At 41.2% G+C, this 68,395-nt stretch overlaps 6 protein-coding genes across 6 annotated transcripts; 2 read left to right on the forward strand and 4 right to left on the reverse strand.

Annotated features, from left to right (window-relative positions):
* Positions 1-2,332: 2,332 nt before the first annotated feature.
* Positions 2,333-3,283, reverse strand: LOC133769477 (olfactory receptor 11H7-like). The gene has a single exon (XM_062204687.1). It carries the CDS (start codon positions 3,275-3,277, stop codon positions 2,333-2,335), a length of 945 nt encoding a protein of 314 aa, XP_062060671.1. The 5' UTR covers positions 3,278-3,283.
* A 5,426-nt stretch (positions 3,284-8,709) lies between these two features.
* On the reverse strand, positions 8,710-13,126 carry LOC133770520 (olfactory receptor 11H6-like). The gene is made up of 2 exons (XM_062206597.1): positions 13,071-13,126; positions 8,710-9,721 (listed from the first exon to the last, which is right to left on the reverse strand). Exons 1-2 carry the CDS (start codon positions 13,124-13,126, stop codon positions 8,710-8,712), a joined length of 1,068 nt encoding a protein of 355 aa, XP_062062581.1.
* A 142-nt stretch (positions 13,127-13,268) lies between these two features.
* Positions 13,269-16,145, forward strand: LOC133770521 (small ribosomal subunit protein eS17-like). The gene is made up of 2 exons (XM_062206598.1): positions 13,269-13,336; positions 15,779-16,145. The coding sequence occupies exons 1-2, from the start codon at positions 13,269-13,271 to the stop codon at positions 16,143-16,145; spliced, it is 435 nt and encodes a 144-aa protein (XP_062062582.1).
* Positions 16,146-21,770: 5,625 nt separating this feature from the next.
* On the reverse strand, positions 21,771-22,703 carry LOC133770522 (olfactory receptor 11H4-like). Its single transcript, XM_062206599.1, has one exon. The coding sequence runs from the start codon at positions 22,695-22,697 to the stop codon at positions 21,771-21,773; it is 927 nt and encodes a 308-aa protein (XP_062062583.1). The 5' UTR covers positions 22,698-22,703.
* Positions 22,704-36,448: 13,745 nt separating this feature from the next.
* LOC133769478 (olfactory receptor 11H7-like) lies at positions 36,449-37,393 on the forward strand. Its single transcript, XM_062204689.1, has one exon. It carries the CDS (start codon positions 36,449-36,451, stop codon positions 37,391-37,393), a length of 945 nt encoding a protein of 314 aa, XP_062060673.1.
* Positions 37,394-57,758: 20,365 nt separating this feature from the next.
* LOC133770523 (olfactory receptor 11G2-like) lies at positions 57,759-58,741 on the reverse strand. Its single transcript, XM_062206600.1, has one exon. The coding sequence runs from the start codon at positions 58,698-58,700 to the stop codon at positions 57,759-57,761; it is 942 nt and encodes a 313-aa protein (XP_062062584.1). The 5' UTR covers positions 58,701-58,741.
* Between the last annotated feature and the right edge of the window lie 9,654 nt (positions 58,742-68,395).

Below are 68,395 nucleotides of genomic sequence, written 5' to 3' on the forward strand. Positions count from 1 at the left end.
TGGGCATCGATTTGAGTCCTGGCTGCCCCACTTCTGATTGAGCTCTCTGCTATGACCTGGGAAAGCAGTGGAAGATGGCCCAAGTCCTTGGGGCCCTGCACTGATGTGGGAAACCCTGAAGAAGCTCCTGATTCCTGGCTTCGGATTGGCACAGCTCCTATCATTGTGGCCATCTGGGGGAGTGAACCAGCAATGGAAGACCTCTCTCTCTCTCTCTCTCTCACTCTGCCTCTCTGTAATGCTGCCTTTCACATAAATAAATAAATCTTAAACCTTAAAAAAAAGAAGTCATTTTATCAAATAAATCAAATTATTTGTTTCTACTCTGATTTCACTTTCTAAAAATGGCAAATTTGGAACCAGTTCAAATGTAAAAATCAATTTAGACTTAATTTTTAAAATTTATTTGAAGTGGAGACAGAAAGAGAGAGGGAGAGAGGGAAGGAGAGAGATATATGCCTTCATTGGATCACTTTCAAATGCCTGCTATAGCTGGCACTAAGCTAGGCTGAATCTGGGATGGGTGGCAGGGACAATAATATTTCAGGAATCCCCAGTGCTTCTTTAGCAGGAAGCTGCAACTGGGAGCAGACTTGGGACGTGAACCCAGGCACTTAAATATGGGATGCAGGTATCTTAAGTGGTTTCTCAACTGCTTTCCCAAACACCCACCTCTAGCTGCATTGTTTTCTTTAAAGTGGTCTTCTGCTTATTCTAAAAAAAAATAGCAATTTCATCTTAGGGTCCTCTTAATCTATCTTTAAAAGATAACTTAAGACGGCAGCTATGCTCACCACTATACTACCAACGCCTCCTGTCGGGTTAAGTTTACAATCATTTAGTAAACTGAAAGTAGATCTTTGTAAAATTAAGAGTGGGAATGGAAGAGGGAGGAGGGAGAAGGGTTTTAGCATGGGTGGGAGCAGGGAGGTGGAAAGTATCACTATGTTCCTAAATCTGTATATAACTTAAATAAAATAAAAAAGAGAAAAAGACAAGAGAGCTTAGGGAAAGGTGATAGGGATGAGCAAGGAGAAATTTTCACTGTTAGCAGTAAATGAAATTGATTTTTTCCCATTTTTAAAGGTTTATTTATTTGAAAAAGCAGAGTTACAAGAGAGAGAGAGAGAGAGAGATCTTCCATCCATTGGTTCATTCCCCCAATAACTGCAACAGACAGTGCTGGGCCAGGCCAAAGCAGGATCCAGAAAGTGCATCTGTGTCTTCCATCTCAAGCACTTGTGGTATCTCCCACCTCCTTCTGAGGAGCATTAGCTAGGGGCTGGATTGGGATGGAGCAGCCAGACTCCAACCTGTGCTCTGATTTGGGATGTTGGCATCACAAGCAGTAACTTTGGTCTTATTTCTCACCTCCCCTTGCGTACTCTTGATGAAAATGATGAAGTAAGATTTGTGAAACTGGATTCACAATCGCTTATGAATCTAAGAAATGATGTGCTTACAAGAATCTAGGACAATAAGCATTTTGTTGTCTATCTTTTTATTTGAAAGGCAGACAGACAATAGACACACACACACACACACACACTTACAGGACATGGTAGAGGGGTGGAGAGAGAGAGAGACAGAGACCTTCCAACACCTGGTATATACTTCAAATACTTGCAACAACTAGGGTTGGGCCAGTTTGGGCAAGGCTGGGTCAGGGTTTCAGAAAATCAATCCAGGTCTCCTATGTGGATGGTAGGGACCCAATTACTTGAGTCATCATCCATTGCCTGCGAGAGTGCACATTATCATGAAGATGAAATAAGAAATGGAGCTGAGTCTCAGACCTAGGCATTGTGCTAATGGATCTGAGACTCCCAAGTGGCCTATTAACCACTGCATGAAAACTCACCTCCTAGATATCTTATTAACAATATCATAGTCATATAAACAACCAATTTGATTCATATCACCTAACAAAACTGGACAGATAGAGTTTGCACAATAGAAAATCAAAATCTCCCTAGAAGTAGATATTAAGATTCTAAGATTATTTGTTGGCTGTCAGTCTGTTCCTTTGAATACATTTTTTAAAAAAAATTTTTATTTAATGAATATAAATTTCCAAAGTACAGCTTATGGATTACAATGGCTCTCCCCCATAACTTCCCTCCCACCCAAAACCTTCCCTTCTCCTGCTCCCTCTCCCCTTCATTCACATCAAGATTCATTTTCAATTCTCTTTTGAATACAGTTTTGAAAGTAGAACTTATCACAATAGGATCAGGCACATAATGAGTTTTGTTTTGCGCAAAAAGACTGTGATGGCTATGAGTATTCTTCCTCTTACAGAAAGAGAGTCATTAGTTTATGAAAAATGTATTCATGAACTTTGGAAAATCCTCATTCCAAAAAGAACATGATGGAGGGCATTTTTCATGTCCTTATTGCGTAGGCTATAGATGAATGGATTTAAGACTGGTGTCACCACAGCATATATCAATGTGATGATCTTATGCATTGTAACTGAATTGCCAGATGTGGGACTCACATACATCACCATTATGGTTCCATAGAACAGAGATACCACCACCAAGTGGGATCCACAGGTGGAGAAGGCCTTTCGTTGTCCAGCTGAAGAAGGAACCTGGAGCACTGCTCTGAGCACCAGCATATAGGACCCAAGGATGTACAGAACAGTGAGAATGATGATAAGAGTGCTCACAGAATGGAATACACACTCTATGATGGGTGCAGGGCCACAGGATAATGCCATCAGTGGTTCGACATCACACAGGAAGTGATCAATGATGTTGGGACCACAGAAGGGTAGTTGAGAAATGAAGAATATAGGAACTGAATGTGCAACGAAACCCATGAACCAACAAAGAGCTATCAAAATGCCGCAGCGCTGGCCAGTCATGATGGTGGGGTAGTGCAGGGGGCGGCAGATGGCCAGGTACCGATCATAAGCCATGACGCTGAGGAAGAAGCATTCAGTTGTGCCCAAGGAAAAAAAGAAGTAAAACTGGGTGAAGCATCCGGAGAAGGAGATGGTCTTAGTTTTGGAGAGAAAATTGACCAGCATGTTGGGGACTGTGCAGGTCACATACCAGATCTCTAGGAAGGAGAAGTTAGCCAGGAGCATGTACATGGGGGTATGGAGTCGGTGGTCCCACCTCACAGCACAAATGATGGCCATGTTCCCAGTCAGAGTCAGGACGTAGATCAACAAAATCACTGAGAAAAGGATGATCTGCGTTTTCCAGGGACCAGGAAAGCCCAGCATGACAAAGTACGTCACCGTAGATATCCCTGATTTATTCATGATACCCACACTGTGGAGAGAAGACAGGAGACAATAACAATACGCTTGGCTGCTGAAGCTTCTTGAATCTTTTCTTGGAGGAGAGTTTGACTCATGGAAGCAAATGAATGAATGCTCTAAAACAAGTTTTGGCCAAATCCTGCACTATTCTGAATCAGTCATTAATCTATAGCTGTACATTCTGGGTTGAACTTTCTGTGGCCATGGGCAAAAGTTAGTCAGATTTTATCTTCTTTTGGGATAAAGAAATCTTGAAATAGGACAAAATGGTCTGTTTTATCTCTAATTTGTTTTTGTGAAAACTGTTCATAAATAGCAATTAGTTAGTGCTGTTCACCTCAAAATGTAGACATACGTGCCATCATTTTTAATATATTTGGATCTGAGACTTTTTTCAGATTTTAATGGTTGATGCCTTGCCAGTATTTTGGATTCTTTCTGGAGTAGTTTCCATTAGAAGAATTTATTTTCTATCACTTTTTTGTGAGACAAGGATATTCAGATTATGAAATTGTTTACATATGTACATTTTGGTATTTAAAGACATTTATGTGGTATCACTGCTCATGTATAACTATATGTATTTGTGGCAATAAAAGCCGCTGTTACTCATTCCTTCATGATTACTTTTGTATGTCAATTATCACACTTTGTATATATTTTAAAGGTGATATTTCATGAAAGATGAATATAACATACACTGTATACAGAAGATTAAAATTAACATTATAGAGATTCTCTCTTAAAGTTCTTATTACTGGACACAGAACTTTTTCTTAAATTCACAGTTTGCAAGATTTTACTTTGGTCCATTTAAAAAATTGCACTCAATATTCAAGATGATAAGATACAAGAGACTCAATCCCTCCTTTTTCCTGGTAGAACATTGCCACCAAAGATGTAAATGTATACACATGTGCACCCACACAAACATGCACATACACATACACACAAACCCCCCTCAGAGAAAAGAGTGCATGACAGCTTTGCAGAAAATTCTCATCAAGATACCTTTAAACTTTTTGATTAAGAAGTGAATTAGTCTTAGTTTTTCTAATAGAAGTGGTATCTTTATAGCATTCATTAAACAGAATGAAATAGAAAAATCCCTCTGTTTAGTGACTTACATTAAATAAGGTAGATATACTATGATTTGGCAGCTACTGAAGGTTCAAATAATTAGTAAGGCACAAAGTGAACTATGATTCTACCTATCTAGATGCAACAGAACCTTCCTACTGATCTGCTTATGTGAAAGCAGATTGTAATTTGGTGGGGAAAAAAGAAGAGAAAGAGGTGGAATAATGAAGATTAATGATTTTATTTTTTAAAGATTTATTTATCTACTTGAGAGGCATAGTTACAGACAGAGAGACAGAGCAAGCGAGCGAGCGAGAGAGGTCTTCCATCTGCTGGTTCATTCCCCAACTGGCTGCGATGGCCAGAATTGGGCCGATCTGAAGCCAGGAGCTAAGAGCTTCCTCTAGGTCCCCCACGTGAGTGCAGGGGCCCAAGTACCTAGACCATCTTCCACTACCTTCCCAGGCCATCAGCAGGGAACTGGATTGGAAATGGAGCAGCTGGGACTCAAACTGGTGCTCATATGGGATGCCAGTGCCACAGGCGGATGCTTAACCTACTGTGCCACAGCACCGGCCCCAGTGATTTTAATTTTTTAATCTAGGATGATTATGAAGAGCCAAACTAACTTGCATTGATGGTCATTTTGGTGAGACGTTCTAAAAGGATGCTTCTTAACTGTGGGAATGCTACACATTCTCTGTCTTTCCAAAAAGAAACCTCTCTCCTTACCAATACAAGAAAGCCGAGCTGCAGAGAGCAGTCACTTACCCTTGGAGTACAGCAGCAGCAATGATGACTGCGAAGTCAGATTCACAGACTTTGAGTCTGAATCAACATGCACAAGGCCAAGATTCATTTTTTTGTATCCGAGAACACCCTTGCTGGCATTAAAAACAAGCAAGCCAACAAAAATTCTTGCAGAGAAACTATTAACTGCAGAGAAATCATGGTAAATGGATTTTACAGATAATTTCCGGTGGTGTCATGAAGATAAAGATTGCTAACAGCTTCACTGCTAAGTTCTATGTGAGATATTAGTCTTTATAAACAATGATTTGATTTTATCCTTTCTTCTGTAGAACTTTTAGAACATTAATGATTTGAAAGGATGAGGGAGACAGAGAGTGAGACAGATCTTCCATCCTCTGGTTCATCCCTCAGAGCCTGCTACTGCTAGAGCTGGAGCACGCCAAACGGGGAGCCCTGGACTCGATCCAGATCTCCTACCTGGGTAACGGGGGCCCACGGTGTGCATTAGCAGGAAGCTAGAATCAGAAACAGGGGAGCTGGGACTGCAACCAGGTACTCTGGTATGGCATGTGGGCATCCCACACAGCATCCTAACTACTGCATTAAACACCCATTCCATCTCCCTTCTTTTTAAAATGCTCCTTCTCCTGCATGTGCAGATGATCAACAGACTGGACAGGAAAGAAGTAAGAGAAGAGACCAAAAAAAAAAAAAAAATCCCAATTTATTTTGGTTTCAGTTCAGGTGGATAAAGCTGGTTCCCTATTTTGACCCAAATTTCCACAAAACCACAACATTCCTGGTACTTTAAACATTTCTGAGAAGGGAAGAACCTGTGGATGACTTTGACAGCATTTACAGCATTTATTTTGGAACATGCCAATTCCACAGTGATCTAAACATTCTGATGGAATTTTTTCTTTTATTTCTTGTGCTTACGTGGAAACCAATACTCTTTGAGACTTAGCCTCTTAGGGTATAGTGGATGAACAAACATATAGGTGAGCAGACCCACCTGTGACTTATAGCAACAGTGTCTGTCCTAGGAGGTGTCTCCTACACAAAGATTCTCTTCTTCAGTGGCTCTAACATGGAGTCTTGTGTGAGAACTTCATGCCTGACATTTTTCACTTCTGTTGCACCTGATGGTTCCAGTGACGCATTTCTCACAGAATGTGTAGAAACCTTGTATTGGTCCTAATTAATGCCTCATTTTAGCCATTCTTGAGACTATTCAGGTCTCTCTTCATGCGATTCTATAACTTGCTGTGTGGCCCTGGGGACTGTCTTCTTGCCTGGGGATTTTATTCATGTTGTTGACAAATGGATCTATAGGGATTATCAAATATAAATGTGCTACACTAAGTCTAGGTAGACCCTGCGGTCTCTTTAAGTTTGTTTTCCAAATGGGGTATGTGATTTTTGTGCCATGGCATATGGCATCTGATTAAATGTCTTCTTGAAGGGCTGTTTTGCTTAGATCATTTTGGATTGTAAAAAATACATATGTGCATGGATTGGGAAGTACAAGGTGTGACAATTTTTAAGATAAAACGTTGAATGTCAAAGAAACATTGTCACAAATGAATCTGTTGTCTTGAGCACAGTTACCAAACATGCTGTGGTGGGAGGATTTGGGAAACAGGGCATTAGAACACTTCATCCCTGGCTCTGACCGGCCTCCCCCTCACCCTGCTCCTAACTATCCCGAAGTGAGCATCACTGAAAGGGCATTCTCTCCTTTGAACCAGATTGGTCTCTCAGCTGATGGTCTCTCTGTTTCAGCATAGGATTTGGGTACAAAAGTGGAATTTGTCCTTGGCATAATTTTCTCTGAATATTTTTCTACCAGGGACTCTGCCCAAAGTAACCTTTGAGAGCCACATCATGTAAACTGCAGTATATAAATAAGTATGTTTAAGACACAGTTATTATATGTTACACATGATATTAGAGTTGTCACAACAGATTTGGGGAGCAAGCACTAGCAGTGGAGATACTCAGTTGGGAGTAAATGTGTTTGAGGTAAACTAAGGAGACTGATCATTTGAAGTACAGGGTTTGCACAGAGGATCAGTGGGAAGAAGACCCAAGGGAACAGTTTGAGTGAGGACTTCAAATGGGAAAAGGCAAGGTTTGCACTTAGTTTCTGCATGATAGAGGTAGAACCACAGAGGTATGAAGCATACTGTGGTTTTGGTGTCAAAGACAGCCTCAAATGATGGAAGATGCCCGTTACTAAGGTCTTTTTTTTTTTTTTTGGTGGCCCCTTGACCCATTATCTCTAAGGATATTTGTTTCTGAATTTCAAAGATTATGCTCTCTTGAAAGGCATAAAATAATGTGAAACTTTTTGAAAGCTTTTATTTAATAAATATAAATTTCATAGGTAGAGCTTTATGGAATATAGTGGTTCTTCCCCCCATACCTGCCCTTCCACCCCCACTCCCATCCCACCTCCTACTCCCTCTCCTATCCCATTCTTCATTAAGATCCATTTTTTAAATTTTTTTTAAAGATTGTGTTTATTTACTTTAAAGAGTTAAACAAAGAAGGAGAAAAGCAGAGGCAGAGAGTGAGAGAGAGGGAGAGAGGTCTTCCATCTGCTGATTCACTCCCTAGATGGCTGCAAAGGCTGGAGTCAAGAGCCAGGAGCTTCTTCTGGGTCTCCCTTGTGGGCGCAGGGGCCCAAGGACTTGGGCCTCTTCTACTGCTTTCCCAGGCCACAGCAGAGAGCTGGATCAGAAGTGGAGCAGCGGGATTTGAACCAGCGCCCATATGGAATGCCAGCGCTGCAGGCAGCAGTCCCACATGCTATGGCACAGTGCTGGTCCCAAGATTCATTTTAATTATCTTTATATACAGAAGATCAACTCTATACTAAGTAAAAATTTCAACACTTTGCACCCATACAGACATACAAAGTATAACGTACTGTTTGAAGACTAGTTTTACTCTTATTTCTCATAGTACAACTCATTAAGGACAGAGGTCCTACATGGGGAGCAAGTGCACAGTGACTCCTGTTGTTGATTTAACAATTGACACTTATTCATGACATCAGTGATCACCTGAGTGTCTTGTTATGAGCTTCCAAGGTTATGGAAGCCTTTTAAGTCCACAAACTCCACATTATTTAGACAGGGTCATAGTCAAAGTGGAAGTTCTCTCCTCCCTTCAGAGAAAGGTACCTCCTTCTTTGATGGTCCCCTCTTTCCACTGGGATCTCACTTATAGAGATCTTTCATGTAGGCCATTTTTTGCCACAGTGTCTTGGCCTTCTATGCCTTAAATGCTCTCAGGTAACATGAAATTGATTTATTTAACCAGCTAAGGTTAACACAAATCAAGGCAAACTACAGAAAATAACACATTTACGTGTATGTGTTTAAGTATGTAATTAGTGAGGTCCTGAGTGTTTAAAATGTTTTATCGAGCAGCTATCAATGATGACCTGAATTAGGACTGTTAAGGAACTGTGAACAATAAATTTCTTTCTCTACTTAATTGTGAACAGAACACACTCAAGCTATTCTCTGATTTTGTTATAAATAACTAAGAGGAGAAGGGACTACTTCTGCAGTTCTCTCAAAGATGTCTCAGCTTTGACTGACTGGTAACTTCAAGACTTTCTTTAGGGCATCTTTCATGTCTCTGTTTCGGAGACTATAGATCAGGGGATTTAAGAGCGGAGTCACTGCTGAGTATAGCAAAGTGATGATCTTCTGCATTCCTGCTGGATTTCCCGAGGTCGGGCTCACATACATCACCATGAGGGTTCCATAGAATAGAGACACCACCATTAGGTGGGACCCACATGTGGAGAAAGCTTTCATTCGACCAGCAGCAGAGGGAACACGAAGTACAGCTCTGAGTACAAGAGTGTAAGATCCCAAGATGGAGAGAAAGGGCCCGAAGATGATCACTGAGTTGAAGGTGTAACAGACAAGCTCAGCAGAAGGGGAACGGATGCAGGCGAGTGCCAGCAGTGGTCCTGGGTCACACACAAAGTGGTCAATGATGTTCGGTCCACAGAAGGGAAGATGGGAGATAAGCACAATGGGAACTGGATAGCAGAGAAATCCACTCACCCAGCACACACAGACCAGGGTTTTACAGAACTTTCCAGTCATGATGGAGGGGTAATGCAGTGGGCGACAGATGGCCAGGTACCGGTCATAAGCCATAACAGATAAGAAGAAACATTCCGTTGTGCCCAGTGAAAAGAACAAATAGAATTGGAGGAAGCAGCCAGAGAAGGAGATGGTCTTTGTTTCAGAGAGGATGTTGGCCAGCATGTTAGGGACGGTGGAGGAAACGTACCAGATCTCCAGGAAGGCAAAGTTTCCCAGGAGGATGTACATGGGTGTGTGGAGCCGACTGTCCCACTTCACTGCACAGACAATAGCCCCATTTCCCAGCAGAGTCAGGAGGTAGAGAAGCAGGATCAATGAGAAGAAGCAACTCTGCAGCTCTCTCGAACCAGGGAAACCCAGGAGGACAAACTCAGTCACGGAATACATTGTTCTGTTCTGGGAATCCAAAGCTGTTAGAAAAACAGGAGGAACCCATGACAAATAATGGACATTTGTAGGTTTTGCTAATGATTTGCTAAAAATTGCAGTAAGGATTTTTTAATATACATTATCTCATATGGTTTTCCTTTTTTTTCTTAAAGATTATTTATTTAGTTATTTGAGATGTAGAGATACAGACAGAGAGAGGTTGAGGCGGAGAGGAAGGGCTTCTATTTGCTGATTCACTCCCCAAATGGCCACAATGGCTGGAGCCGGGCTGATCCAAAGCCAGGACACAGGAGTTTTTTCCAGGACTCCCATGAAGGGTACCAGCGTACCATGAAGGGTACCAAGCACTTGGGCTATCTTCCGCTGCTTCCCCAGGCAGTAGGCAGAGAGCTAGATTGGAAGAGGAGCAGCCGGGAAACGAACCCTCACCCATATGGGTGGCCAGGGCTGCAGGCAGAAGCTTAGTTCACTATGCCACAGCACCAGCCCTCTTGTGGTCTTCCTAGTGGTCTCATTTATTTATTTGAAAGGCAGAGTGACAGAGAGAAACAGAGATTTTTCATTTGCTGGTTCACCCCTCAATACCTGCAATACCCAGGGCAGGCCCACTCTAAAGCCAGGAGCCAGGAACTCCATCTAGGTCTCCCACGGAGGTGTCAGGAACGGAAGCATTGGGCTTCAATCTGCTGCCTTACAGGTACATTAGTGAGAAGCTGAATTCGAAGGCAGAGAGACATGTGATGTGGGTATCCTAAGGTACAACTTAACTCACTGGGCCACAACACCCACCCCTGTAATTGCTGTTGAACAGTAGGTAGATGTGTGTTATTTCCTCTCCTACAGACAAGGAAATAGAAGTTCAGAGAGATTTACGGGTTTCACGTAATTGTATTTGCAAGGCCAGTAACTCCTTGATACACTGGCGCATCTGGAGATTGGTTTGGAACAAGCTTCACTTCATTTCAAGTGTTCTTGTAACCCTGTGCCTTAGAAATGTTTCATCTTTTGGTAGCATTTCCCCTGTGATAGCCTACATAGAAGTGTCAACTTTGAACATGTACTTTGACTTTGAAGCAAAATGGAATATAAATCTGGTCAAAAATAGCTCCTAAATTGCATTCTTAGAGATAAAAGTCCAATGACAGGCAGAGAAGATTGGGCTTGTGGGGTAGGAATCCTGAGCGCTCTTGTTTTGCCTCTCTTAGGGAAGTGCTGCAGCACAGGTAGGAATCTGTGAAATGGGTTGAAAACCACCGTTAGTTTACGCGGGGTCGCATCTCCCAGGTGGAATCTTATTTACTGAACCACTCAGCCCATTTCTTCCTGAGGAGATCAGGTTTTTACTTGGAGCAACATTTGCCTCCTTTAGTACTTCTACCCATTGTTTCTGGGACTTTCCAGGTCCACGGGTAAACTTCAACTTTGTTGAAGCTAACAAGATAATTTTAACTCTAATTTGTCTCTCCTGATGGTGGTAGCAGGTCTCAAATAACTCAAGGCAGCTCTTACGTCTTTTGGTCACTTCTCTATTTTTCTCCAAAGAAATCTTTTATTTAAGGAGTACACATTTCATAAACAACTTTAGGAATATAGTTATTCTTCCCACCAACCTGTCCCCAACCCCCACTCCCACACCACCTCCTCCTCCCTCTCCCGTTCCCAGTCCCATTCTCCAGTAAGATTAATTTTCAATTAACTTTATACACAGAAGATCAACTCTAGACTAAGTAAAGATTTCAACAATTTGCTCACACACGCACATACACAAAACTGAGAATAAGTTTTATAGTTAATTATCACAATACAACTCATTGAGGACAGAGGTCCTGCATGGGAAGTAAGTGCACAGTGACTCCTGTTGTTAATTTAACAATTAACACTCTTCTGTATGATGTCAGTGATCACCCAAGGCTCTTTTCATGAGCTGCCTAGGCTATGGAAGCCTTTTGAATCCACAAACTCCTTCAGTATTTAGACAAGGCCATAAGCAAAGTGGAAGTTCTCTCCTCTCTTCAAGGAAAAGTACATCCTCCTTTGATGACCACCTCTTTCCACTGGGGTCTCACTCACAGACATCCTTCATGGAGGACATATTTTGCTGCAGCGTCTTGGCTTTTCATGCCTGAAATGCTCTCATGGGCTTTTCAGCCAGAACAGGAAGCCTTAAGGGCTGATTCTGAGGTCAGAGTATCTGCCCATTTCTTGTGTAGCCCACTAGCCCTATTTTCCCCATTTCCCACTGCCACCCCATCTTGGCCAAAGTGTAGTGTTCTACATCATAGCTTGGTTCTTGAGACATAATACTCCTTGGTAATCAATTGCTGGAGTATATAAGCTATATGCCTTCATTTATATTAGAATTAATCCCTAAGCTCTGTAATTTGTTCCATTGTCATATTGTTTTTACCTAAATTGAATAATGATTAGAATGGTTGCCTTTCTGCTATTGGCTGAATCAAGAGTTGAGACAAGACCAAAAACTTGGATATTTTCCCAGCACAATCTTCTTAAACCATTGGTCCAGGATGGTTTGTACATACTAAATTTTTTTGGTTAAATTTCAGATGTCTCATTGGGTAAGCCAATGTCAATATTACACATTTAGCAATTATTGACTTTAAAAGTAGAATAGGATACCATATTATTTATTTATGTCACCATTAAGATACTTACAAAATTCCATCCTTATGCCATTTATACAATCTACAGAATTCAAGAGGCCTGCTTCTCAATATTTGATTACACCTGTAGCAAATACAGAATAATACATGTTTTATTGGCAGCAAAACTTTGTATACTTGTATTAAAATATTTTGAATATTGAAAACTGATTTAATAATCAAGATTTTTTTTTATAGAAAATGTAACTGTACAGCAACAGAGAGGGAGAGAGATCTTCTACTTATGCCTGCAGTAATCAAGGCTATGCCAGACTGAAGCCCAGAGCCTGGAACTCCATCTGGGTCTCCCTTGTGGGTGTCAGAGGCCCAAGCACTTGAGCCATTGGCTGATGTCTCCCAGGATGCATTAGCAAGAAACTGAATTGGAAGTGGAATAGCTGGTGTGTAAACGAGGCATTTTCTTTTTTTTTAAAGGTACTTACCTTTATTCTTTTTTATGACTGATACATTTTTAAATTTATTATTATATAGAGAACAAATTTCATAGATATTGTTCCAAGAATCCAATGACGCTTTCCTCACCCCACCCTCCCTCCTTCATTTTTTTCCTTTTCTTCTTTTAAGTTTTTGTGATAACATCCTTTCAATTCACTTTATAGTCACAGGCTCGACGCTTCTCTAGACAAGTGAAAGGCGGAGAGATTGCTGTGCGGATTTCAAATGTGGGATGCTGGATTTCAAGTGGTGGCTTAACCCACTGTGCCACAACGCCACCCCTAGGAACTTACAAAAGCAACCAAGACTGTGACCTACATCTTTATAGTCATGTGCATGGACTGAGGCCCCATGAGCTGTGTGTTTTGCAGCATGTTAGCTCTATGTTATGCGACACAAAAGATCTTTACTGCCGTTAGGAATAACTTAAATCTATGTAGTACAGATGGCATGATAAATACTACTTGGTAAAAATTATTTTGGGATATTTGAAAGCAGTAGGCAGACTTGCGCAGAATGAACGTACCCTCCTCACAGACCAGGAAGTTGTGGCACTCAGAAGAGAAATACAAGTCTAACCCATGGTGCATGGCCTGGAAGCAGAATTCCTAAATCTTTAATTCCATCTGATCAGCATTTGACTTCATCATGTGCAAGACCTTGTTGACATTATTTGTGCTGCACTGAAACATTCATTACCTGGGTTAGAGCAAGGTGGATACCAGACTTCACTGATAATTTGAAAACTGGCTGCATCCATTGCCGTTGCCTCTGAGCTAAAGTACATTCATTGGTTGCTCAAATGCAAACGTAAATTTCCTTCCTTCTTCTTGCTATCCACCTCAAGAGATATGGGCAGCTGGCAAAGAGGAGAAACAAAGAGCTGGGAAATCCAGCAAGCTGAGGAGGCAGCCAGACCCCTCTCCACAACCCCAACGACCTGCAGAAATTTAAACCCTCGCCCAGGGAAGACTATTTTAACATCATGAATACAGGATTTCTTCTTCTTTATATTTTTAAGTTTTAAAGTTAATCTGTATGTAAACCCAAAGGAAAAGAAACCTATACATTTCTTTCTCAGTTTTCACTTGTCAACAACTCTGAAAATACAACAATGCACTTTAATTGCTCCTGTTAAAAATTAATCTGTCAAAACTTCACTGATTAAATTTATAAAGTGGTGTGTGGCTCACAATGTATTCTAAGTGGAGGAAATTTAATGTCTTCCCCCCAGTATCCAAGACATCTGAACACCATTTTCCCAAAGTGAACTGTACAGTCAGGCTTCTGTGATTCTTGGGTGATTCCTGAATGTGACTGTGTCACATGGGCACTCTTTGAAATTGTGCTGGGGAAAGAGATGTGCAGGATCCAACACATGTTTCCTGCCAAGAACACCAGAACAAAGGATTCGAGGATTTGCAGGAGAACCCCACACTCTTAGCATCTGCCAGCGGGAATGCACAGGGTTGGCGATACGCCGTGGCCGGCAGATGGCTTTCCTCACCTTCTTGCTGGGATTGGGCTCCTGGAGGAGTACGTGAGAGAAACTCCAGACTCAAGAATCTCACTTACACAATCTAAAAACTCAGTCACTCAGAGATAGGATTCTATGTGGCTCCAGAAATTTCCTTCCAAATGAAATGTGCTATTTATATCAATGATCATTAAGAGTTTACAAGTCTCTCCTGAATAGATTTCATAGTTCCCCAGTGTGTTACTTGGGAGGCACCTACTTTGCTACATCTAATTCTACCTGTATCTGTTTCTGTTTTCTCCTGTGATTTGAGTAATGAGACACAGAAGTTAGATAAATATTTAAGAGAGCCCAAGAAAGCTTCCTCTTTGTGGAGATATCTGATCTCTTCCTTCTCAGGAACTGAACTTCAGGGAGAGGGGTGGTTAATACAGGAGAAGTGAGAGAGAAAGAAAATGTGCGTATCAGTGTGTGTATCTGTGGTCTCTCCAAAATAGAATTGCTTTATCCTTTTTCTTAAATCCATGTAATTAACAAGCATTTATTATGTGCTTATTATGTGTTAAATTCTGAGTACACACAGGTGTTTGGAACCAATAAAGGTCAAGATTTCATGAAGCTCACATGTTTGTTTTGGGTTAAAAAATAAAGAAATGAAGCAAATCTCCTTTGTATAAGATGAACTAGTCTTGTTTCATTCTTGGTGCATAACCCATAAGCACTTAAATTAAGAAAATTCTTTGTGTATAAATAGTTTTTTATAATCAATTTTTTAAAACACAGCTATCTTTTTTTGAAAAAAGATTTATTTATTTTACTTGAAAGAGTTACATAGGGAGAGAAGGAGAGGCAGAGAGAGAGAGAGAGAGAAGTCCTCCATCTGCTGGTTCACTCCCCAATTGGCCACAATAGCCAGAGCTGTGCTGATCTAAAGCCAGGAGCCAGGAGCTTCCTCTGGTCTCCCACATGGGTGCAGGGGCCTGAGGACTTGGGCCATCTTCCACTGCTTTCTCAGGACACAGCAGAGAGCTGGATCAGAAGTGGAGCAGCCGGGTCTTGAACTGGTGTCCATATGGGATGTGGGTACTGCAGGTGGCAGCCCCACCCACTATGCCACAGCACCGGCCCCAAACACAGTTATCTTTTTACAAAGATTTATTTATTTATTTGAAAGAGAGAGAGAGAGAGAGAGAGAGAGAGAGACTTCTGTCAACTGGTTTACTCCCCAAATGGCCACAATGGCCAGGGCTGGATAAAGTTGAAGCCAGAAGCCAGGAACTCCAACTGTGCCTCCATGTAGGTGGCAGGGACCCCAGCACTTGGGCCATCTTCCACTGCCTTCCTTGGCACATGAGCAGGGAGCTGGATTGGAAGTGGAGCAGCCAGATTCAAACCAACACTCCAGTATGGGATTTTGTCATCGCAGGCAGCAGCTTAACCTGCTGCACCACAGTGCTAGCCCCACTCTTTCAACGTTAAGTATAACTTGAACACATCTGTTTGAAAGAGCTTACAGTTCCATAAAAGCCTATCTGGCTCTTTTTCTCAGGACAGCCAACACCTCAGCTGTGAAGAAAGGAGCCTGGGTCTTCATTGAGCAGTACCACACCTGCCTGGGCAATGACTGCCACATCAACAAGTGGGTGTGTGGGGAGATCGCACTCATCCTCACCAAGAAACTCTACCGCAAGATAGCAGGGTCTGTCACAGCCCTGATGGGGTGGATTCAGGAGGAGGAGAGAGAAAGGAGAGAGAATTTTGTTCCTGAGGTCTCAGTTCTGGATACGGAGACCATTGATCCTGATCCTGACAATAATGCAATGCTGAAGCTTTTGGACCTTGGCAGTCTGTCCAACCTGCAAATCACTCAGTCTACAGCTGGGATGAATTTTAAAATGGCACATGGAGCCATTTGAATCTTTATGCTATGCTGTCCTATTTTTTAAAAATATTTCTTTATTTATCTGAAAGTCAGAGTTACACACACAGAGAGAGAGGCAGAGAGAGAGAGAGAGAGAGAGAGAGAGAGAGGAGAGGTCTTCCACCCACTGGTTCACTCCCCAATTGGCCGCAATGGCTGAAGCTACACCAATCTGAAGCCAGGAGCCAGGAGCTTCCTCCGGGTCTTCCAATGAGGGTGCAGGGGCCCAAGGACTTGGGCCATCTTCCACTGCTTTTCCAGTTCATAGCAGAGAGCTGGATCAGAAATGGAGCAGCTGGGTCTCAAACTGGTGCCCCTATGGGATGTTGGCACTGCAGGGGGCGGCTTTACCTGCTATGCCACAGTGCTGGCTCCTGCTGTCCTATTTTAATATTTTAAATAAATATTATTTAATAATTTAATAAATAATAAATTTATTAATTTAATAAATAATAATTGAAAATAATATTTTAATAAATGGGATAACAGCCAAAACAACAACAAAACCCCATCTTTAAGGTTATTGTCTAACATGATACAGCATTAGTGAAAGTGACAGTTTGGCACTATAAATGGTTCAGAGTTGGAAGTATTAAGTCACTCAGGCTCAGCTCAGTCTGATGTTAGGAGCTTCTTCCAGATCTCCCACACAGGTACAAGGGGCCACTGCACTTGGACCATCTTCTACTGTTTTCCCAGGTGCATTAGAAGGGAGCTGGATTGGAAATGGAGCAACCAGGTCTTGAACCAGTACCCATATGGTATGTGGGCATTGCAGGTGGTGGCTTTACCCACTAATGCCGCAATTCCACCCCCTGTTATTTATTTACGTATTTGTTTGTTTGTTTGTTTATTTATTTATTTAAGAGAGGGTGTGTGTGTGTGTGCACTCTATTCCACTGGTTTACTCCCTAGATGCTTATATGGCCAAGGTTGGGCCCGTACAGTCAGGAGTCAAGAACCCATCTACATCTCCCATGTGCCTCCCGGATTCTGCACTAGCATGAAGTTGGGGTTTAGAGCTGGAACTGGATCTCATATTCAGGTATGTGGGCACCTTAATTCTTATCTTAACTGCCTGCCTGGAGGGGCTTTTAAAAAAAGCCTGGGCTAGGTAGGGAATGGTGGAGAAGATTATTCAGGCATCATATGAAATGGGGTGATCTAGATTTAAAAAAAATGGGAAGTGAATGTAAGCGAAACTGAACTTTATGAGAAACTGGTAGGTTGCCCAGCACCATGGCTCACTAGGCTAGTCCTCCGCCTGTGGCGCCGGCACACTGGGTTCTAGTCCCGGTTTGGGGCGCTGGATTCTGTCCCGGTTGCTCCTCTTCCAGTCCAGCTCTCTGCTGTGGCCCAGGAAGGCAGTGGAGGATGGCCCAAGTGCTTGGGCCCTGCGCCTGCATGGGAGACCAGGAGGAAGCACCTGGCTCCTGGCTTTGGATCGGCACAGCCGGCTGTGGCGGCCATTTGGAGGGTGAACCAACGGAAGGAAGACCTTTATCTCTGTATCTCTGTCTCTTTCTCTCACTGTCTAACTCTGCCTGTCAAAAAAAAAAAAAAAAAAAAAAGAGAGAGAGAGAGAGAGAGAGAGAGAGATACTGGTAGGGTAATGGAAATCAAACCATGACACAGAAAACCTGTGTCTTTGCTTAGTGTTTTCAACTGATAGGTTAAAAGCTTGGTGAGATCTTGCCTCTTCAAACACTCGATATGTGTTCTTCCCTGAGTACTCCATAGAGCTGATACGAGGATGAAATGAGATAATGGATGTGAAAATATTTTGTAAATGTCTATGACTATACAAAGCCTCAGGGGTGGATTCTGCACTTTCCCGTCTGACTTAAGATGATCACAGATCTATTCCAGAATCAGAATTTCCTTCTAGAGTCTAGGAGGGCTTCCCATTCCAAAACTGTCTCCTGCTAGAATGTAACCTTCCTGTGGCTAGAGGTTTATTTCTTAATTTTTCATTTATTTATTTTACTTGAAAGGCAGAATTACAGAGAGACAGAGAGAAAGAGGTCTTCCATCCACTGGTTCGCTTCCCAAATGGCCACAAGGGCAGGAGCTGGGCCAGTCCGACAGGAGCCCATGCACTTTGGCCAGCCTTCATTGCTTCCCCAGGCACATTAGCAGAGAGCTGGATCAGAAATGGAACAGCCAGGACCTGAATTGGTGCCTCTATGGGATGCTGGTGCCACAGGCCAGCTATGTGCCCGTGGGGCTTTACACACAATACTGCAGCGCCAGCCCCTCATTCATTTATCAGAGACAGAGAAAGCAAGATAGAGGGAGGGAGGGAGGGAGACAGAGAGAGAGAGAATCACTTCCATTTTCCTGGCCAATTCCCAAATGCCCTCAATGACTGGAGCTGAGTTAGGATGACACTGAAAGCCAGCAGCTTAGCCCTGGCTTCCCACATGAATGGCAGGGACCTTACTCCTTGAGCTGATGTTTCCGAGAGTGCCTGCTAGCAGGAAATTGGAGTCGGGGGTGGAGATGGGACTCAAACCTACGCACTCTATTTTGGTCATAGCATATCTTCAGTACTTAGAAAAAACACAGTTAGTATTGTTAATATTTATTGAATAAAGGGGCCGACACTGTGATGTAGCGGGTAAAGCCGCCGCCTGCGGTAACTGCATCCCATGTGGGCACCGGTTCGAGTCCCAGCTTCTCCACTTCCAATCCAGCTCTCTGCTAATGGCCTGGGAAGGCAGTTGAAGATGGCCCAAGAGATTGGCCCCTGCACCCATGTGTGAGACCAGAAAGAAGCTCCTGGCTTCAGATCAGCGCAGCTCTGGCCATTGTGGCCATCTGGGGAGTGAATTGGCAGATGGAAGACCTCTCTCTCTCTGCCTCTCCTCTCTCTGTGTAACTCTTTCAAGTAAATAAATCTTTAAAAAATATTTATTGAATAAAAGTGTTAACTAATTTTATGTGATATTAAAACATATGCAAAATAGTTATCTGTACCCCAATATTCATTACAGCTCAGTTCACAATAGCTAAGTTATGGCATCAACCCAGATGTCCATCAACTGAAGACTGGATAAAGAAATTATGGAGGGCCGGTTCTGTGGTGCAGTAGGTTAATCCTCCGCGTGTGGCACCGGCATCCCATATGGGTGCTGGTTCTAGTCCCGGCTTCCCCTCTTCCAATCCAGCTCTCTGCTATGGCCTGGGAAAGCAGTGGAGGATGACCCAAGTTCTTGGGCCCCTGCACCCGCATGAGAGATTGGGAAGAAGTTCCTTGCTCCTGGCTTCAGATTGGCACAGTTCTGGCTGTTGTAGCTATCTGGAGAGTGACCCAATGGAAGGAAGACCTCTCTCTCTCTGCCTCTCTCTCTCTCACTGTCTGTAACTCTACTTCTCAAATAAATAAATAAATTATGGGTTATGCACACCATAGAATACTACACAGCAGTTAAAAAAAAAAGAAATCCTGTTGTTTATAGCAAAATGGATGAAACTGGAAAACATCATGCTTAGTGAAATAAGCCAGTCCCCAAAGGACAAATACCATATATTCTCCTTGATCTGTGGTAACTAATAGAGCACCTAAAATGTAATCTATAGAAGTGATATTGACATTTTGAGATGTGATGACTTTGTCTTGACTGTTGAGGAACAGTTTTTTTACACTATTTGTTGAACTTTTTACTTAGTATAGAGTTTATAAATATTATGGTGTATAAATTTAATTGAAAATAGATTTTCATAAAAAATAAGAATGGGAATAGGAAAGGGAGAAGGAAGAAGGGTTGGAGTGTGGGTGTGCGGGCAGGTAGGGTGGGAAAATCACTATGTTCCTAACATTAGTTTATGAAAGGCATGAAGCTTGTAATACTTAAATTAAAGGTTTATGGGTAAAATAAATGCCACTATATAAGCCTGGCATTTTCAATCTCTGTCTCCTGAAAGACTTCAGTCATCAAGAAACCAAGCTGACAAGAAAATCGTTCTGTATTTAATCCTTTAGTTCTGTATCCAGTAGCCATTTACATTTGAATCTTTATTTTGACTTTTAAAAATACTATTTTGTCTTAAGTGTACCAATGATGATTCACTTAGGATAAGTGCTCTACCTTTACCTTCTACTTCAAGCCTCCAAAAATCAGAACCACCACAGCCTGAAATATCACAGAAAAAATGCTCTCATATGGCATCTGCATCTGATGAAATCACTCACATCAAAAATATGGTTGTTACAATTGGACTGTAATATGAATCAATTAGGTTGAGCTGTGCCCTGTTAGTTGAAGATCAAAATAATGAGTGGTCCCCCCAAAGAATATATTTTCTTTAAAGTGTGTGTTGTGTTAAAGTGAAGTGAACACTATGAGAAACGGTGACTTGATCAGCCCTTGCCCTGACTGTTGATGAATAACTTAATACGTTATCCTGCTTAGTATTTTTTGTCTGTTCTACTTACTACTATTGATTTAATTCTATAATTAATACACAGTTATTCTTAAGTGTTGAAACTTAACTGAAAAGTGATCCCTGTTAAATATAAGAGTGAGAATAAGAGAGGGAAGGGATGTGCAATTTGGGACATACGCAAGCTGACTTGCCCCAAACAGCAGAGTTAGAAACATACCAGGGGATTCCAATTCAATCCCATAAAGGAGGCATGTACCAATGCCATCTCACTAATCCAAGTGATCAATTTCAGTTCACAATCAACCATAATGATAAAACTAAGAATCAAAGGGATCACATAAACAACACTAGTGTCTGAAAATACTAACTGATAGAACAAAAAGGGAGAGAACGATCCAACATGGGAAGTGGGATGCACAGCAGACTTATAGAATGGCGGATGTCCTAAATAGCACTCTGGCCTCAGAATCAGCCCTTAGGACGTTCAGATCCGGCAGAAAAGCCCATGAGAGTATTGCAGGCATGGAAAGCCAAGACGCTCTGGAAAAAAAAGACCTAAATGAAAGATCTCCACGAGTGAGATCCCACTGGAAAGAACGGGCCATCAAAGAAGGAGGTACCTTTCTCTGAAGGGAGGAGAGAACTTCCACTTTGACTATGACCTTGTCTAAATATGATAAGAGTCGGTGAACTCAAAAGGCTTCCATAGCCCTGGCAACTCATGACTGGAGCCCAGGGAGATTACTGAGGCCATAAACAAGAGTGTCAAATTGTTAAGTCAACAACAGGAGTTACTGTGCACTTACTCCTCATGTAGGATCTCGGTCCTTAATGTGCTATACATTGTGATGTAATGCTATAACCAGTACCCAAACAGTATTTTTCACTTTGTGTTTTTCCTTGTGGGTGCAAACTGTTGACATCTTTACTTAATATATACTAAACTGATCTTCTGTATATAAGAGAAATGAAAATGAATCTCAATGTGAATGGAAGGGGAGAGGGAGCGGGAGAGGGGAGGGTTGCGGGTGGGAGGGAAGTTATGGGGGGGGAAGCCATTGTAATCCATAAGCTGTACTTTGGAAATTTATATTCATTAAATAAAAGTTAAAAAAATAAAAATAAAAATAAAGTGTGTGTTGGAGGTGTGGTGGCAGGATATCAAGCCTTTCTTAATTGATCTCCTTGTCTGAACAATGGTTTGCTTGGTCTCACATGGATTCCGTTTTGCTCATTCTATCCGCAGAACTTTCTTCAGTGCAGCCTTCATGTCCTTGTTTCGTAAGCTGTAAATCAGGGGGTTTAAGAAGGGAGTCACCACAGAATAGAACAAAGTCGTAATCTTCTGAATTTCAGCTGGGTTTTCAGCTGTGGGGCTCACATACATCACCAAGAGGGCCCCAAAGAACAAACAGACCACTGTCAGATGTGATCCGCAGGTTGAAAAAGCCTTCTGCCGGCCAGCTGCTGATGGAACTTTTAGCACAGCTCTCAGTAAAAGGGAATAGGAGCCAAGGATGTACAGAAGAGTGAGAATGATAATGAGGGAGCTCAGGGTATAGAAGACCATCTCAGTAGCGGGAGCTGGGGCACAAGACAGAGCCATCAGGGGGTCCAAGTCACACAAAAAGTGATCGATGATGTTGGGTCCACAAAAAGGCAACTGAGAGAGTTGCACAGTAGAGCCCAAGTAACTAAGAAACCCAAACACCCAGCAAGTAGACATTAAGATACAGCAGAGTCGGGGAGTCATGATGACTGGGTAATGCAATGGTTGGCAGATGGCGAGGTACCTGTCATACGCCATTATGCAGAGGAAATACGTCTCAGTTGTACCCAGGGAAGTGAAAAAATAGAACTGGAGGAAACAGCCAACAAAAGAGATGGTTTTTGCTTCTGAGAGGAAATTGACTAGCATTCTGGGTACGGTAGAGGTGACATACCAGATTTCAAGGAAAGCAAAGTTCCCCAGGAGAACATACATTGGGGTATGGAGCCGTTTGTCCAACATCACAGCACAGACAATGGCCCCGTTCCCCATTGTGGTGAAAATATAGACGCCAAAGAACAATGAAAAGAGAAATCTTTGCATCTCTTGACAGCCTGGGAATCCAAGGAGGACAAATTGTGTCACAGTTCCTGTCTCTGATTTGTTCATGAATCCAGAACTGCAGGGAACATAGAGAACACCATTATGCAAGTTGTTTTATTTCCTGAGAGACTTGGAGCAAAGCCACATGAGGTACATACTTCGCTAATTTAGCAATTAATTTGCAATAAGCAATCCGTTGACTTCTGGCCCTTTATTTTAAAACCACTAAATCATCGGTCATAATGATCTCAAATTTTAACAAAACTAGAGTCATAACAACAGAATCTGGGGTTTCTTTATCAGTGCATTAGATTTTTTTTTTAAATCCTCTTTTCCTTTTGAAGTTTTGAAAGTTTGGGTGCATTAGCCTCTTTACTATGAAACTTAAAAACACTACTAGTCGAACAATACCCTATACCTATACAGTTGTGTGAGCGCAGCCTGTTGAAATCCTTGCTTAGTATATACTAAGTTGATCTTCAGTATATGAAGGTAATTGAAAATGAAACTCGATAAAGGGCGGGATGGGAGAGGGAGATGGAGAGGGGAAGGCCACGGGAGGGAGGGAGGTTGGGGGAAGCCACAACAATACAGAAGTTGCACTTTGTAAATTCACATTTATGAAATAAAAATTAAAAAAAATAGCTGAAGAAAAAAAAAAGAAAGGTAAGAACAGGGGGTTGGCACCATGGCACAGTAGGTTAATCCTCCACCTGCGATGCCAGCATCCCATATGGGTGCCGGTTCTGTCCCGGTTGCTCCTCTTCCAATCCAGCTCTCTGCTATGGCCTGGGAAAGCAGTGGAGGATGACCCAAGTGCTTGGGCCCCTGCACCCACCTGGGAGACCAGGAGGAAGCACCTGGCTCCTGGCTTTGAATCGGCACAGCGCTGGCCGTGGCGGCAATTTGGGGAGTGAACCAATGGAGGGAAGACCTTTCTCTCTGTCTCTGTTTTTCATTGTCTGTAACTCTACATCTCAAATAAATTAAAAAAAAAAGGTAAGCACAGTGACTGCCAGGTTGGATTTTCCCCCACTTGTGCTTAATTATTTCTAATAAAGTTTTTACTTCGAGTTAATTTTTAAACCCAGAATTAGGAGTAGAATAACTACTTTTGTGGGATGTCTCTGCCCAAGTGAAAAGTCCTTGACATACTTCTCAGATGCTCTAAAACTGTGCATATCTGCTAGGCATTCTGAGTTCTTTACATCATAATAATTTTCTTTCATACCATAATAATGATTTATAAATCTCAACAGAGAAACCAAGAGGGAAGGTCATAATGATTTTTTTTCCTCTGGAGAGTAAGGAATTTAAAATTCCTTCACAAAAGTATTTGAACAGAATTTATTTCATACTTTTATATGAAATATAAATATAGAAATTAAATGATTTAAAAAAACAAAGTAAACGATTAAAGGAAAGGCATTGTTTCACCCGTGGTGTGCATCTAAGTAACGGGAATAAGGTAAAGGCACATTGTAGAAGGTGACAAATTAGCACAGCATCAGTTTCCTAAAGTTATTTAATGCATCAAATTTCTGAATAATGAGGTGTTCCTTTGTGAATCGTCAGGCAAAGAACTTTAAAGGAAATGTTAAACTGAGGGGGATCTGAGTAGCTGGGCACTGGAATCAACAGTTCATTACGACACAACATATTGTTATGTATTGGAGATACTGTGGACGAAGTCATGCATCCAGACCCCACACAAGTTTGCAAAAGCATGTCAGTATTATCAAGGGACTCCACTAGAAATAGCACCCTTAGATACCTAAGGAAAAAATTCAGGGACGCTGTCAGAGAGAACAGTTACTTAGCCTTCCTGACAGGGCTAAGTGCAGACAGATCTGGGCACAAACACTGTGTCTTACTGTTGCCTCTCCTCTCTTTACATGGAATCAGAACCCGGGGCTGACCCTGATGAGCCAAGGTAACTGATGGAACTTCTTTCTCTCCTTCCCCAAGTGCTCCAGAGAAACAGTTACAGCATCAGCACCCTTGTTTTGGGCAATAGCATAGCCAGTTGAAAGCAGCACTGTCTATAGTCAGCCCTTGAAGTTGGCTTCAACAAATAGATCGATATTTTCATCAAGGGCTGTACGGACAGACCCTGATTCAGGATGCTTCAACTTAATGATTTTTGACTTCAAAATGACATGGAAGCAATATGCATTCTGTAGAATCCGGGCTTCAAATTTTGAACTTTTTCCTCTCTAAGGGTGGTGGAACGTGGTACACCCTCAAGATGCTGGGTGGCAGCATCGAGTCACAGCTCCCAGTTAGCCACGCATTCCGTGGGTAAACAACTGACCCCCCACAGTGTGCTGTGTTGCTAAGCTATCATGGTTGTTAGCTTAAGAATTTAAAATGCATTTTCAGCATTTGATGAATTTGTCAGTCTGTGTCTCAGTGGCAAGTTAAGGAACTTCTGAGTAAAAAACTTCTTACCTCAGACACCCAGTTCTTTCAGCTGTTTTGCCCGTCAGAGAGAGTTGAGCAGTTTTATATATTAGTTGCTTTTCTGCAGAGTAGCTGGAAGCAGGGGACTACGAATCTCATGAGAGATCTCAGAAAGAAGGAACAGGTGACGGAGGAAGGGCGTGTCATTGACGCTCTCCAGGGCTGCAATTAAAGCTAGTAGGAGAAGAGAAATAATTAAAATCAGAGAAGAAATCAACAAGATTGAATAAAAAAAAATTACAAAAAATAGGTGAAACGAAGAGCTAGTTTTTTGATAAAATAAACAAAATTGACACCCCATTGGCCCAATTAACTAAAAAAAGAAGAGAAAAGACCCAATCAATAAAATCAGAGATGAAAAAGGAAACGTAACAACAGACACCACAGAAATAAAAAGAATAATCAGAAATTACTACAAGGACTTGTATGCCAGCAAACAGGGAAATCTATGAGAAATGGATAGATTCCTGGACACATGCAACCTACCTAAATTGAGCCAGGAAGACATAGAAAACCTAAACAGACCCATAACTGACACAGAAATTGAAACAGTAATAAAGGCCCTCCCAACAAAGCAAAGCCCAGGACCAGATGGATTCACTGCTGAGTTCTACCAGACATTTAGAGAAGAACTAACTCCAATTCTTCTCAAACTATTCAGAACAATCGAAAAAGAGGGAATCCTCCCAAATTCTTTCTACGAAGCCAGCATCACCTTAATTCCTAAGCCGGAAAAAGATGCAGCATTGAAAGAGAATTACAGACCAATATCCGTGATGAACATAGATGCAAAAATCCTCAATAAAATTCTGGCCAATAGAATGCAACAACACATCAGAAAGATCATCCACCCAGACCAAGTGGGATTTATCCCTGGTATGCAGGGATGGTTCAATGTTCGCAAAACAATCAACGTGATACACCACATTAACAGACTGCAGAAGAAAAACCATATGATTCTCTCAATAGATGCAGAGAAAGCATTTGATAAAATACAACACCCTTTCATGTTAAAACTCTAAGCAAACTGGGTATGGAAGGAACATTCCTCAATACAATCAAAGCAATATATGAAAAGCCCACGGCCAACATCCTATTGAATGGGGAAAAGTTGGAAGCATTTCCACTGAGATCTGGTACCAGACAGGGATGCCCACTCTCACCACTGCTATTCAATATAGTTCTGGAAGTTTTAGCCAGAGCTATTAGGCAAGAAAAAGAAATTAAAGGGATACAAATTGGGAAGGAAGAACTCAAACTATCCCTCTTTGCAGATGATATGATTCTGTATTTAGGGGACCCAAAGAACTCCACTAAGAGACTATTGGAACTCATAGAAGAGTTTGGCAAAGTAGCAGGATATAAAATCAATGCACAAAAATCAACAGCCTTTGTATACATGGGCAATGCCACGGCTGAGGAAGAACTTCTAAGATCAATCCCATTCACAACAGCCACAAAAACCATCAAATACCTTGGAATAAACTTAACCAAGGACATTAAATATCTCTATGATGAAAATTACAAAACCTTAAAGAAAGAAATAGAAGAGGATACCAAAAAATGGAGAAATCTTCCATGCTCATGGATTGGAAGAATCAATATCATCAAAATGTCTATTCTCCCAAAAGCAATTTATACATTCAATGCGATACCAATCAAGATACCGAAGACCTTCTTCTCAGATCTGGAAAAAATGATGCTGAAATTCATATGGAGACACAGGAGACCTCAAATAGTCAAGTACAATAGTACAACAAAAACAAAGCCAGAGGCATCACATTACCAGATTTCAAGACAACTACAGGGCCATTATTTTCAAAACAGCATGGTACTGGTACAGAAACAGATGGATAGACCAATGGAACACAATAGAAACACCAGAAATCAATCCAAACATCTACAGCCAACTTATATTTGATCAAGGATCCAAAACCAATCCCTGGAGTAAGGACAGTCTATTCAACAAATGGTGCTGGGAAAACTGGATTTCCACATGCAGAAGCATGAAGCAAGACCCCTACCTTTCACCTTACACAAAAATTCACTCAACATGGATTAAAGATCTAAATCTATGACCCAACACCATCAAATTATTAGAGAGCGTTGGAGAAACACTGCAAGATATAGGTACAGGCAAAGACTTCTTGGAAAAGAAGCACAGGCAGTCAAAGCCAAAATTAACATTTGGGATTGCATCAAATTGAGAAGTTTCTGTACTTCAAAAGAAACAGTCAGGAGAGTGAAGAGGCAACTGACAGAATGGGAAAAAATATTTTCTTTTTTAAAAATTTTTTAAACTTTTATTTAATGAATATAAATTTCCAAAGTATAGCTTATGGATTACAATGGATTCCCCCCCCATAACTTCCCTCCCACCCACAATGCTCTCCTTTCCCGCTCCCTCTCCCCTTCCATTCACATCAAGATTCATTTTCAATTCTCTTTATATACAGAAGATCAGTTTAGTATATATTAAGTAAAGATTTCAACAGTTTCCACCCACATAGCAACACAAAGTGAAAAATACTGTTGGAGTACTAGTTATAGCATTAAATCACAATGTATAGCACATTAAGGACAGAGATCCTACATGATATTTTTAAAAAATTGATTAATTTTCTATGCAATTTCCAACTTAACACCAAGTTTTTTTTTTTCATTTTCAATTATCTTTATATACAGAAGATCGATTCAGTATATACTAAATAACGATTTCATCAGTTTGCACCCACACAGAAACACAAAGTGTAAAAATACTGTTTCAGTACTAGTTATAGCATTACTTCACATTGGACAACACATTAAGGACAGATCCCACATGAGACATAAGTACACAGTGACTCCTGTTGTTGATTTAACAATTTTACACTCTTGTTTATGGCGCCAGTAATCTCCCTAGGCTCCAGTCATGAGTTGCCAAGGCTATGGAAGCCCTTAGGGTTTGCCGACTTTGATCTTATTCCAATAGGGTCAAAGTCAAAGTGGAAGTTCTCTCCTCCCTTCAGAGAAAGGTACCTCCTTCTTTGATGACCCGTTCTTTCCACTGGGATCTCACTCACAGAGATCTTTCATTTAGGTGTTTTTTTTTTTTTTTTTTTTTTTTTTTTTTTTTTTTTTTTTTTTTTTTGCCAGAGTGTCTTGGCTTTCCATGCCTAAAATACTCTCATGGGCTCTTCAGCCAGATCCAAATGCCTTAAGGGCTGATTCTGAGGCCAGAGTGCTATTTAGGACATCTGCCATTCTATGAGTCTGCTGTGTATCCCTCTTCCCATGTTGGATCGTTTTTTCCCTTTTTGATTCTATCAGTTAGTATTAGCAGATATCCCAATAATATCTTCACCATATTCACAGGGTCTGGTCCATGGTCTTTGATGTCTGCATCTCTTGGGAGCTCACTGGAAACTTGGCCCTTTTTGTGACAAGCTGATAATTTTGTAGATTGTTTCCTTTTTTTTTTTTTTACCAAAGAAAACTTTTATTTAAGGACTAAAAACTTCAAGCATTTCATAAGTAAAACTTTAGGAATATAGTGCTACTTCCCACAATATTCATTACAAATGAATATTCCCCTCCCACCCACACTCCCACTCCTCCTCCTCCTCCCTCTCCCATTCCCAGTCCCATTATCCACTAAGATCCATTTTCTTTTTTTTCAGTATTTTATTATTTTTTTTCATTTATTAAACTTTTATTTAATGAATATAAATTTCCAAAGTACAGCTTGTAGGTTACAATGGCTGGGAAAAAATATTTTCAAACTATGCAACAGATAAAGGGTTGATAACCAGAATCTACAAAGAGATCAAGAAACTCCACAACATCAAAACAAACAACCCACTTAAGAGATGGGCCAAGGACCTCAATAGACATTTTTCAAAAGAGGAAATCCAAATGGCCAACAGGCACATGAAAAAATGTTCAAGGTCACTAGCAATCAGGGAAATGCAAATCAAAACCACAATGAGGTTTTACCTCACCCCGGTTAGAATGGCTCACATTCAGAAATCTACCAACAATAGATGCTGGAGAGGATGTGGGGGAAAAGGGACCCTAACCCACTGTTGGTGGGAATGCAAACTGGTTAAGCCACTATGGATGTCAGTCTGGAGATTCCTCAGAAACCTGAATATAACCCTACCATACAACCCAGCCATCCCACTCCTTGGAATCTACCCAAAGGAAATTAAATTGGCAAACAAAAAAGCCATCTGCACATTAATGTTTATTGTAGCTCAATTCACAATAGCTAAGGCCTGGAACCAACCCAAATGCCCATCAACAGTAGACTGGATAAAGAAGTTATGGTACATGTACTCTATAGAATACTATACAGCAGTAAGGAACAATGAAACCCAGGCATTTGCAGCAATATGGAGGAATCTGGAAAACATCATGCTGAGTGAATTAAGCCAGTCCCAAAGAGACAAATATCATATGTTCTCCCTGATCGGTGACAACCAACTGAACACCAAAGGAGAAACCTGTTGAAGTGAAATGGACACTATGAGAAACAGTGACTTGATCAGCTCTTGTCTTGACTGTTGATGTACAATGTAATACTTTATCCATTTTAGTATTTTTTTTTTTTTTGTTCTAGCACTAGTGGTTGAACTCTGTAATTAACACACAATTATTCTTAGGTGTTTAAATTTTAACTGAAAAGTGATCCTTGTTAGGAATTTGGAAAACATTAACTGAGTGAAATAAGCCAGTCCCAAAGAGACAAATATTATATGTTCTTCCTGATTGGTGACAACTAACCGAGCACCAAAAAGGAAACCTGTTAAAGTGACATGGATACTATGAGAAACGGTGACTTGATCAGCCCTTGCCCTGACTGTTGGTGAACAACTTAATACATTATCCCTCTTAGTATTTTTTTTGTTTGTTCTACTTAATACTTTTGGTTGAATACTGTAATCAATACACAGTTATTATTAAGTGTTGAAACTTAACTGAAAAGTGATCGCTGCTAAATATAAGAGTGGGAATAAGAGAGGGAAGAGATGTGCAATTTGGGACATGCTCAAGCTGACTTGCCCCAAACGGTAGAGTTAGAAACATACCAGGGGGGAGGGGTGGAGCCAAGATGGCGGATAGTGAGGGCGCGCACCAATAGTCCGGGAAAAGATAGTTTAATAAAAGTGGAGTTACTATAGCCTCAGGAAGAGACTCAAGAAAAAAACTGCAGAGGAAATGCTTCCGGATCTAGTGGATGTGACACAGAGGACCTACGGGGAGCCCACCGCATGGAAGCCCAGCCGCGGGAGTCGAGCCACAGAATATCGCCAGCGTGGGAAGGGGAGGTAAGACAAAAACCTCAGAAACCTGAGACATTTGCGGAGAAAGGCAGAACGAGGCCTAAGGCCCTACTGGGGAAAGTTCACCAGGCTGACTGGAGGAGAGAAAAAAAAAAAACGAATAAATAAGGAGAACCAGCATGGACACTAGCCTCTCTCTCCACTCACCTTACAAAGCTGAGCAAGACAAAGAGCAGGTGCCATTTTGCATATGTAAATTGGCAACCGGGAGTAGCCAAGCAGAAAAACTTGACTCTGGTCGGGAGAAATAACAGGAGGTTAGAATCTAGTGAAAGTAGGTGGAGCTAACGATCTGAGACTGTGAAAATCCGAGGGGGGGGGGCGAGAGAACTCACTGAATACACAAACTCGGTAACCTTGGGACTGTGGAGAAATTTGAGAACACATTGAGGGCTGCATAAACTCTTTGTGTGGTCCCAGGGGTAGATCAAATGAATACCCAGAGGCCAGATTTCAGCTACCCTCAGTTCCACTCAGCTGTGCGAATTACTTCCCAACTGAGTCAAAAAAAAAAAAAAAAAAAAAAAGAAAAAAAAAAAGAGAGAGAGCTAGCGAGGGAGAGATCAATCTGGGTGAGTCACTGTTGGCACACCCTTAAACCTGAAGAATCAAACAGAGCTCTCTGGCCATAACCATCACAGACTCTAAGGATCCATCAAAGCAGAAAGCCCACTTAATCTAGAGGCATAGTATAACAAGAAAAAAAATACCACACCAAAAAACCCAAAGATTATCTACAATATGCCAAACAACAAATGCAAAAACCGAGGTAACAAGAGCAAGGAAGACACTATGATGCCCCCAACTGAACAAGACACCTCAATTCAAGATTATGAAGATGATGAGATGGAGGAAATGCAAGAAGAGGATCTCAAAAAGTAGATAAGAACATTAAGAAGTTCTCAAAAACAAATTCTTGTCAAAGAGAAATTAAGCTTCCTGTGATCTTTTGCTGTGAGGTTTCCTTCCTTTACCTTCTTTCATATTGGTGACCATGTTTCTGTGTTTCTGTGTGTAAAACATCTTTAAGCATCTTTTGCAGGGCAGGATGAGTGGCAACAAATTCTTTCAGTTTCTGTTTGCTATGAAAAGTCTTAATTTCACCTTCATTCACAAATGAGAGCTTTGCAGGATATAGTATTCTGGGCTGGCAGTTTTTCTCTCTTAGTACCTGGGCTATGTCTCGCCATTCCCTTCTAGCTTGTAGGGTTTCTGATGAGAAGTCAGCTGTGAGTCTCAGAAAGAAATGGGCTGAGTGGTTCAGTAAATAAGATTCCACCTGGGAGATGTGACCCAGCATAAACTAACGGTGGTTTTCAACCCATTTCACAGATTCCTACCTGTGCTGCAGCACTTTCCTGAGAGGCAAAACAAAAGTGCTCAGGATTCCTACCCCACAAGCCCAATCTTCTCTGGCTATAATTGGACTTTTATCTCTACGAATGCAATATAGGAGCTATTTTTGACCAGATTTATAGTCCATTTTGTTTCAAAGTCAAAGGACGTGTTCAAAGTTTATACTTCTATGTAGGCTATCACAGGGACAATGCTACCAAAAAGATGAAACAATTCTAAGGCACAGGGTTACAGGGAGTGATCTAGCAGATGGAAGACCTCTCTCTACTCTCTTTCTCTCTCTCTTTCATGTGCCTCTCCTTCTCTTTTTGACTCTGACTTCCAAGTAATTACACAAAATCTTTAAAAATTTTTTAAAAAATGGGTCTTAAGAATGGGATAGGAGAGGGATAGGAGGTGGGATGCGAGTTGGGGTGGAAGGGCAGGTATGGGGGGAAGAACCACTATATTCCATAAAGCTCTACCAATGAAATTTATATTTATTAAATAATAGCTTTCAAAAAATTTCACATTATTTGAAACCTTTCAAGAGAGCATAGTCTTTGAAATTCAGAGATAATGGGTCAAGGGGCCACCAAAAAAAAAAAAAGACCCTAGTAACGGGCATCTTCCATCATTTGAGGCTGTCTTTGACACCAAAACCACAGTATGCTTCATACCTCTGTGGTTCTACCTCTATCATGCAGAAACTAAGTGCAAACCTTGCCATTTCCCATTTGAAGTCCTCACTCAAACTGTTCCCTTGGGTCTTCTTCCCACTGATCCTCTGTGCAAACCCTATACTTCAAATGATCAGTCTCCTTAGTTTACCTCAAACACATTTACTCCCAACTGAGTATCTCCACTGCTAGTGCTTGCTCCCCAAATCTGTTGTGACAACTCTAATATCATGTGTAACATATAATAACTGTGTCTTAAACATACTTATTTATATACTGCAGTTTACATGATGTGGCTCTCAAAGGTTATTTTGGGCAGAGTCCCTGGTAGAAAAATATTCAGAGAAAATTATGCCAAGGACAAATTCCACTTTTGTACCCAAATCCTATGCTGAAACAGAGAGACCATCAGCTGAGAGACCAATCTGGTTCAAAGGAGAGAACGCCCTTTCAGTGATGCTCACTTCGGGATAGTTAGGAGCAGGGTGAGGGGGAGGCCGGTCAGAGCCAGGGATGAAGTGTTCTAATGCCCTGTTTCCCAAATCCTCCCGCCACAGCATGTTTGGTAACTGTGCTCAAGACAACAGATTCATTTGTGACAATGTTTCTTTAACATTCAACGTTTTATCTTAAAAATTGTCACACCTTGTACTTCCCAATCCATGCACACATGTATTTTTTACAATCCAAAATGATCTAAGCAAAACAGCCCTTCAGGAAGACATTTAATCAGATGCTCTATGCCATGGCACAAAATCACATACCCCATTTGGAAAACAAACTTAAAGAGACCGCAGGGTCTCCCCAGACTTAGTGTAGCACATTTATATTTGATAATCCCTATAGATCAATTTGTCAAAAACATGAATAAAATCCCCAGGCAAGAAGACAGTCCCCAGGGCCAGACGGCAAGTTATAGAATCTCATGAAGAGAGACCTGAATAGTCTCAAGAATGGCTAAAATGAGGCATTAATTAGGACCAATACAAGGTTTCTATATAATCAGTGCGAAATGGGTCACTGGAACCATCAGGTGCAACAGAAGTGAAAAATGTCAGGCATGAAGTTCTCACACAAGACTCCATGTTAGAGCCACTGAAGAAGAGAATCTTTGTGTAGGAGACACCTCCTAGGACAGACACTGCTGCTATAAGTCACAGGTGGGTCTGCTCACCTAATGTTTGTTCATCCACTATACCCTAAGAGGCTAAGTCTCAAAGAGTATTGGTTTCCACGTAAGCACAAGAAGTAAAAGAAAAAAATTCCATCAGAGTGTTTAGATCACTGTGGAATTGGCATGTTCCAAAATAAATGCTGTAAATGCTGTTAAAGTCATCCACAGGTTCTTCCCTTCTCAGAAATGTTTAAAGTTCCAGGAATGTTGTGGTTTTGTGGAAATTTGGGTCAAAATAGTAGGGAACCAGCTTTATCCACCTGAACTGAAACCAAAATAAATTGGGATTTTTTTTTTTTTGGTCTCTTCTCTTACTTCCTTTTTGTCCAGCCTGTTGATCATCTGCACATGCAGGAAAAGGAGCATTTTTAAAAGAAGGGAGATGGCATGGGTGTTTAATGCAGTAGTTAGGATGCTGTGTGGGATGCCCACATGCCATACCAGAGTACCTGGTTGCAGTCCCAGCTCCCCTGTTTCTGATTCTAGCTTCCTGCTAACGCACACCGTGGGCCCCTGTTACCCAGGTAGGAGATCTGGATCGAGTCCTGGGCTCCCCGTTTGGCGTGCTCCAGCTCTAGCCGTAGCAGGCTCTGAGGGATGAACCAGAGGATGGAAGATCTGTCTCACTCTCTGTCTCCCTCATCCTTTCAAATCATTAATGTTCTAAAAGTTCTACAGAAGAAAGGATAAAATCAAATCATTGTTTATAAAGACTAATCTCTCACATAGAACTTAGCAGTGAAGCTGTTAGCAATCTTTATCTTCATGACACCACCGGAAATTATCTGTAAAATCCATTTACCATGATTTCTCTGCAGTTAATAGTTTCTCTGCAAGAATTTTTGTTGGCTTGCTTGTTTTTAATGCCAGCAAGGGTGTTCTCGGATACAAAAAAATGAATCTTGGCCTTGTGCATGTTGATTCAGAGTCAAAGTCTGTGAATCTGACTTCCCAGTCATCATTGCTGCTGCTGTACTCCAAGGGTAAGTGGCTGCTCTCTGCAGCTCGGCTTTCTTGTATTGGTAAGGAGAGAGGTTTCTTTTTGGAAAGACAGAGAATGTGTAGCATTCCCACAGTGAGGAAACATCGTTTCAGAACGTCTCACCAAAATGACCATCAATGCAAGTTAGTTTGGCTCTTCATAATCATCCTAGATTAAAAAATTAAAATCACTGGGGCCGGTGCTGTGGCACAGTAGGTTAAGCATCCGCCTGTGGCACTGGCATCCCATATGAGCACCAGTTTGAGTCCCAGCTGCTCCATTTCCAATCCAGTTCCCTGCTGATGGCCTGGGAAGGTAGTGGAAGATGGTCTAGGTACTTGGGCCCCTGCACTCACGTGGGGAACCTAGAGGAAGCTCTTAGCTCCTGGCTTCAGATCGGCCCAATTCTGGCCATCGCAGCCAGTTGGGGAATGAACCAGCAGATGGAAGACCTCTCTCGCTCGCTCGCTCGCTCTGTCTCTCTGTCTGTAACTATGCCTCTCATGTAGATAAATAAATCTTTAAAAAATAAAATAAAATCATTAATCTTCATTATTCCACCTCTTTCTCTTCTTTTTTCCCCACCAAATTACAATCTGCTTTCACATAAGCAGATCAGTAGGAAGGTTCTGTTGCATCTAGATAGGTAGAATCATAGTTCACTTTGTGCCTTACTAATTATTTGAACCTTCAGTAGCTGCCAAATCATAGTATATCTACCTTATTTAATGTAACTCACTAGACAGAGGGATTTTTCTATTTCATTCTGTTTAATGAATGCTATAAAGATACCACTTCCATCAAAAAACTAAGACTAATTCACCTCTTAATCAAAAAGTTTAAAGGTATCTTGATGAGAATTTTCTGCAAAGCTGTCGTGCACTCTTTTCTCTGAGGGGGGTTTGTGTGTATGTGTATGTGCATGTTTGTGTGGGTGCACATGTGAATACATTTACATCTTCTTTAGTGGCAATGTTCTACCAGGAAAAAGGAGGGATTGAGTCTCTTGTATCTTATCATCTTGAATATTGAGTGCAATTTTTTAAATGGACCAAAGTAAAATCTTGCAAACTGTGAATTTAAGAAAAAGTTCTGGGTCCAGTAAAAAGAACTTTAAGAGAGAATCTCTATAATGTTAATTTTAATCTTCTGTATACAGTGTATGTTATATTCATCTTTCATGAAATATCACCTTTAAAATATATACAAAGTGTGATAATTGACATACAAAAGTAATCATGAAGGAATGAGTAACAGTGGCTTTCATTGCCACAAATGCATATAGTTATACATGAGCAGTGATACCACATAAATGTCTTTAAATACCAAAATGTAGATATGTAAACAATTTCATAATCTGAATATCCTTGTCTCACAAAAAAGTGATAGAAAATAAATTCTTCTAATGGAAACTACTCCAGAAAGAATCCAAAATACTGGCAAGGCATCAACCATTAAAATCTGAAAAAAGTCTCAGATCCAAATCTATTAAAAATGATGGCACGTATGTCTACATTTTGAGGTGAACAGCACTAACTAATTGCTATTTATGAACAGTTTTCACAAAAACAAATTAGAGATAAAACAGACCATTTTGTCCTATTTCAAGATTTCTTTATCCCAAAAGAAGATAAAATCTGACTAACTTTTGCCCATGGCCACAGAAAGTTCAACCCAGAATCTACAGCTATAGATTAATGACTCATTCATAATAGTGCAGGATTTGGCCAAAACTTGTTTTAGAGCATTCATTCATTTGCTTCCATGAGTCAAACTCTCCTCCAAGAAAAGATTCGAGAAGCTTCAGCAGCCAAGCGTATTGTTATTGTCTCCTGTCTTCTCTCCACAGTGTGGGTATCATGAATAAATCAGGGATATCTACGGTGACGTACTTTGTCATGCTGGGCTTTCCTGGTCCCTGGAAAACGCAGATCATCCTTTTCTCAGTGATTTTGTTGATCTACGTCCTGACTCTGACTGGGAACATGGCCATCATTTGTGCTGTGAGGTGGGACCACCGACTCCATACCCCTATGTACATGCTCCTGGCTAACTTCTTCTTCCTAGAGATCTGGTATGTGACCTGCACAGTCCCCAACATGCTGGTCAATTTTCTCTCCAAAACTAAGACCATCTCCTTCTCCGGATGCTTCACCCAGTTTTACTTCTTTTTTTCCTTGGGCACAACTGAATGCTTCTTCCTCAGCGTCATGGCTTATGATCGGTACCTGGCCATCTGCCGCCCCCTGCACTACCCCACCATCATGACTGGCCAGCGCTGTGGCATTTTGATAGCTCTTTGTTGGTTCATGGGTTTCATTGCACATTCAGTTCCTATTTTCTTAATTTCCCAATTGCCCTTCTGTGGTCCCAACATCATTGATCACTTCATGTGTGATGTGGAACCACTGATGGCTTTATCCTGTGCCCCCGCTCCCATCGAAGAGTGTGCAATCCACTCTGTGAGCGCTGTTATCATCATTCTCAGTGTTTTGTACATCCTTGGGTCCTACATGCTGGTGCTCAGAGCAGTGCTCCAGGTTCCTTCTTCAGCTGGACAACGAAAGGCCTTCTCCACCTGTGGATCCCACTTGGTGGTGGTATCTCTGTTCTTTGGAACCATAATGGTGATGTATGTGAGTCCCACATCTGGCAACTCAGTTGCAATGCATAAGATCATCACATTGATATATGCTGTGGTGACACCAGTCTTAAACCCATTCATCTATAGCCTACGCAATAAAGACATGAAAAATGCCCTCCATCATGTTCTTTTTGGAATGAGGATTTTCCAAAGTTCATGAATACATTTTTCATAAACTAATGACTCTCTTTCTGTAAGAGGAAGAATACTCAAAGCCATCACAGACTTTTTGTGCAAAACAAAACTCATTATGTGCCTGATCCTATTGTAATAAGTTCTACTTTCAAAATTGTATTCCAAGGAACAGACTGACACCCAACACAGGGTAAAAATAATCTTAGAATCTTAATATCTGCTTCCAGGAAGATTTTGATTTTCTATTGTGCAAACTCTATCTGTGCAGCTTTGTTAAGTGATATGAATGAAATTAGTTGTTGTTTATATGACTACGGTATTGTTAATAAGATATCTAGAAGGTGAGTTTTAATGCAGCGGTTAATAGGCCACTTGGGAGTCTCATATGCATTAGTACAATGCCTGGGTCTGAGACTCAGCACCATTTCTTATTTCATCTTCGTGATCATGTGCCCTCTCGCACATGTCTCAAGTAATTGGGTCCCCACCATCCACGTGGATGAGCTGGATTGAATCGCTGACACTCTGGCCCAGCCTTGCCCAATCTGGCCCAACCCTAGTTGTTGCAAGTATTTGAAGTATATACCAGGTGCTGGAAGGTCTTTGTCTCTCTCTCTCCACCCCTCAACCCTGCCTGGTCTCTGTGTGTGTGTCTGATTGTCTGTCTGCCTTTCAAATAAAAAGATAGACAACAAAATGCCTCTTGTCCTAGATTCTTGTAAGCACATCATTTCTTGGATTCATAAGCGATTGTGAATCCAGTTTCACAAATCTTACTTCAACATTTTCATCAAGAGTACGCAAGGGGAGGTGAGAAATAAGACCAAAGTTACTGCTTGTGATGCCAACATCCCAAATCAGAGCACAGGTTGGAGTCTGGCTGCTCCATCCCAATCCAGCCCTTAGCTAATGCTCCTCAGAAGGAGGTGGGAGATACAACAAGTGCTTGAGATGGAAGACACAGATGCACTTTCTGGATCCTGCTTTGGCCTGGCCCAGCACTGTCTGTTGCAGTTATTGGGGGAATGAACCAATGGATGGAAGATCTCTCTCTCTGTAACTCTGCTTTTTCAAATAAATAAACCTTTAAAAATGGGAAAAAATCAATTTCATTTACTGCTAACAGTGAAAATTTCTCCTTGCTCATCCCTATCACCTTTCCCTAAGCGCTCTTGTCTTTTTCTCTTTTTTATTTTATTTAAGTTATATACAGATTTAGGAACATAGTGATACTTCCCACCTCCTTGCTCCCACCCATGCTAAAACCCTTCTCCCTCCTCCCTCTTCCATTCCCACTCTTAATTTTACAAAGATCTACTTTCAGTTTACTAAATGATTGTAAACTTAACCCGACAGGAGGCGTTGGTAGTATAGTGGTGAGCATAGCTGCCGTCTTAAGTTATCTTTTAAAGATAGATTAAGAGGACCCTAAGATGAAATTGCTATTTTTTTTTAGAATAAGCAGAAGACCACTTTAAAGAAAACAATGCAGCTAGAGGTGGGTGTTTGGGAAAGCAGTTGAGAAACCACTTAAGATACCTGCATCCCATATTTAAGTGCCTGGGTTCACGTCCCAAGTCTGCTCCCAGTTGCAGCTTCCTGCTAAAGAAGCAGCGGGGATTCCTGAAATATTACTGTCCCTGCCACCCATCCCAGATTCAGCCTAGCTTAGTGCCAGCTATAGCAGGCATTTGAAAGTGATCCAATGGATGGCAGATATCTCTCTTCCTCTTGCTCTCTCCACTTCAAACAAATAAACAACATTTAAGACTAAATTGAAGCCCAGCGCTGTGGCTCACTAGGCTAATCCTCCACCTGTGGCGCCAGCACCCTGGGTTCTAGTAACGGTTGGGGCGCCGGATTCTGTCCCAGTTGCTCCTCTTCCAGTCAAGCTCTCTGCTGTGGCTCAGGAAGGCAGTGGAGGATGGCCCAAGTGCTTGGGCCCTGCACCTGCATGGGAGACCAGGAAGAAGCACCTGGTTTCTGGCTTCGGATTGGCGCAGCGCGCCGGATATAGCGACCAATTGGGGGGTGAACAAACAGAAGGAAGACATTTCTCTCTCTCTCTCTCTCTCTCACTGTCCACTCTGCCTGTCAAATAAATAAAATAAAATAAAGACAAATTCATTCTTACATTTGAACTGGTTCCAAATTTGCCATTTTTAGAAAGTGAAACCAGAGTAGAAAGAGATAATTTGACTTAATTATTTGATAAAATGACTACTTTTTTAAAAAAAGATTTAAGATTTATTTATTTACATGAAAGGCAGAATTGCAGAGAGAGAGAGAGAGAGAGAGAGAGAGAGAGGTCTTCCATTGCTGGTTCACTATCCAGATGGCCATAATGATAGGAGCTGCGCCAATCTGAAGCCAGGAACCAGGAGCTTCTTCAGGGTTTCCCACATCAGTGCAGGGCCCCAAGGACTTGGGCCATCTTCTACCGCTTTCCCAGGTCATAGCAGAGAGCTCAATCAGAAGTGGGGCAGCCAGGACTCAAATCGATGCCCATATGAGATGCTGGCACTGCAGGCGGTGGCTTTACCTACTTCGCCACAGTGCTGGCCCAGATAAAATGACTTCTGTATATAGACAGTCTTGAAATTCCTCCCACAGAAGTTGATTATTATCAGCTCACTCAAGGCAACTCTTAGCCAGAAACAACCACCAGGTCATTACAGTGAACGACTCCAAGAACGTGTAGTTGATTTGATTTTCAAATGACAAATACATTTTACTGTTTCTCCAAATTGGCGTATTTCATTTCAGCTAAAGAAGAAAGCTTTGTTCATAACTATTTCAGAATTAAACTCTTAGGTAAAAATATAATTCATTTCATCCATACCCACAGAGAGTAATTTCTTAATAGAGGGCAAGCTCTTTGCAATGGGAAACTTGAAATCTGTATGGTATTTGCCCTTAACTCCTCTGTTTCCTTAACAATGGCCAGTATGCTACAGTGAATTTATTTAATGCTAACACACTAAACTCTGGTAGAGTCCCAAGGGCTGGAAAGAAAATGCACTCCAGGGCAAACTTGAGGAAGCCACTAATTTTACTTGAAGAGAAAGAGAGAGTTTTACAGTAATCCCCATGTGGAAATAGATTTATATCCAATTGGCATGTTCAAGGTCTCAGCAAACACCTAGGAAACAAGTCCCTGGGGTCTCTGGAAATGAAGGAAGTGCAAGAGTCCACATATAACGCCCTTGCCTGGAATTCTGTTCAGGACAGTGAAGAGGATCTGCTCAGTGCTAAGGATATGTCCAACTCCACTGTGCCCATCACCTTCTCCAAGCTGAGCTAGGAAACCATCAACGTAAGAGAAAAGGACAGGCGGTCCATGTGACAGCCACTTTTGTGTTATATTAAAAGAGTGTCTTTTATCTTAAAAATTGATTAGTCACTGTACTTCTGGGAAGACTCAAATAGACACTATAGCACAAAGATAATTCAAAAAGTACAAATATAATGGAATTAAGTTTATTTTGGTGTGAAAAAAATGTTTTTAAATCTATGTACACAAAAGATCTTCAAAAACTTCATGGAAATACATATTATGAAAAAGCTATGTGTGAATTTCAAAATGTTTCCATGCCAATGAACTTATCTTTTTTAAAGATTTTGAAGGTCAGAGTTACAGAGAGACAGAGAGAGATCTTGCATTCACTTGTTCATTCCCCAAATGGCCACAATGGCCATGCCTGGGGAAGGGGAAAGCCAGGAGCCAGGAACTTCACCCAGATCTCCCACTTGGGTGGCAGGAGCTCAAACACTTGGGCCACCTCCCGCTGCTTTTCCCAAGCCATCAGCAAGGAGCTGGATTGGAAATGGAGAACCAGGACACGAACCAGCACTCACATTGAATGCTGGTGTCACAGGTGCGCCAAAACTCCAGCCCTTGAACTTCTCTTTTAATTCCATTAAAAAGTACTTCTGCAGTTTGGTGTGAAAGTCCCCCATGTGTATACAGGACATAGAGTCAATCGATGAAAAGTCATGCCCCCCTCTCTAAGTCACTTGTAAAATACCAGTTAGAATAGATTATCTGTACTATTTCTTCCAACTTTATGATCTTATGATTATCACAGATGATTTTTTGTTTTAAAACAGTCTCACTTGCCAGGAATAGTAGGGTGAGAGGGTCCATATCTCAGGTTACCTGAAAAAATAATATACTAAGGGAGGGACATTTATTGAAGGCTATTTAATCAAGCTGTCACAGCTTGGCTGATGGATGGGTGGGCTTATTGGTTGACTGATTGGTTAGCTGGCCATTTGGTTGGCCGATTTTGCACTGAAAATGCATTTGTGAAAAGAACTGATTTCCTAGAACTGTAATTAAAATGATTTATGAATCTCAAAAGCATGAGAAACAGTGGAATGAACACATCAGATGGTGAATATTCCCCACTGATAACCTAACTATTCCCAGAAAGTTAATTTTAGAAGTTGTGGATGGTGTGGTTATGCAGAATTAAGTGAACTCAATTTATTTAATCAATGCAAAAACCCTGAGAATTGATTACTTGGACTTGCCTTACAAGATTTCCATTTTGGTCACTCAAGTTTCTCCAAAGACAGCGGAAAAAAAATAATGTTACTGCTAATTCATCTGACACAGGTTATGGTGGTAGAAAAGATGAAATGTGATATGAAATTGTCAGTGTTTAACCGAGTGTCCTGGACTGCTATTCAGAACAAAGGCACGGTCCATTTCTTACAACAAGAGACAGAAAGCTTGATCTCCTGATTCTGCTACCTGGTTTAAATCTGTCAGCCTGGACTTAGCTCCTCACCTGGAGCAGAGAAAGTGGTTTATAAACACTTCATAAATAACAGGCTGGGGTTACCTATTGAGTAAAGGAACTGTCTTCTGAATTCACCGCTGATTGAAAGCTAAACAGCTTTAGAATTTGGATATTCAAAATCATCTTTTTTATGACTCCTTTGTTAAAAAGCACTAACAAGGACTGGTACTGTTGAAGTTCAAATGTTTATTCCTTAGTATCATCAATGGTCCTTCCTCCAAATCAGTACTCTTTGTTGCCTTTTCAAATTTCTCCTCCAATCTTGACAAAGAATACAGAAGCCAAGAGGTCTAAAATTAACCAAAATACCAATGTCAAAACTACCATTTTTTTTGTTAATACCTAAAGAGTGAATTTTAAATGCTAATCAACTACGTGATTACTCTGTTGTCTAAATACATACATTTGCACATTTTATTTTTTTGTAGTTCTTAAATACATAAATTTATTACTAGTAAAAAGTGCATGTTCCAATATTTGAAAGTGCCCAGTCTTTCTTTTCAATTATTAAAATTAATTCTAATAGATAAAATTGCAATTTCAACCCATTTGATTCCAGATCCCTTTAAGAAATCATTTCACTTGTTTTATTTTTCAATGTCCTTTAGTTTCTAGTTTTCTTTTATTTTCTTCTTTTTTAATTTAGTTATTTGAAAGTCAGAGCTACAGAGAGAGATCTTCCATCTGCTGGTTCACTCTCCAGATGGCCACAACGGCGGCTCTGGGCTACACCAAAAACAGGAGCCAAGAGCTTCTTCCAGGTCTCCTACATAGGTGGCAGGTGCGCAAACACTTGGGCCATCCTCCACTGTTTTTCCCAGACCATTGGCAGGGAGCTGGATCAGAAGTGGGGCAGCCAGGATATGAACCAGTGCCCATATGGGCTGCAGGTAATTCAGGAGGCAACTTGACTTGCTGAGCCACAACACCAGGCACCTCCACTTGTTTCATTACTAATTAGACAAACCCTTTGTTCTGGGGCTGACGCTGCCCCATATTGGGCTAAGCCTCCACCTGCGGCACCAGCATTCCCTTTGAGCTCTGGTTCGAGTCCTGACTGCTCCACTTCTGATCCAGCTCTCTGCTATGGCCTGAGAAAGCAGTGGAAGATGGTCCAAGTACTTGGACCTCTGCACCCACAAGGGAGACCAGAAGAAGCTCTTCGTCCTGGCTTTGGATTAGCCCAGCTCTGGCTGTTGCGGCCATCAGGGGAGTGAACCAGAGGATGGAAGACCTCTCTCTCTCTCTCTCTCTCTCTGTAACTCTACCTCTCAAATAAATAGATAAAATCTTTTAAAAATTAAAAAGCATGATGTTTTTATTTCACTTAGACGAAATTTGAATTGAAAAGATTTAACTAGCACAAATAAGAAATTGACAATTAGCTTAATTTTAGCTACTCTAGTGCTTTTTGGGTGGAATAAGTGTTAGAGAACAATGTTTAAAGTCATATTTGTTTCTGATATTAAATAATGTGAGGATTGTGCTATGTACAAACAAGATACTAAATACTACTAAATTGTACATTCTTTAAAGGGTGAATTCTATTGTATGTGAATTGTATCTCAATAAGGCTGTTATTTTAAAAGTAAAAGTTCTTTTGTACAGCGTGTGTAAAAATAGGAAAATAAACATGAATAGAGATTTTTTTACAATATTATTCTCACTCTTTAAAGACACCTGGTATAGTGAGGGTTTTTTAGGTAGCACTCAAATGCCTAGAGTGAGATTATAAAGAAAATCCTGAAAGGGAGCACTCAGTGTGAGCAGCAGTCCTGTGTCTTGGACGGATTTATGGCTGTAACAATTAAATCAGTTAGTCGGATTTTTCCCGAAATGCCAGTATCCTGATATCAGGTTTAATCTTGTGGCAGTGCAACTGATTTTGGGGGGTTGTTAAAGTTTTAATCAAATCTCAATTCAGTTATCTTTAAGACACAAGGGTATTACAAAACATTTATGTAAAACTGGAAGCAAAAAGTTACATTATATTAAATATTGAAGCAAAATTTTAATTCTGCTTTGTGCAAAACCAATTGAAATCCATGCATAGTTGTTTCATAGTATGTATTTTTCATGAACTTTTTTAAAGATTTATTTATTTATTTGAAAGGCAGAATTACAGAGAGGCAGAGGCAGAGAGAGAGAGAGGTCTTCCATCTGCTGCTCCTGGCTCCTGGCTCCAGCTCAGCTCGGACCCTTCCGGCAATCTGGGGAGTGAACCAGCAGATAGAGGTCTCTCTCTCTCTCTCTCTCTCTCTCTCTCTCTCTCTCTCTCTCTTTCTCTGTAACTCTGCATTTCAAAGAAATAAATAAATCTTTTGAAAAAAGCATTATAAATGAAGGTGAGATAAAGACATTCCCAAACAAACAGAAATTGAAAGAATTTGTTGCCACCTGGCCATCTTTGCAAATGGCACTTAAGGAGGTAAATATACTGAAACAGAGAAAGATAATTAGCATCATAAAACAATGTGAAGGTAGAAAACCTACTAGTACAAGTACTAAGGAAATCCAAAAAAGATAATAGGAATATTTACAGAAAAATTGCTTGAGCCAAGATGGTGGAATAGTGAGGGTATGCACTGATAGTCCAGAAAAAGATAGTTTAATTAAAGTGGAGTTACTGTAGTTTCAAGGAAAGGTTTGGGAAAAAAACTGCAGAGTAAACTCTTCTGGAACTAGGAGGGCATGGTGGACCTATGTGGAGGGCAAGGGCACCCACAGCTTGGGAGCCCAGCCGTGGAGTCTACCCACCAGTGCTGGAAAGGGAGGTGAGGCAAAACCTCAGTAGCCTGAGACACTGGCGGGGAAACAACAGGAAGAGCCTAGAGGGAACGAGGCTTGAAGCCCCCCTGTGGAGAGTTCACCAGGCTAACTAGAGGAGAGAAAAAAATAAATAAATAAAAGGGACCGTCACTGACACGAGTCTCCCTCTACTCTCACAAAGGCGAGTAAGGTAAAGAGCAGGTGCCATTTTGAACATATGTAAAAGCAGCCATTAGCCAAGCAGAAAAACCTGACTCTGGTGGGGAGAAATAACAGGAGGAGAGTAACTCACCGAGACGTGAGTATTCTCCGGAGAGTACACAAACTCAGTAACCTTGGCAACCCGGTGGGAGACTGCAGAGATACCCACAGAGGCCAGATTTCAGACATTGACTACCTTCAATTCTGTTCAGCTGTGTGGAATTACTTCCCTTCTGATTTAAAAAAAAAAAAAAGAGAGAGAGTGAGAGCGAGAGAGAGATTTACCACTTCTAACCTGAGTGTGTCGCCTTTGGCACACCCTTAACCCTGAAGAACCAGAGCTCTCTGGCCACACCCATCACAAGCTTCTAAGGATCCATCAAAAGCAGACAGTCCACTTAATCTAGAGTCATAGTATAATGAGAAAAACCACTACAGCAAAGAAACCAAAGAATATCTCCACAATGCCAAGAATCAAACACAGAAACTGAGGAAACAAGAACAAGGAAGACATTATGATGCCCCAAGTGAACAAGACACCCCAATTCAAGATTATGAAGATGATGAGATAGAAGAAATGGACCTCAAAAAATTTATAAGAACATTAAGAAGTTCTCAAAAACAAATTCTTGAACTACAGAAATCCTTACCGTATAGGATAGAAAATCTCTCTCATGAAAATGAAATATTAAGGAGGAATCAAAATGAAACGCAGAAACTAGTAGAACATGAAACTGTGATAGTCAAGATAAATCATAATGAAATGAAGAATTCAATAGATCAAATGACAAACACATTAGAGAGCCTTAAAAACAGAGTCAGTAAAGCAGAAGAGAGAATATCGGACTTAGAAGACAGAGCACAGGCTAGTATACAGTCAAACCAAAGAAAAGAAGAGGAAATTATAAATCTAAAAAATATTGTTGGGAATCTACAGGATGCTATTAAAAAACCCAACATTCGGGTTCTAGGAGTTCTGGAAGGCATGGAGAGAGAGAAAGGATTAGAAGGCCTTTTTAGTGAGATACTTACAGAGAACTTCCCGGGTTTGGAGAAGGTCAGAGACATTCTAGTACAGGAAGCTCATAGAACCCCTAGTAAACATGACCAAAAGAGATTTTCACCATGACACGTTATAATCAAACTCACCACAGTGACACATAAAGAAAAGATTCTTTTTTTTATTTATTAAACTTTTATTTAATGAATATAAATTTCCAAAGTACAGCTTATGGGTTACAATGGCTTCCCCCTCCCAAAACTTCCCTCCCACCCGCAACCCTCCCCTTTCCCGCTCCCTCTCCCCTTCCATTCACATCAAGATTCATTTTCAATTCTCTTTATATACAGAAGATCAGTTTAGTATATATTAGGTAAAGATTTCAACAGTTTGCCCCCATATAGCAACACAAAATGAAAAAAATACTGTTGGAGTACTAGTTATAGCATTAAATAACAGTGTACAGCACATTAAAGACAGAGATCCTACATAATATTTTTTTAAAATTAATTAATTTTCTATGCCATTTCCAATTTAACACCAGTTTTTTTTCATTTCCAATTATCTTTTTTTTAAATTTAACTTTTATTTAATGAATATAAATTTCCAAAGTACAGCTTATGGGTTACAATGGCTTCCCCCTCCCAAAACTTCCCTCCCACCCACAACCCTCCCCTTTCCCGCTCCCTCTCCCCTTCCAATCACATCATGATTCATTTTCAATTCTCTTTATATACAGAAGATCAGTTTAGTATATATTAGGTAACGATTTCAACAGTTTGCCCCCATATAGCAACACAAAGTGAAAAAAAAATACTGTTGGAATACTAGTTATAGCATTAAATAAGAGTGTACAGCACATTAAAGGCAGAGATCCTACATAATATTTTTAAAAAATTAATTAATTTTCTATGCCGTTTCCAATTTAACACCAGGTTTTTTTTTTTCATTTCCAAATATCTTTATATACAGAAGATCGATTCAGTATATAATTAGTAAAGATCTCATCAGTTTGTACCCACGCAGAACCACAAAGTGTAAACTGTTTCAGTACTAGTTATAGCATCACTGCACATTAGACAACACATTAAGGACAGATCCCACATGGGATGCAAGCACACAGTGACTCCTGTTGCTGACTTAACAATTTGACACTCCTGTTCATGGCGTCAGTAATCTCCCTAGGCTCTAGTCATGAGTTGCCAGGGCTATGGAAGCCTTTAGAGTTCGCTGACTTTGATCTTATTCCGATAGGGTCATAGTCAAAGTGGAAGTTCTCTCCTCCCTTCAGAGAAAGGTACCTCCTTCTTTGATGGCCCCATTCTTTCCACTGGGATCTCACTTGCAGAGATCTTTCATTTAGGTCTTCTACACAAAGAAAATATTCTAAAATGTGCAAGAGAGAACCGTCAGATTACTCTCAGAGGATCTCCAATTAGACTCACAGCTGACTTCTCATCAGAAACCCTACAAGCTAGGAGGAAATGGCGAGACATAGCCCAGGTACTAAGAGAGAAAAACTGCCAGCCCAGAATATTATATCCTGCAAAGTTCTCATTTGTGAATGAAGGTGAAATAAAGACCTTTCACAGCAAACAGAAATTGAAAGAATTTGTTGCCACTCGTCCTGCCCTGCAAAAGATGCTTAAAGATGTGTTACACACAGAAACACAGAAACACGGCCATCAATATGAAAGACAGTAAAGGAAGAAAACCTCACAGTAAAAGATCACAGGAAGTTCAAAGCATATACTAGAAAATATCTTTGGGAAAATGGCAGGGAAAAGTTACTACTTATCAATAGTCACATTGAACGTTAATGGCCTGAACTGTCCAGTTTAAGACACCAACTGGCTGAATGGATTAAGGAACAAAACCCATCTATTTGCTGCTTACAAGAAACACATCTTTCCAACAAAGATGCATGCAGACTGAAAGTGAAAGGTTGGAAAAAGATATTCCATGCCAACAGAAACCAAAAAAGAGCAGGTGTAGCCATATTAATATCAGACAAAATAAACTCTAACACAAAAACTGCTAAGAGAGACAAAGAGGGGGCACTATATAATGATTAAGGGTTCAATTAAACAGGAAGATGTAACTGCTATCAATGTATATGCACCTAATTACAGGTGGATGATCTTTCTAATATGTTGTTGGATTTGTTCAGCTAGTATTTGTTGAGCATTTTTGCATCTAGGTTCACCAGTGATATTTGTCTATAGTTCACTTTCTTTGTTGTATCTTTTACTCATTTTGGAATTAAGGGAATAGTGGCTTTATGGAAAGAGTTTGGGAGGATTCCCTTCATTTCGAAAATTAGTTTTTTTTTTTTTAAAGTTTGGTAGAATTTAGCAGTGAAACCATCTGATTCTGGGATTTTCTTCATTGGGGGAGTCTTCATTACTGATTTGATCTCTTTCTTGGTTATTCGTCTGCTCAGAGTTTTTATTGCTTTGTGGCTCAATTTTGGTAAATTTTATGAGTCCAGGAATCTATACATCTCTTCTAGATATTCCAATTTGTTGACATAGCTCTTTATAGTAATCCTGACTTTTTATTTTTGTGGTATCAGTTGTAATATCTCTTTTTTCATTTCTGATTTTATGGATTTGGGTCTTCTCCCTTTTTTGTTTTTGGCTATTTGAGAAAATTGTGTAGAAATTTTGTTTACTTTATCAAAAAACTGGCTGTTCACTTCATTGCTCTTTTGTATCATTTTTAAAGTTTAGTGTTTATTTTTCTCTAATTTTTATTATTTCTTTTCTCTTCTTAATTTTGGGTTTGGTGTTTTTGTTTTTCTAGGTCCTTGGAATGCATTGTTAGGTCATTTATTTATTTATTGTATTATTTATTTGATACTGTTCCAATTTCTTGATGTAGGCACTAATTGCTATACACTTTCCTCTTAACAGTGCTTTTGCTGTTTCCTATAAGTTTTAATGTATTGTGTTGTCATTTTAATTCTTTACAAGGAATTTTTTTCATTTTCAATTCTCTTTATATACAGAAGATCAGTTTAGTATATATTAAGTAAAGATTTCAACAGTTTGCACCCACACAGAAACAAAAAATGAAAAATACTGTTTGAATACTAGTTATAGCATTAAATCACAATGTACAGCACATTAAGGACAGAGATCCTACATGAGGAATAAGTGCACAGTGACTCCTGTTGTTGATTTAACAAATAGACACTCTTGTTTATGGCGTCAGTAATCACCCAAGGCTCTTGTCATGAGCTGCCAAGGCTATGGAAGCCTTTTGAGTTTGCCAACTCTGATCTTATTTAGACAAGATCATAGTCAAAGCGGAAGTTCTCTCCTCCCTTCAGAGAAAGGTACCTCAACAAGGAATTTTCTGATTTCCCCTTTGATTTCTTCTATGACCCACTATTCACTCAGGAGAATGCTGCTGTTACCATGTGTTTATATATTTCTGGAGTTCCTTATGTTGTTAATTTCCAGAATCATTCCATTGTGGTCAAAAAAGATACATAGCTTGATTTCCATTTTTTTGAGTTTGTTGAGAATTGTTTTATGGCCTGGCATATGGCCTACCCTGGAGAATGTTCCAGGCACTGATGAGAAGGATTTCTCTGCTAAAGAATGAAAAGTTCTGTAGATGTCAGTTGGGTTCATTTGACTGATAGTGTACATTAGTTTTGTTGTATCTTTGTTATTTTTTGCCTAGTTGATCTGTCCCTTGATGCAAGTGGGGTGTTGATGTCCCCCATTATTATTGTATTGGACCATATGTTTTCCTTTAGAGTCATTAACACTTGTTTTAAAAAGCTAGGTGCCCTAGCATTTGCTGCATATACATTTATTATAGTCACATCTTCCTGTTGAATTGACCTCTTAATCATTACATAGTGAACTTCTTTGTCTCTTTTTATCAGTTTTTGTGTTAAAGTCTATTTTTTTCTGATATTGAGATGGCTACTCCTGTTAGTTTTTTACTTCTATTTGCATAGAATGATTTTTTCTATTCTTTCACTTTCAGTCTGTGTATATCTTTGTTGCTAAGATGTGTTTCTTATAAGCGGCATACAAATGGGTCTTATTTTTCAATCCATTCAGCCAGTCTATATCTTTAATTGGGTAATTTAGTTCATTTACATTCAATTTTATTATTGATGAGTAATAACATGGTCCTGCCATTTTTCTGTAAATATTCCTATTATCTTTTTTGGATTTCCTTTGTACTTGTGCTAGGAGGTTTTCTGCCTTCACATTGTTTTTATTTTATTTTTTTAAATTTATTTTTGACAGGCAGAGTGGACAGTGAGAGAGAGAGACAGAGAGAAAGGTCTTCCTTTTGCCGTTGGTTCACCCTCCAATGGCCGCCGCGGCCGGTGCACCACGCTGATCCGATGGCAGGAGCCAGGTGCTTATCCTGGTCTCCCATGGGGTGCAGGGCCCAAGTACTTGGGCCATCCTCCACTGTACTCCCTGGCCACAGAAGAGAGCTGGCCTGAAAGAGGGGCAACCAGGACAGAATCCGGTGCCCCAACCGGGACTAGAACCTGGTGTGCCGGTGCCGCAAGGCGGAAGATTAGCCTATTGAGCCGCGACACCGGCCATGCCTTCACAACGTTTTATGATGCTAATTATCTTTCTCTGTTTCAGTATATGCACCTCCTTAAGTGCCATTTGCAAAGATGGCCAGGTGGCAACAAATTCTTTCAATTTCTGTTTGTTTGGGAATGTCTTTATCTCACCTTCATTTATAATGCTTTTTTCAAAAGATTTATTTATTTCTTTGAAATGCAGAGTTACAGAGAAAGAGAGAGAGAGAGAGAGAGAAAGAGAGAGAGGCAGAGAGAGAGAGAGACAGAGACCTCTATCTGCTGGCTCACTCCCCAGATGGCCATAAGGGCCAGAGCTGAGCTGGAACTAGGAGCCAGGAGCTTCTTCTAGGTCTCCCAGATGGGTGCAGGGACCCAAGCACTTGGGCCATCTGCTGCTTTCCCAGGTTATAGCAGAAAGCAGAATCAGAAGTGGAGCAGCTCAGAATTGAACTGGCACCTATACGGGATGTGGGCACTTTAGGCGGTGGCTTTACCCGCTACGCCACAGTGCTGGCTCCTCACTTTCATCTATAAATGAGAGCTTCACTGGGTTCAGTATCTGGGTTGACAGTTTATTTTTATCTTTTCAGACTTGCATTATATTTATCCGTTCTCTCCTAGCCTGTAGGGTTCCTGATGATAAATCTGCTGTCCATCTAATTGGAGATACTCTGAAGGTGATTGTGTGTGTGTATAAAATTTAGGGTTTTCTATATATAAGGTGATGGCATCCGTGAAAAGATATAATTTTGCTTCTTCTTTTCCAATTTGTATACTTTTCTCTGTCTTTTCTTGTTTATTGATTCTGGCTAGAATTCCAATGTTATATTAAATAGAATTGGCAAAATGGGCATCTGTGTCTTTTTCCTAATCTGAGAGAAAAAGCCTTCAATTAATTTTTAACATTAACCCTGATATTCACTGTGTATCACAAATACAGGCTGTTGCTACACCCATATTTGAAAGCATTATTCTTTGGAATTTTATTGGACACATATATTCATTATCTATTTTACAATTTCATTTTTATATATCTTTCAGATTTGTGAATGGAATTTTTTCCTGAAAATCATTTTAAATTTTAGTATGTTTTCAATTTCCCCTATTTTTATTTTATATGAAGTTTATTGCTTTAACATTAAGATTATCCTGGAAAACATTTCATTATTCTTATATCTTTTTATTCTATGTCCTTTATTTTAGTAGTAGAATTTAGAACTTTTTTTTTTAAAGATTTGTTTAATTATTTGAAAGGAAGATTGTCAAAAGCAGAATGGGGGAGAATCAGAGAGACACAGAGAAAGCAATCTCCCATCCATTGGGTCACTCTCCAAATGGCTGCAACAGCTGAGACTTGGCCAGGCTGAAGGCAAGAGCCAAGAATTCCATCCAAGTCTGTCATTTGGGTGACAGGAACAAAAGTACTTGGGCCATCATACATCACATATGTACATCTCAAGTGCATTAGCAGGGAGCTGGATTGGAAGTAGAACAGTCAGGACTCAGTTGGCTCTCTGATATGATATTCTGGTGTCACAAGAAATGTCTTAACCTGCTGTACTAAAATGCTGGCTCCTAATTCTCCCCATTTAATTAATGGACTATAGGCACATGTATGGTGATGTACTTCATAATGTATTTGTGTACTTACGAGAATTTCACATTGGAACACATAGTGGTAAAATCTACATATACCTGCCAATATAAAACACGCATGGGAGACTTGGATGAAGCTCCTGGCTCCTGGTTTTGGCCAGGTCCAGTGCTGGCTGTTGTGGAGTATGAGCCAGCAGTTGGAAAATCTCTGTTTCTCTCTTTAACTCTGCCTTTCAAACAAACAAACAAACAAATAAATAAATTCTTTTTGAAAAAAAGAGAATATATTTGAGTTTTACTTACTTCCTACAGATTTACCTAAGCCCATATATTTCCAAGAAGAGTATATTGACATGGATTATGTGGTTTTTTGCTCCAGTTTTGTTTTAGATCATAAGTGTGTAAAAATATTGACACAATCTCTCTTTTTTTTTAAATTTATTTTTCCCCCAAAGAAATCATTTATTTAGGGAATACAGACTTCATGCATTTCATAAGTACAACTTTAGGAATATAGTGATTCTTCCCACCATACCCACTCTCCACCTCTCCTCCACTTCCCTCTAACTTTCCCAGTCCCATTCTCCACTAAGATCCATTTTCGACTAACTTTATACACAGAAGATCAACTCTATGCTAAGTAAAGAGTTCAACAATTTGCATGAAAAAAACCAGAAATCAAAAAACAAAATAAAAAACTGTCCCTCAACAGTTGAGACAAGGGCTGTTCAAAGTAATTGCATATTGACGTTCATTTCACTTCTTTTTTTTAAAGAAACTTAATTAACTTTAAAGAAGCACCCAAGAATAATACACCTTAGGCAAGCACTTAGACATAATTATAATATAACTTTTTTTTTTTTTTTATAATACAACTTTTTGAGGACAGAGGTCCTGCATGGGAAGTAAGTACAAAGTGACTCTTTCTTTCTTTTTTTTTTTGGACAGGCAGAGTTAGACAGTGAGGGAGCTAGAGACAGAGAGAAAGGTCTTTCTTCCGCTGGTTCACTCCCCAAATGGCCGCTACCGTCGGCGCTGCGCTGATACGAAGCCAGGAGCCAGGTGCTTCTCCTGCGAGTGCAGGAACCCAAGCACTTGGGCCATCCTCCACTGCCATCCTGGGCCACAGCAGAGAGCTGGACTGGAAGAGGAGCAACCGGAACTAGAACCCGGTGCCCCAACTGAGACTAGAACCCAGGGTGCCGGCGCCACAGGCGGAGGATTAGCCAAGTGAGCCACGGCGCCAGCCAACAATTAACACTCTTATGTATGATGCCAGTGATCACCCAAGGCCCTTGACATGAGCTGCCTACTCTATGGAAGCCTTTTGAATCCACAAACTCTGGCAGTTTTTAGACAACGCCATAAGCAAAGCGAAAGTTCTCTCCTCCCTTCAGAGGAAAGTACCTCCTTCTTTGATGACCGCTTCTTTCTACTGGGGTCTCACCCACCGAAGTCTTTCATGTAGGACATTTTTTGCTACAGTGTCTTGGCTTTCCAAGCCTAAAATGCTCTCACAGACAGACCAGAATGCCTTAGGGCTGATTCTGAGGTCAGAGAAGACACAATCTATTTTGCTACAATTTGTTGGGCAAATGTTAGATGAAATGCCCTGCACTGTGGTCTCTGATGAATGTCACATATACAAGTGCACTTTATTTTGATTTGTAGAAGAGCATTAAAGTAGAAATATTCATGATCAACTTTTATACTATTTTTTAAGATTTTATTTATTTATTTGAGAGGTAGAGTTACAGACAGAGAGGGAGAGACAGAGAAAGGTCTTCTATCTGCTGGTTCACTCCTGAAATTGCTGCAACAGCTGGAGCTGGGCTGATCTGAAACCAGGAGCAAAGAGCGTCCTCTAGGTCTCCCATGTGGGTGCAGGGGCCCAAGCATTTGGGCCATCTTTGACTGCTTTTCCAGGTCATAAGCAGAGAGCTGGATCAGAAGAGGAGCAGCCAGGACATGAACCAGCACTCATATGGGATGCCGGTGCTACAGGTGGCAGCTTACCTGGCTACGCCACAGGGCCGGCCCCAACATATTTTACACTATTAAAAAAATCTTTAGTTTTTTGTTAGAGACCATGTATGGGATTGTGAGGGCTGTGTGTGTGTGTGCGCACATGCGTGTATGACACCATAAGCAAAGGGAGACAAAGTGAAGAGGATGGCAGGTCTAGCAGGAGCCTAAAGCAAGACTGTATTACAAACACTATTTTGGAGAAATTGGAGACAATGGCAATACAAGCCCAAGGAACAGCTGAATGGTGGCCAGAAACTTCCAGGGTTGGTTTACTTCTGTTTTCACTCTGAGTGATATTTGGTGTAGTTCTGGTTCATCTACACTGAGGATGATGGCCACAAGGGCGCCAGCTTCATGTAAGCCCTATGACTGTCTCCATCTTGTTGGCAGGTGTTTGTCATAAAGCAAAAGATCCAAATTGGAGCCAGATCTCTCTGAACATGAATGGCTTAAATGATCACTATTCTTCTTACCACTCAGGCTTTCATCAAGTGATTTTTAAAAAAGATTTTATTTATTTATTTGAGAGGTAGAGTTACAGACAGTGAGAGGGAGAGACAGAGAGAGAGGTCTTCCTTCCGTTGGTTCACTTCCCAGATGGCTGTAACAGCCGGAGCTGCACTGATCTGAAGCCAGGAGCCAGGAGCTTCTTCAGGGTCTCCTGCACAGGTGCAGGGTCCCAAGGCCTTGGGCCATCTTCTACTGCTCTCCCAGGCCATAGCAGAGAGCTGGATCAGAAGAGGAGCAGCCAGAACTAGAACCAGCACCCATATGGGATGCTGGTGCTGCAGGCAGAGGATGAACCTACTGCGCCATGGCGCCGGCCCCTTTCATCAAGTAATTATCTTGGCTTTCCAGTCTTTCTTCAAATTGCCAACGTCTTTAAGTTTTATTTGTAAAAACATCAATGTTTTTCTTTGTTCTCAGCCAGCTGGTGAGAATAAAACCTATATTTATGGGGAGATTTCATGAAGGCAGAATAGGGACGGATCTTACTGCTCTAGTTTGGAAGAAGATAGCTAGAAAAAAAAAGTTGAGGGGTCGGCTCTGTGGCACAGTAAGTTAATGCCCTGGCCTGAAGTGCCGGCATCCCATATGGGTGCTGGTTCAAGTCCCGGCTGCTCCTCTTTGGATTCTGCTCTCTGCTATGGCCTGGGAAGGCAGTAGAAGATGGCCCAAGTCCTTGAGCCCTTGCACCCATGTGGGACACCCAGAAGAAGCTCCTGGCTTTGGATCAGCGTAGCTCCAGCTGTTGCGGCCATCTGGGGAGTGAACTAGAGGATGGAAGACTCTCTCTCTGTCTCTACCTCTCTGTGTAACTCTGTCTTTCAAATAAATAAAATAAATCCTAAAAATAAAAGTGGAGAGTGTGTAATCTCTGGAAGAGTTAGGGAGAAAACTGCAGTGGAAATTCATCAGAAGCTGGAGGGAGACTGTGGATCCACGTGGAGGGTGTGGATGTGCAGCATGAGCATGGACCTAACACAGGACCCCAGAAGCTGAGAGCCTCAGACCCAGCTTTGGAGAGTGAGGTGAGACCAGGCTGCAGCATCCCAAGCCACTGGCAATAAAGCTGCGGGAAGATCCTGGTGTGAATCTGGCTTGTGGACAGTGTACCTGCCAACCTAGAGGGGAAAAAAGAGGGTGACAAATTTCTCTCTCCCTGACCACCCAGAACCAGTGTCCTGTAAGTAGCTGAAAGAGGGCTGGCACCAATCTGGACATACATAACAGCTGTCCAGCTTGTGTCTGCATGTCCAGCAATCGGCTGAGAAGAGATGCCTGAGTCTGGCAGGGAGAATTGAAGGGGGCTGGGCATTTGTGTCTGTGGGAGCCTTGTGTGCTGGGACGGGCTGTGAAAGAACTGTGGTTGTGTGGGAGGATGTATGGTGTGGCAGGGTCCCTGAGCAGTCACTGTGGGCAGCTCTACATGCCCAGGACTCCCTGATTGCCTGGTGAGAGTCATGCCTGCCAGTTCCATGCTCACATGAGGATCTTTGTGTGGTTTTTATGGCAGCATGGATGAATACTGCACCCACTGGGGCTAGCACCTGGGAATTGGTCTCCTTGGAGGGTAGGAGGTGAGCATGACACTACACAAACAGAGTTGATGAAATGCTTCCCAATGATAAACAAAGAGACTTACCACACCAACTTGAGTGTCACCTTGAGTACTCCCCACACCCTGGAGCACTGAACAGAGCTCCTGGACCACATCCCTCTGGTATTCCCTGAAACAGCAGACAATCCACTAAGCCACAGAGGAATATTCCAAAGATAAATCCATCACAGGGAAAAAAAAGCAACAAGTATCTCCACAAATGCTTAAAATAAATGCAGCAATTCAAGAAACAAAAATAAGGAAGAGGGCGACGCCGCAGCTCAATAGGCTAATCCTCCACCTTACGGCGCTGGCACACTGGGTACTAGTCCCAGTCGGGGCACCAGATTCTGTCCTGGTTGCCCCTCTTCCAGCCCAGCTCTCTGCTGTGGCCTGGGAGTGCAGTAGAGGATGGCCCAAGTGCTTGGGCCCTGCACCCCATGGGGGACCAGGATAAGCACCTGGCTCCTGCCTTCAGATCAGTGCGGTGCGCCGGCTGCAGTGCGCCTACCGCGGTGGCCATTGGAGGGTGAATCAATGGCAAAGGAAGACCTTTCTCTCTGTCTCTCTCTCTCTCTCACTACCCACTCTGTCTGTCAAAAAAAATAATAAAATGAAATAAAAAAATTAGGAAGACAACATGATATGCTCCCAAAAGAACACAACAGCACTTTTTAAAAATTTAATAAATATAAATTTTGAAAGCACAACTTTTGGATATTAGTGATTTTTCCCTCCATAACCACCCTCCCACTCACAAACCATCCATCTCCTACTTCCTCTCCCATCCCATTCTTCATTAAGATTCATTTTCAATTATCATTATATACAGAAGATCAACTTAGTATATACTAAGTAAGGATTTCAACAGTTTGCACCCACACAGACACATAAAGTATAAAGTACTGTTTGAATACTAGTTTTACAGTTAATTCACCTAGTACAACACATTAAGGACAGAGATCCTACCTGGGGAGTAAGTGCACAGTGACTCCTGTTGTTGATTTAACAATTGACACTCTTATTTATGACGTCAGTAATCACCCGAGGCTCTTGTCATGAGCTGCCAAGGACAACAGCACTTCAGTACTCAAATGTGAAGATTAAGAGATTGAAGAAATGCCAGAAATGCAATTCAAAACATTAATATTAGGATTACTTAGAAGTAATCAGAAGCAAATCCACAAATTAAAGAAATCCCTACATTACATGAATGAAAATTTTTCCCATGTAATTGAGATTTTAATGAGAAATCAAAATGAAATATTGGAAATGAGGAATTCAATAGAGCAAATTAAAAAGCAGTGGAAAGCTTTAACAACAGACTTGGCATATTTTCTTCATCGCTTGTTTCATGTCTTTGTTCCTCAGACTGTATATTACAGGGTTAATGAGTGGAGTCACCACAGAATAAAACAGAGTCACAATCTTTTGCATTCCAGCTTCGTACTCCGATGTTGGGCTCACATACATGACCATCACTGAGCCATAGAAAAGGGACACCACAGCCAGGTGGGAGCCACAAGTGGAGAAAGCCTTTTTTCGTCCAGCTGCCGAAGGAACCCTCAGCACAGCTTTGAGGACCAGAGCATATGACACCATGATGAAGAGAAAAGGAATAAATAAAAGTAGAGAACTTAACGTGGAGCTAGTCAGTTCTATCACAGGGTCCCTGGTACAGGTGAGGGTTAGCAGAGGACCTGGGTCACACAGGAAATGGTCAATAATCCTAGGTCGACAGAAGGACATCTGGGAAATGACAGTTATAGGAATCAGGAACCAGAGGAAGCCAAGTGCCCAGCAGCTGCCCACAAGAATGTTGCAGAGATGCCCGGTCATAAGTGTTGGGTAGTGAAGGGGCCGGCAGATGGCAAGGCACCGATCAAATGCCATAACTGCCAGGAGAAAGCATTCTGTAGAACCCAAGGAGAAGAAAAAATAGAACTGCAGGAAGCAGCCAGAGAAGGAGATGGCCTTGGTGTCAGAGAGGAAGTTGGCCAACATGTTAGGGACCGTGGAGGTGACATAGCAGATCTCCAGGAAGGAGAAGTTGGCAAGCAGGATGTACATGGGGGTGTGGAGTCTCTGGTCACAGCATACAGCGCAGATGATAGAACCGTTGCCCATGAGGGTCAGGAGGTAGACAGCAGAGAAGAGCACAAAGAGGAGGATCTGTTCCTCCCAGGGGCCAGGGAAGCCCAGGAGGATGAAGCCAGTGACGGTGCTGGAGTTCCTGAGGGTGCTGAGGATCTTCATCTGTCTGTAGCTGTGAAATCATCAGCAATTATTTGATGGCAGTGCAAAGACACACTGAAACCAAGATATGTATTTTACATGTCCCAGAGAATGAAATAAACACTTAAACATCAAATTTTTATTTTTGTCTAATCCTGAAATATGATCATTGTCTTACCTAGTTTTTGGTCTATAAAAACACTAGAAATCAATGAGTATCAGAGAATGGACATAGAAATTTCCTTTTTGTGAAATGTACAGAAGCATGCATATATGTATATATATATGTATATATATATATACCATTATGAAGAAAGCACCATTGTAAATATCACTGAAGAAATAGAATTTCATTCCCACCCTAGAATCGCCCTCATGCTCCATCCTGATTTCCATCACTGCCTTTCTTCCTTATGAGCCTCCCTTCCTTGTTTTTCTTTACAATTGGTAAGTAAGTATAGATTTTTAAGCAAAAGGAGTTTTGCTTGTTTTGTACGTCACATAAATGAAATCATACTGTTGTACTTTTGGATGGTTTCTTATCATTCAAAAGCTAGTTTGTGAAATTCATGTTATTGTATGCGTCTATGGTTTGTTCAGTTCTACTGCTCTGTACTGTCATTGTATGAATAAACCACCACCTATTTATCTATTCTACTGTAGTGAATACTTTGGATTATTTCCAGTTTGGACCTTTTAGACATTTCGCTTCTATGACTATAGCATTTATTTTTCCTGGTTACATGTGTAGCTGTATCATAGGGTGTGCGTATCCTCAACCTGAGTGCATTAGACTAAATCTGTTTTCCCTTATTATTGCATTATTTCTCACTCTCACTGGTAATGTATGGAGTTCTGATGGAAAATATCTTCCTCCTTCTCCAAGGCTAAGGTCTTTCTTTATTTACCAGAGCACTGCGAGTGATTCATAGAGTGCATTTCAACAGTATCTCTGTTCTTTTTTCTGGTGATACTGCACTGGGCACTATCTCTTTTTCAGAGTTGATGGTTACATCAAAATTATTCTGCTCTTAAGAGGTTATTTCAGAAGTGATGAAGAAGATCCTAAACCTGCGTTAGTAGAACTTTCATGTAGGATGTAATTTACAGCACTCTGGGGATCTCACTATCTGTCTTGATGAGACTTGTCATTAGCCTTGTGATTTATTTAATAAATTTCTTAACTTTATTCTTTCATGTTTATGTAATATTAATACAAAGAGAGCAGATTCAATGTAGTTCCTAGATAACAATTCTAAGAATAAAATATTTCCTTCTTTCCTGCCTCCCTCTTCCTCCCCCCATTTCTTGCCTAGTTTCTGAGATAACATATTTTAATTTGCATTAAAGTGAAAGGCTTAATACTAGATACAGTAGTCAACAAGTGAAAAGTAAAAAGACCCTAATTCAGAGGGACTATTTCATCCACTTGGAAAACACAAGGGAAGAACGAGAAAGAGGAGAGTGGGAGAGGAAGAAAGAGAGAGATCTTTCATCTGCTGGCTTACTCCCATGCCCAGTTCACTCCCCAAATGCCTGCAATAACTAGGACTGGGCCAGGCTGAAGTCAGGAGCTTGGAATTCCAGCCAGGTTTCCTACATGGGTGACAGGGGCCCAACACTTGAGCCATCATTTAATGCCTCCTACAATCCATTAGCAGTAAGCTGGACTGGAAGTGGAGCAGTAGGGACTTGCACAGCGTGTGGATCTGGGGTTGGTGTGCTCTGAATGGGCTGTCATTTTGCTCTCAACCTAGCATATTTAATTAGATTGACCTGTTACTCACCTTTTATTACGATTTCTTCCATGCAGAAGAAACTATGATGCTTACTTGGCAGAATTTTGTGCTGGAATTGTTTAGTTACCAAAAATCAAAACCAAAAGGAAAACGAAGACTGGCCAATTCACCCTGCATCGGCTACAGAAGGCACTGAGAGTATGGATACAACATTATTTTTGGCAACTTGGATCAAGTTAACTAACAGCAAGCTTTTTGGTGTGTGTGCATGTGTACGTGTGTGCATGTGTGTGTGTGTGTGTTTTGTTTCTTAGATTAGCCAGCTTCAGAAAGGTCGAGATAGCCATGCTATGCCTTGTATGAAGTGAGAGGAAGACATTTCCATCATACTGTCAATTTTCCTCAAAATTCCTAATGTAGCAGTCTTAGAACTTCCCTTCCCTGGCTTGTTTATACAGTTTTGGGAAGGGGTTGTCATGACTACAACACTGAATAATCCACTTCTAGAAAATACTTTATTGAAAATGAAAGACAATTTTCTAGATTGGAGTGAGTGGTAGGCAACCTTGTATAATATAAAAACCCTGAATAGGCAAGGGAGGAGGAAGAAGGGTGTTAGTATGGGAGGGAGGGAGGTAAGGGTGGGAAAATCACTAAGTTCCTATATCTGTATATATGAAATGCATGAAATTTATATACCTTAAATAAATTAAGAAAAAAACCCATGGATGTACAGTTAGAGCTTTCTTTACTGGTCATGGGAAATTATAATCTTAGTTTCCTTAGCTATAAAATTGGCATAATTATACCCTTTTTAAAGAAGGCTGTTATAAAGATTACTAAATGACGTAATATCTGTGGAAGAACCTTCATCAGTAAGAACTTAAGAACTATTGGTGTTACATATATGGCCATAACAAACTCATAGAAAGTTGTAGGTGGGAGCTATAGGAATCTAAAACTCTGCCATGAATTTTTTTTTTACTCTTCTAAACATGATATCATCTTTTTACCTGTATTAGAAATTGGAATCCGATCTGAAACTCCTCAGGAATTTCCTTGCTATTTTCTTAGTCTTTTTTTGGCAATGACCAGAGAGGACACAAAGGGCAGAGATAGCTATGACAAAGAATTTGTGCTGAAGGATGGAAGGAACGTACGCAGATCCTGCCCCAAGTAGGCAACTCTGTCCTTCCTGGTCCACAGAGATCCATTAACTGCTTCTAAAAGGAGAGCAGTGTCGAGAGAGGGCTCTGTGTTTGGTGCTCACTTCCCGTGGGGCATGCCTTAATTTGTTTGTTTTCTTCCTATTCAAGCTGAAACAATATCTTTTGCTTCCATCGAACTTCTCATAGGTGGAATGAGATATAAATGGTAGCTCTAACCCCTTGAAGTATGCTTTCCATGTGGACGGTGAAAACGTCTTGCAGACCTGAGGGAGGAGAAGCAGCTACAGCTAGACCTCAGAGTTATTCAAGCTGGCCTGGCATAGCTAGGTCATGCCGTTCTCTGAAAATTTAACCTCGGTTAGGGTCACTGTGAGACTGTACGATGAAACAAAACAAAGTGACTCCATAATTTTGCCTAAGCACAGACAAAATGAGGTCATGGTGTTCCTTGTAAAGTGTCAAAGATTTTCCTTTCTTGGCTACAAGGAGTGGCTGCTATGTTTTTTAAAAAACCAATGACAGCTTCCCCCTCTTATCTGCTCTCTCTATAGGTGAGATTTATTAAGATTCCTGGCCATAAAATTGTCCTGGTTTTGACAACATCCAGTTGGAGCCAGCTGCCACTTTGTTAGATCCTGCTCCCAATCACCCTAACAAAGCACAAATACTAGAATAGGTTCTTTCTAACATTGTCTTCCTGGGATCCCCATGGTATACATAATCCCTTGCTATAGTGAGTGGTACACACAGCTTGTTCCTCTACAGGTGGTCCCCTGGTCTTTGACTACAGGCTATCAAAGAACCTAATGTGCTTACAGAGTGCGGTGGCTGTGGAGCAGAAACTTTTTCTGTAAGCCTTCATGTAGGCATCTCTAAGAAGACAGCTGCACCTGGGGACCCATTCCAGGCCCGCGGACGGTCCCAGCTGAAGACAGCCAGACAGGGCCATTCTCAGCTGTGAGGGAGAAGCAGGTACTGCAGCTCACAGAAGGGCAGGGGGTTGAACACAGCGAATGCTCTATCTCCTCATCCTCCCCACTGTGGCAGAAGTTTTCCTCTGAAACACTGATCTGTTCAGCTCCTCTGGGGACCACTTCTATTTCTTTCCTTTTTTTTTAAATAGAAAGCTTTTATTTAATAAATATAAATTTCAGAAGTACAACTTTTGGATTATAACAGTTCTTCCCCCCATACCAACCTTCCCACCCACAAACTGTCTCATCTCCCACTCCCTCTCCCATCACATTCTTCATTAAGATTCATTTTTAATTTTTTTTTTGACAGGCAGAGTGGACAGTGAGAGAGAGACAGAGAGAGAGAAAGGTCTTCCTTTGCCGTTGGTTCACCCCCCAATGGCTGCTGCGGTTGGCACGCTGTGGCCGGCGCACCGCGCTGATCTGATGGCAGGAGCCAGGTGCTTCTCCTGGTCTCCCATGGGGTGCAGGGCCCAAGGACTTGGGCCATCCTCCACTGCACTCCCTGGCCACAGCAGAGAGCTGGCCTGGAAGAGGGGCATCCGGGACAGGACCGGTACCCCGATCGGGACTAGAACCCAGTGTGCCGGCGCCGCAAGGCGGAGGATTAGCTTAGTGAGCCGCGGCGCTGGCCAAAGATTCATTTTTAAGGCCGGCGCCACGACTCACTTGGCTAATCCTCCACCTGTGGCGCCGGCACCCTGGGTTCTAGTCCCGGTCAGGGTGCCGGATTCTGTCCCGGTTGTTCCTCTTCCAGTACAGCTCTCTGCTGTGGCCTGAGAGTGCAGTGGAGGATGGCCCAAGTGCTTGGGCCCTGCACCCGCATGGGAGACCAGGAGAAACATCTGGCTCCTGGCTTCAGATCAGTGTGGTGCACCGGCCACAGTGCGCTGGCCACAGCGGCCATTGGGGGGGGTGAACCAATGGAAAAGGAAGACCTTTCTCTCTGTCTCTCTCTCTCTCACTGTCTACTCTGCCTGTCAAAAAAAAAAAAAAAGATTCATTTTTAATTATCTTTATTTTTTTAAATATTTATTTTATTTATTTGAAAGGCAGAGTTACACAGAGAGGAGAGGCAGAGAGAGAGAGAAAGAAAGAGAGAGAGACAGAGAGAGAGAGGTCTTCCATCTGCTGGTTCACTCCCCAGATGGCCGCAATGGCCGGAGCTGCGCCGATCAGGAGCCAGGAGCCAAGAGCTTCTTCTGGGTCTCCCACATGGGTGCAGGGGCCCAAGGACTTGGGCCATCTTCTACTGCTTTCCCAGGCCATAGAAGAGAGTTGGATAGGAAGAAGAGCAGCCGGGACTAGAACCAGTGCCCTTATGGGATGCCGGTGCTTCAGGTCAGGGCTTTAACCCACTGCGCCACAGTGCTGGCCCTTAATTATCTTTATATACAGAAGACCTAGTCTACACTAAGTAAAGATTTCAACAGTTTGCACCCACACAGACACACAAAGTATAGAGTACTGTTTGAGTAGTAGTTTTACCATTAATTCTCATAGTACAACACATTAAGGACAGAGGTCCTACATGGGAGCAAGTGCACAGTGACTCCTGTTGCTGATTGAACAATTGACACTCTATTTGTTTTCATTTTTATGAACCTTCTTTATTGAAACTTCTTGTTCATAATGACATGATTTCAATATGTATTTCTGTTAGGCTGTCACAAAACACACCAAACACTGGAGTAAGGGAGAGGGTTCATTGGGGAAACCCAGCAGGCTGGAGGGAAGGGGCGAAGAAGGAAAAGAGAGAAGGAGAGTGTAAGGGAGAAACAGAGAGGAGAGGAGCTAGCGAGGAGAGAAGAGAGAGAAGAAAATGAGAGGGGGAGAGGAGAGCAGACGAGAGGAGCCAAGAGAGCCACGTGTTCAGGAACAGGCCCTTTTAAAACTTTTGCCGGAGGGCTGGCATGGAAGCAGGAGCAGCGAATCCCATTAGGATGGGGGTGGAGCTTGGCACAGGTAAGCCATGGGCACAGCGTGGGCCATGTGGCTACCTGGCTTTCAGCAATGGCGGCGGGAACCGGGGCATAGGATGTAAATCAGGGTGTAGATTGTGCCATGGATAAAACTGCGCCAGTTTCCTAACATTCCCCCCTTTTGTTTTTTATAAGGCAGGATTTGTATGGGATTACACTAGTCCCAAAAGTCCAGGAGGGGTAGAGGGATGATGATCTGTCTTTAGAGCTACTTCCTGCTGATGTGGGGTGATGAGGTACTCTTCGCTGGCATGGGGCGATGTCTCAAGCTGCTGTCTCCTGAGTGGGGAGCCGAGTATATCCCTGTAGCAGCATTTGGTTGACTGCCTGGTTGTTGAAGGCCTTGGTTTGTTCCATTATAACCTGCTGTAAACACTTAAACAGACACTGTAGTATAAAAGACAGGGTGAGAATAGTAACCAATGATCCTAAGAGTGGCATTAACCAGGTAATGAGAGGATTTCATAGAGGAGAGGAAATGGGGGGGGGGGTGTCTCTGAACCCTTGCGGGGACAGTTTGATGGATGTGGCTTAAAGCTGATTCCAGCCAAGACTGGGAGAAAAGCCACTCATCTTTTGCAGGTAGAGGGGTTTGTCTGTAGAGAAATTCTGAATAATCATACAACATTAAGTGGCGGAGAGGACCATCAATAAACACAGGTTGGGAGTAGAGCCATTGATGTTAGAGTAGAGGTTATGATTACAAAGGAATGAGGCCCAGGAGTGGGCTAAACAGGGTCTAGAACAAAGGACAGAGTCATTATTAAAGGAGCTAACAAAGGTGCGGTCTAAGCTACAAATAAGTTTTCTAATTGAGAGGCAAATAGAACCTGACAGAAGGGGCTTGATAATAATCTGGTGGGCTTTGAGCCCTTGTAAATTATGAGGCCCAGACTTATCTATCTCTTCGATAGGGTGCATCGTAAGGGAGGTGTGAACCTCCTTGGGGAAGGCACCCTGTTGAATTCCATTACCTAGCTGGCCTGGGAGGAGAGGTGGCCAGGTAAAGGCAGGTGGCATCTCTAACAGGAAATTTACAGTTCTGCCTGCAATGTTACTGACCCTATTTGGCCGTCTCCTCAGCAGCAGTGGTCACCTTGGAAGCTGGGCTGGACACTCTTATTTATGATGTCAGCGATGACCCGAGGCTCTTGTCATGAGCTTCCAAGGCCATGGAAGCCTTTTGTGACCACGAACTCCAGATGGTCTTATGTTGTCTGCTTCTTCTCTTTTGTGCTGGAGTCCAGCTCCAGCAGGTCCAAGGGTTCCTGGAGGTGTGGAAGGTGTTGGCGCAGGAAGAAATGAGAGACACACTCACAGCAAGGCTGTGATGAGAGAGCACCAGACATTATTTTTTACCCTAAATTACATCTGCTGTTCATTTTACACATTTACTGTTCTCATAAATTTTGCATATGTCCACTCACTAGTGATCCTTACAGAGTTAATGATTCTTCCTTACAATAACAAAGTCTGATATTCCATCCATTTTAAACCATTGACCTTGTACTATGTGTAACCCCTCCCTAATCCCAATTTCCATAGCTGTGTTAGTTTCTTTGATTTTAAAGACTTACTTGATATTTGAGATATGATAGAACAGAGACTCAAAGTGACACTAGATTATATAATAACTGATTACAAAAAAACATAGTGGTTATTTTGCAAAGAATTGGAACATCTACTTCTAATTTTACAACAATTGATTATGAAGATTGGGACATTTACCTTTTAGTTTAACTCACTAGTAATAACATCCTGCTCAAAAAAACCCATTCATTACACATGTCCTTCCCATAACTTTCACTATTAATTAGTTTTAGTAGCTCATTTAAGACTTGCTCACTGATTTCAGTAATACTTTATGTTCTTTCCACCAGGCCACACGTACTAAGGTATTTACCACTGTTTGTGTTTTTCTCAGCCACTTAAGTTGTTAACCCTTATTTATAAATCCTTAATCCATGTCAAGACACGCTCTCAGGTGGATTATAGCAGGATTCTGAAGACCTCTCTGAAAGACCCTCTTATCCCTAACCTAAGTCAGGTCTAGCTACATACCAGACACCTGACAGCTTAGAAGTCCCTCTAGGCTTTAGTACAGATAACTGAAGCATCAGAAGGGGCTGGGTTACTCTAGGAGGATCCAGTCCATCCAACAGCTCAACCGGCAGGGAGGTCATTTTGAGCAGAGGTTGTTTCTCACAGATTTCCAAGGATACAGCAATCATTAGTGAGACCACCAGGAAACTCTGGCTTTCTTGTGTAGAATATAATTATCAATAAATTAAAACCACCAAGAGGACCGCAGCTTGTTCTCACGTCCTGCGGAGACCTGGTCAGACAGCCGAGGTCGTCTTGGCCTCTTCACTTTTGTATACATTTTCTTTGTGGGTTGCTAAAATTAACTTTTTTTTTCTATTCTTTGAAAATTTAAACTTATACCTGTGCTTCCTCAGAACTGTATTCCCTAGATCTCTGCATGGTTTATTCCCTTACTTTGAAATTACCTCCTCACCAATGTATTCTGTGAACATTCTGTCAAAATAATCTTCTATACTACCCCAACAGTTTTTATATTAAAATTCTACTTTATTTTTAATATTACTTTTGACTATTAGACTTATAGATTCTATGTTTACCTTCTTATAATCTATCTTCCTGACTAGAATGCAAGTTTCATAAAGGCAGGGACTTTAATTTCTACATCATTTTAATTCACAATGGTATATGTTTTTGAACGAAATACATCAACGCCAGATGCCATCTGACCATGTGAAAAAAAACAATTGGGAGAGTCATGTGGAAGTGTTACTCAAGTCCTCTGCATCTGTCTTGGTCTTGGAATCCTAGTGCATTGGCTTTTTCTCTCTGTGTGCTTTTACCTCTTCTGGGCTGTGTAGGCACACAATCTTTCTGCTCTTGAAACTAACATAATGTGTAAAGTTAGTCTTTTAAAGTGTTTTGTAAACATTAAATAGACAAAAAAGAAAAAACAAAAGATGGGAGGTTGAGGGAAGGAGAGAAGGATACAGGGAACCATGGATATCTTCTTAGAGTTGTATCTATGAAATACACGAAACTTTCTCTTTTATATACTACTAAAAATTAACAAAAAGAAAACTCTGAACCTCAACAGAAGTAAACCTATAGCAAAGTATCTTAATTATCCTAGGTTAGCAGAATGACAGGATGAATATACCATACTCTCAGAACCTGAAGATCAAGTTAGAAAAACAAATTCCTACTGGTAATGTCATGAGTGTTTGAGTTAACTGTAGTTACTGAAACTTCTTTCACTTCCTGCTAATACAAGATTTCTCTTTCTTTCTGTTTGTTATATTAGAAATAGTGGCTCTATAAGTTCAGTTTCTGAACTGATATGGATCCAGTGAACCAGAATCACTTAGATCACATTAAAATAAAGTTTTCCAGGCTTCACTTCAAAGATTACAATTTAGGATATTTGGAAAAAGACTCAGCAGCCAGTTCTTTTAAAAAGTTCCCAAAAGAATCATGAAGTGGATATGTTTGAGAGACAATGCTTTAGATAGTTATTAGTCACTTGCATATCAAATAAAATTTTTTACCCAGGTATGATTTGTTGATTGCATGAATTTCCTTTTACTTGAGATAAAAATGTGTGAACACTCTACTCTTTTGCTAGGAGTAGAGTTGATATCATTAGATCAACAAAACCAAGTGTAATAACACACTATGAACTTAAGACATTAAAAATATACAAAACCAAGAGTCAAGTAAGTGATCATACACAATAAATGGACAAGCAGTTATTGGGTGTCAGAGCAGAAGATCCTAAATCAAGACATCTTGGTTATTTAATTCAAATTC

This window comes from Lepus europaeus, chromosome 11 (assembly GCF_033115175.1).
Source record: "Lepus europaeus isolate LE1 chromosome 11, mLepTim1.pri, whole genome shotgun sequence".
Taxonomy (NCBI): domain Eukaryota; kingdom Metazoa; phylum Chordata; class Mammalia; order Lagomorpha; family Leporidae; genus Lepus; species Lepus europaeus.

Excerpts from the sequence above, each read along its gene's own strand:
- LOC133770521 (XM_062206598.1), top strand. The coding sequence starts at position 13,269 with ATGAACGTACCCTCCTCACAGACCAGGAAGTTGTGGCACTCAGAAGAG. Across the intron at positions 13,337-15,778 it reads AAATACAAGTCTAACCCATG|GACAGCCAACACCTCAGCTG; the intron begins GTGCATGGCCTG and ends TCTTTTTCTCAG.
- LOC133769478 (XM_062204689.1), top strand. The coding sequence starts at position 36,449 with ATGAATAAATCAGGGATATCTACGGTGACGTACTTTGTCATGCTGGGC.
- LOC133770520 (XM_062206597.1), bottom strand. The coding sequence starts at position 13,126 with ATGCTGCAAAACACACAGCTCATGGGGCCTCAGTCCATGCACATGACT. Across the intron at positions 9,722-13,070 it reads ATGCACATGACTATAAAGAT|CAAATCATTAGCAAAACCTA; the intron begins GTAGGTCACAGT and ends TGCAATTTTTAG.
- LOC133769477 (XM_062204687.1), bottom strand. The coding sequence starts at position 3,277 with ATGAATAAATCAGGGATATCTACGGTGACGTACTTTGTCATGCTGGGC.
- LOC133770523 (XM_062206600.1), bottom strand. The coding sequence starts at position 58,700 with ATGAAGATCCTCAGCACCCTCAGGAACTCCAGCACCGTCACTGGCTTC.
- LOC133770522 (XM_062206599.1), bottom strand. The coding sequence starts at position 22,697 with ATGAACAAATCAGAGACAGGAACTGTGACACAATTTGTCCTCCTTGGA.